We start from the raw sequence: 71633 nt of genomic DNA, 5'->3' as shown, positions 1-71633 counted from the left end.
TTATCCATGTAGTTGACAAAGGTAGGCTATTAGCTGTGTCCGGCATCAAAAGGAATGGATATAGCCTCTATATGCCATCACTCCTCTCTCTAAAATAATAGGAGCGTTTCTCCTATAATTGAGCAAATACGGGTGAGAGAGAGCAGCTGTTGAGGTGGGTCTCATAAATTGAAGTTGACGTAGCTAAAATGAACACATGCACAAAGAGAGTGGAACATAATCGCTCCGAGTCCGAGCACGTCTAACAGCGATTCCGGTGCTAGCTGCTGCTGACACAAGCAATCTTACATCACAGCCACACGACCACAAGCTTCATACAAACACAAGACCGGACCCTGATGCTGCGATGACCTCTGTGTACCAATCAATTGTCAGCTTCAATTGGCATTGACGAGTCGGTATGGCAGTGCATACTATCTTATGTCGGATGAGAAGTCACAACAGGGGGTCTTTGTTACAGTAAGATTTAGGCTTCCTAACAGCGCCGGGATAATAGTCGGGTTACAAATGCTCCACCCAATCAAACCTAAAGTCTGTGTGATTTTTTCCTCCGCCAGCCGCTGTTTACACAGAACATTATGTGAGATGTAGCTAGGCAACCAGTCAGCCTCTGCCATCCCCTCTTTCTTCCTCTCGAGAGGGAGCTTATGTGGGCTTAGCTCTAGAGGAACAGTGGCCCTTTGCAGCAAAGAAGGGAATTACCATGGAAAACACTGGATTGCGCCCGCACACAAAGGGCAAAAGAGGGAGGCTGACATGGCAGAGGTATTCTACAATGCGGGATAGACCGACATCATTAGTCATAGTCAATTTTGTTTCAAGTTGCTAAACCTATGAGGTACCCACGATGAGGTACAAGGCGGTTCGGGATACGTACTGTAAGAGACCTTTTGACCTTTCACTGAACATGCAGAACTTTACATTTCCAGACTGAGCATCTTGTAGCCTAGAAGCATTAACTCAACCCATGCCATCTTGCCTTGCCAACTGTCACGAGTTTAACTCTTAAGTCTGCGTATATCCAGGAGGGATGACTGAATGGTACTGGATGAGTTTGAGAGCCAAAGTCCAACACTGAAGTGTTTAATCTATCCTCACTTCTCATTTCGACAGGGAGGAAAATCGTAGTTCCACCAAAAAGCTGTCACAGAACAACAAATAACTGACTGAAGTCATATAGAAGTCAGAACACGTCCTTTTAAATGCAGGAATATGTGTAATTATTTTTCATTTTCAGCAACAAACTAGCATTTATTTCTAGCAGACCCAGATGAATGAACGCAGGTCTACAGTGCCATCTAGTGTACAACAAGAGAATAACCACGTGATGTCCGGTTAATTTCATCACAACTAGTTATTTGAATCATTCGTTTGAATCAATTGGCAACGGGTTTGTAATGAGAAGTAAAACGTTGAGGTAGGGTGACCACAATCATAACATCTAGTAATAAATGTTATATCTAAAAGAACACTTTAACAAAAAAGCACTAAAAACTGGGCAAGGGAACATTCGTGATTCAAAAGAATCGAGAGTCATGTATTTGAATCGGTCAGTTAAAGTGAAATGAATCTAGCAATTAAGGATTCTTTTAAGCATCCCATTATAAAACCACACCACCAAGGCTTTTATATAAACTTTGTCCACTTTTATTTCTTAAAACATCTTTATAAAAACACAAATATAAAATGAATGGGTAGTTCCACTGTGAATTCTTTTTTTACACAAGTAATTTGCACATTACAAAGCCACCTTCTATGAAAAACATGATATATAATTGCAATTTTCTTTTAACACAATTTCTGAAGAGTAAAATCCAAAAGGGGCAGAAAACTAACAACAAGGCAAAATAAAAGAAAAAGAAAACCATTAAAAAGTGAAAATGAGAAGAGCACGAGTCAGCTCGAGAAAGGAAAGAAAAATGTATCGCTGTATGTGTGAGTATGTGAGACAGTGACAGAAAGTGTGAAAGAGCAATAAAGAAAGACGCAAAGGGAATGACAAAGAATGATAATAACAGCAAAAAAAGAAATGAGGGCAGGACATGGGCTATCTGCTATTTGAGAAGGGCTCGGTAGAGCAGTTGTGAGTGGCTGGTGCTTCTCTCGTTCTCTAGACAGAAGAGCAGATCCCTGAGGTTTACACGCGTGATGCGCTGGCGAGTGTACTGCCTCGACGCTCCTGCATTTAAGCCCCCGGATGCACTCGCGCACAAACCTGAGCCCTGTCAACACACACATAAACTAACATTTTAATACTAATGTTGGAAAATTGATCAAATAGGAGTAATGTAATAGTGACCATTCTAACGGAGAGAAGAAAATGAGCGAGACTTAATTTAAACCTATATTACATCAAGTAAACATTGCAAAAAGCAATACCAATTTTTTTTCTCTGAAAAAGGTGAATGATAGTATAAGATAATATAATATTAATGCAATATGTATAAACTAATATAAAATAAAAATACATTTTAAATATTTTCAAATTGTGAAGTTCTTTAAAATTTGTAAATGATAATATGACAAAAATATAAATTGCATAAAACAAATGTATATTTAAAATTGTAAGAATTTGCTAAAAATGTATCACAAAATTATTTAAATAAAATATTAACTGCAATTATTTTTATGAAAAGTGGTGATAATGTAATATTAGTATAAAAAACTAAAATAAAAATAACATGATATAGAATTATTTTTTAAATACATTCCTAATTTAATAAAGTTTTTCTCTGCAAAATGTGAACGATAATATAAATTATAAAAAATAAATAGCATGATACACGGATATATACTTAAAATTGTATAAAAAATTGCTGAACAAAATGGCTGTGACTACGCCTTCAGACTGTCCTTTCTGCCATTTGTGACAATCCGAGACCCTTGAAGCACAACAAGACATCTCAAACCTGCCCAACAGCTGCTAAATGATTTAAACAGGGCACAAAGAGGGACAGAAGGAGATGAGGAGAAGGGCAGCAGACCGCCATGGTGAGGGAGAGATGTTTGGTACCTCTGTGTCAGTCCCAAGTGAAGGAGAATCCAGTTTTCTTTTCTTTCTGGGTCCAATAGCCGCCAACGCCGTCAAGTTGGCATCTCTCTGTCGAATCTGAGCCAATTCCTGCTGCTGCATCTGTAGCCACACGCACACATATATATATTTATATATATATATATATATATATATATCAGCTCTGACCCATAATCAAACACAATGGTCCTCTGACAAGATAAACATCTCAAGTGTGCCATCTTACCTCTTTGGCCTTCTGTTTCAGCCGTAGCTGCTCGGGGTCCTCTTGTCGCGAGCGTGACTGCAAAACATAAATAGCAATTAGAGAGGATCAACAGTCAAAACACACAGAGACACCTGCTGGAATCAAATACATTTGAAAAATTAAGGCTGTCAATCAATTAAAACATTTAATCATGACTTTTAAGAAAAGAAACAAAAGAATGAGTGTATAAATGTGATCTTTACAAAAAGACATGCAAGTTTGACATGAATAATGTAGCTCTCTCACACTTTTTAGATGTACACTTACACTTCCATTCAAAAGTTTGTTTTTGACATGTTTCCAATTTATCTGATAAAAAAATATATAGCAAAAACAGTAATATTGTGAAATATTATCAGAATTTAACTGTTTCCTATTTTAATATATTTTCAAATGTAATTTATTCCTGTGATGGTCAAGTTGAATTTTCAGCAGCCATTACTCCAGTCTTCAGTGTCACATAATCTTTCAGAAATCATTCATATGCTGCAAGAAACATTTACCATTTGTATTAATACTGAAGGTTTTGTGTAAACTGTGATACAATAGAAAGTACAAAAGAACAGCATTTCTTTGTTTGACTCTTTCTGTAAGAATGAAAAAGTCTTCGCTGTCACTTCTTTTTCTTTACTGATCATTTTAATGCACCCTAGCTGAATAAAATAATTAATTTCAAAGTTTTGAACTGTAGTATACATGTATAAAGAGACAGAGAAAGAGAGACAGAGAGAGAGAGATTTATTTTAAGTTTGACAAGGCAGGATTAAAAAAAGAATCTTGAAAATGTAACAAACAACAATTAAGATCATAAATGAAATCATAATAAAATCATTAAATTATAACAAATTACAAGCAATTATAAGTAATGCAAGCCTGCAATCCTCCACGCTGATGTTCACATTATTCATATAAATGGTTGATTTGGGACCTTTACTTATGCCTAATGATACTGCGTTGATATTGTATCACTTTTATTATTATTTGTGTGTTCATTTATATAATTTCCAACATTTCAGTTCATGAAAAAGCAGAGTGTCTAAAGAAGCACTCACTTTGGAACTCAGTGCACTTAGAGCCGTTTCTATGAGCTGCGGTACTGGACAAAATTGAAGTGAATCGAGAGATTGAAACAAATACACTGAGACACTGAGTCTTGTTTTATTCTCAATATCATATTTGGAATCCATACATTGTGACGCACTGAATCATAGCATTTGAAAATATTGTTTCAGCTTGTTTCAAAATAAAATAAAGCTATTAATCACAGTTAATTAACTGCAAGCATCAAATCCATTGTAGTGTGCGAGAGAGAAAAAAAATCTAATTTTACCACAGAGTTTGGAAGACTGAACCCGTTCTAAACTTAAATCAATGATCAGAACCTCTGGCCAATGATAGTATTAGTGTGTGAGCGAGAGAGAGAGAGAGAGAGAGAGAGTATGGCTGGAGGTGGCTTACTAACCTTAGCTGCCTTCATTAAAATTTCTCTCTCCTGCTCCTCTTTCTTCTGTTTCTCCAGCTGGTCAAGTTGTTCAAAGAACTTGAGCTGAGACCGAACATCCTCCACCTGCTCGTACCGACTATCCTCCTGCACACACATCATTAACATTACACACAGCCTTACAGGCTCACAACAAAAGCTCACACCCAAAGGATGGAGCGCTTTTGAGACCGAAACCTGCAACAGCCTCCGGATTCATAATTCCGATTCTGACAAAGGAAACGCATCCACGGTTCAACAAAGTGTGGTAAAGAAATATGAAAAAATGTTACTATCAACATACTTTAATGAGCTAGCCCAACTGGGTCAGTAGACTTGCCTTGTAAGTCATGTTCTTTTGCTGGGCAATCAATGAGACCTTCTCTAGAAGGTTTTGCAGTCTCTGCTGAGTGGCATGAGAGACGATGTTCACGACCTCGGGACCCAGCTCTGTCACTCCAAACCTTTGACCTGACCACATACAGGAGAACAACTGTTAGCTCTGGTAAAACAGTACATTGTAGTAAAATCGAATACAAGATTTTTCTGTAACTAGAAGTCTCACCTATCTGTAGTATCTTCTGCTGTAGCATGCTGGCGGAGAGGAAAGCTTCATCCTTACAGGACCGCGTGACTGCGCCAACCAGCTCTGAGTTGGTGGCCAGGATACGTGCACTCTCCTCCGAAAGATTAACGCCTGCCATTGAGGCCACGTCATTAATGTCATCGTCATCCCTGGACAGATTTAGACATAAAAGAATATATGTTAGAAAGAGTTTGAGAGTCTGTTTCTCTAGTTTTACAAATGCTGCAAAACTATGACTTTCTAAATAAACTAATTTAAACATGTCTTTTGTATAACTACTCAAATGACAATTCACCATACTTTCAAGTATATAAAAGCATATAATATATCTGTGTATATTTTAAATAAATCATGTTAATCTTAGAAGTCTTATAAGGTCATTTTTTATATAATTAATCATTTAAATGTTCAGTACAGTGTTGTTACTGTCAACCAAATCTACAACCTAAAAACAGTCCATTCATTTAAATTAAATAAAAATATTAGATAAAAAAGTATAAATGTTGGTTTGACAACTGAAATAAAATAAATTTATGTTGAATTACTAAAATGACTAAAACTCAAATAAACAGAAATACTTATAAAGAATAATTAATTTGACAAAGCATAACAAAATTACTAAAACTTAAAATGGAATAAAAACTATGAAATGAAATACAAAATTATAAAAATAATAGCTAAAAGTGTATGTATATATATATAATAACACTAGTTCACAGTATCAAAATTAATATTACACTGTTACGTGACCCATGGTCATGGCACTTAATGGTCATAATTCACAAACAAACTACTGTAGTGTTTGTAGCCTGAAATGAATTAACCTTGAGGAAAATGCAACATCTTTTCATCACAATCAGTTTAGCTAAATTTTGTGTACTACTCATGTATGTTGTGCACATTGTCTCCTGGGTAAACGTTGCTGTGTGTGGCAGCAGAAAAAAGAAATGAACACACCACAAACCTGAAAGTTCCTCCAGCAACATCCTTTGTTTTATTCTTCTGAGCTAACGCTACAGATACAGAGCCCGGAGCCAGTTTAGTGCTACTCACAATACCCTGCTTCACAGCGACTGAGAGAGAGAGAGGTTACGTTTTGTGTCATTTCATTATGAAAGAAAACAGACAGTGATAGATTTAACAGACACACTCACCTGTCTGGATCTGTTTGAGATGCACCTGAGGCTGACCCACCACTATGTGGCTGTGGGGTTGACCCCTGAGCGTCACCATGGGAGTGGTTGTCAGGGTAACCTGAGGGGGCTTCACTATTGCCCCCTGCTGTGGAGGCTGCAATACCTAAACAACAACATTGAATGCAATTCTATAATTACAACCAATGAGAGTTTTACAACAGTCATTAATCATGTATATTTTGTTTGTAAATATTTGTTTATATGTTAATTAATATCTATTACTATTATAACAGATCATGTGTGTGTGTGTGTGTGTGTGTATATATATATATATGTTTTTACATTTGTTTCAAATAATTAAGTAATATAATAATAACAACAAGAGGTGCCTTTGCACCAAATTATAATAACAATATTATTTGTTTATATCATATAATAGCAATGAAAATTATTATTATTATCATATACAAATAATAATAATATGTGGAATGGGACTCAAAATTAATTTAACCTTTTATTAACACAAAGTTTGATCAAATATTTCCATGTTATTATTATAATTGCAATATGACTTATTTCAACAAAACTGTTTTGAATCTGTATCTTTAAATACATGTTGTCATACAAAGTTAACACTGATTCACACTCGTGATCTTCAAGTACACATAAACCATGCAAAAAATTATTCAAAACTAATCTGCAAATCTTCTTTCTGAAGGGTTCATCCAAAAGAAATAGCAAGAGCCATTTATTTGTGAATCAGACTGACCAGTTGCGGTGCAGTGTCTATACCAGTCTGTTGATGCAGTACAAGAAAATGATCTGTCCACTTTAGTGAAGAATGCAGACATTCAATAAACATTAACAAAACTATTTCATAAAAATAATTTTGTTTTTTTGTTTCAGAATTCCTAACCTAACCCTTGTCCTTTATCAGTATTATCAGGCACAAAACTATACTTGTCACCGACAGTCAATATATATAAATCATATGCATATGATGTTTTCTATTGTATTAATTGACATAGCTCAGAGTGATTTTTTTTACTTTGCCACAAGGCAAATACAGGCATTACCTTTCAACAATTTAAACAAAGTACTAAAGCAATTAAACTCCAATCATTTAGACCAAACACCTCATTTTGTGCTGTTAGCATTAACCCCCTGGGGTCTGAGAGTGTTTTGGGGGCCTGGAGATGTTTCGACATGTCCTGACATTTGTACTTTTTTCAGTTGCTTATAAAAAATATAAATGGCTAAAGTTTAATAACACTGTAAACAGCACAAACTGGGCTACAATAAGATGTTAGCAACATTTATGTACATGATTGTGTTTTTGAGAAAGCAACGTTTATGCGTGGTAATGAAAAACTACAATTTTGAAGTCACTGAAATAAGGCCATAAAACACATACATAACAATTATTCACAAGACTTTTGAGAACTGGATCTTGTAACCTAGAATTTTTCAAAATTATGTGAAAATCATCTTGTTTATTTGCTCACAGAATTAAAAAAAAAAATTTAAATTAAAATTTTTAAAGACATGTTTTGTGATCGAAAGCCTATATGCGAGGGAGTGGCAATGGCCTTGGCAGGTAAGAGAGAATGTGAGGAGATTGAAAAAAAAATAATTTTTTAATTATTTGTATTTTATTTACAACACAGTATAATCAAAACATACATAATGAAGGTCAAAAGACACATTATTGTGCACACTGATCTAACCACAGAGATGTAAACAGACTTTGAGTCATTCCTGCAACAGATTCTGTTCAACAAGTGAAACAAGTAAATCATACCTGGTATATACGTGTGTTATTTAAGTGTTTCTACTACTTTCCATGGATTCAAGAAGAAAAAAACAATCAGTAGTCAAGGATCTTGTTTTACCATAGAATATCAGTGTAGTTGAACATCTGATGTTGGTACAGCGCTCTCAGAGGAAAACAGTTTGAAGAGACTGAAAGTCAGCAGGATTCATCATCTGTGGTGCAGGTATCTGAAAGAAAAGAAAAAACATTTGTGAGCATGTTTATACCAGGAGCATCTGTATATATATATATATATATATATATATATATATATATATATATATATATATATATATATATATATAGGTTTTGTACCCATAGACTCAAGCATGCTTTGTACTATCGTAAAAAAAAAGACATTTTATTTTTGAGAAACTAATTATTATTGTTTAGCACGTTATTAAAATGATTTTTGAACAGAGTAGGCTATTAATAATAAACATATTCTAAACATAATTAGACTCGTAGCATTCCTCATGTTACAGTGTACACTCATATTACTTCTATGTTTTATAAAGAGCGTGAAAACATCATCGCACCATAAGAAATTTAAATACAATGAATTGCCTATGATATTCAAAATGTTTTACTGGATTTCAAACATTTTAGTCAGGAATTATAGTTTGGGAAAAACCCAACTATGATTTTGTAGTCATATAGCCATCCTGAACATCATGTATGATTTTATAGTATAGAAGATATGATTCTGCAGACTCACGCATGCTTTGTACTATAAAAGGATGTACTTTGTACTATAAAAAAAAAATTGTTATCGTTTAGCACGCTATTAAAATATATTTGTGAACAGATTATTAATAATAAACATGGTCTAAACATTCTTAGATGCGTAGCATTCATCGTGTTGTAGTTTGGGAACAACCCAACTAGTAATGTGTTCAAGTTTATGTCCCAATAACGGTTAACTAATGCAAAAAATAAACATTACTTACTCATCAGATCGATCTTCTCTTCTGGATGAAATATTGTTCTTCTTTTGAGGGAAATCCAGCCTTTACTCAGCGCGTCTTCTTCCAGAAACTAACAGTAGCCGTGATGAACGACTCCTCACTCTTTGTTTATGTTGGGCGTCTCCACATGCACGCGGCTCACGTGGATATTTACATATGAATGGCGAGAGCCGCGAGGGGGCGGGACTGCATTAGAGATAATGAGCTAGACAGGAAAGACTGAACATCGTGTTGGGGTCATACGGATTACTTCACAATATTTGTTTTCGATATGACTTACTTCATTTAAAAGTAGACACTTCAAGCTTTCTATAGATATAACTATCCCATGTCTGTGTGTTCAGAATTCGCCGAGTTACAGTTCATTTTAGTGACGCTTTTCTAAAAGCAATTCGCGGAGACGGAGAAGACAGAGAATGCACCCTGTTTGTTTTCTTTATTCTTCAAAAGCACAAAGTTTAGTTGTTATTATGAGTGTATACAAATAAAAGTAGACCCCTTACAGATTCGAATGGTGTATTGCTCTTATCTGTGCGATCAAAAATGGCGGAGTAATTCAAGCTCATCTCTGCCTTATCAGGAAAATCTGCCACAAAACGCTTATCCGCGTTTGTCGACCCCAGAGGGTTAATAATCCCAGCCGTGTCCTTGCACCTCAGTAAACAACACATTAAGTAAATTATGCATGTAGGTCGGTGTTTACCAGAGAGGCAGTCTGGCTGGAGTTGCTAAGGGCAGGCTGGATGAGCGTGCGAGGAGCTGTGCCGGTGGCACCAGCCGTGTTAGAGCTGGTCAGCACCACAGCGGGCGCCTGGAGGGCCTGGCTCTGCTGGATGAAGGCTGTGGAGTCAGGAGTGAGCTGTCTCAGAGCTGGAAGACTCCTCTGAAGAAACACATGGAAAAGGAGGATTTAATTGTGGGAAATAGGACTGTCCCGATTTTAAAGTTTTGGCTGGCAATTAATCGTCATACAAGCAATTGCAAATAATGATTTAAAGCAACTCCATTTGGCTAGGCACTAAGCAGGCAGTGTGAATGCTGCAATGTGTTAACACAACCACCAAAAATGACCATGTTGCTTACGTGTGCTTTGTGAAACAGGCCTAAACAACCTTAACAACCAATAACCAATAACAATCTTGTTCAATAAACATTGTGCATAAACTTAACCCCAGTTTGCGCTTAACCGATTTGTCTCCAATTAGTAGATACTTACAGTAATTTATTAAATGTTAATTACTACATAATTATCTGGTCCCAAATTACATGAATTGAGTTACATTTTCATTCAATTTTAAGATCTTTACCTTAAGGAAAGGCACTAAATAAGGCTGAGGAGAGGAGTTGAGCTCTTTGTAGAGCCTGCTGGTGAACTCCTCTGCTTCAATCATCCCTTCCTGAGGGGACAAACACCAAAAACAACTCATACATAGACTACTGACTAATACAGTGGGTTCAAAAGTCTGAGACCATATTAAAATATTAATTTAAAATAAACATTTTAAAATGTAAAAATGTCAAACAAAGAAAAGTTACAGTGTAAACTGAAGAAGAAATATATAAGATTCTTTACTATTTTCTATTTAAATAAGCTCATTTGTGATCTTCTGAACATCTTTAAATAAAACCTCAGAATGTTCCCATTAAAGCACATCACGATCCTCAGGTTTCACACAGCTCAAGTACAGTTTTACTTTTTTGCTGCATATTTAATCATTTGCATCCGTGGTCAGCATTAAAGACTTCTTTTAAAAATGAAAAAATTGAACAGTAGTGAATAAAATAGAAGCATTTTAATGAATGGTCACAGACTTGGACCCCACTGCAGGGGTAGACTGTGAAACACCCATTCAACAAAGTGACAAAGGTAATCTGTTCAATTCAGGTTTTACACACATCATTTAAAAAAAATAGCAACTTACACAATTATGATAAATTGTCAACATTTTTTCACAGAGTTAGAAACATGCAAACACACTCAACTTCTGAAACTCACCAGCAGGTTCTTGACCAGCTCTTTAACGTTGGCGACAGTCTCTGATGACTGCTTACCACTAGTGGCCAGCTTTATCAGCGTGGATAAGAAGTTCCTACATTTCTTTACATTCTCCATTGTCTCCTATAAAAAAAGAAAAGTGATTGAATTAACACAATGTAGTTTTACTCTGCAGCAGCTTAAGGTTCTCTTGCATCCGTACCTTGGATGCATACAAATGTTCAGGTTAAGATTTAACAGCATGAGCCTTGTATCAGTTGGGGATATCAGGGGATTCCCACTCTGAGAACAGATATTTCATTTAGGTTTGCACTTGGAAATCTCTTTAACTCCTTTTTACCAAATTTAATCAGGTCAGTTTACAGACCTTTCGAGAAGCCTTTAAGCATGAAGCTAAACGTTCTGGACCGTTTCTTCGGCTGTGAACCAGCGTGTCTGTGTGTGACTGCTAAGTTAGTGCAGCCTCTCACCGTTGCCGAGGAGACGGTGGTCCCTGTGGCAGAAGTCACAGTCCTCTGGGCGGTTCCTGCCTGCACTGACAACGCTGCACCCACAGAGGAGGCCTGCTGACACACCAGAGAGAAGGAGTACAAAGAGAGAAGAAGATAACAGCCACCTCAGAAATACACCTTACAGCACAGACTGATTCCTGTCATTTCTAAAGGGGCTGTTTCTACATGATGTGCCTTTTATAGCTACCTGTACAGGTGGTCTCTGGAGTGTGGTAGTGGCTGTGCTGCAGGCTGTAGGAGAACCCTGCTTTATGATGGTGGTAGGAGTCACCTGTCGGGCCATCAGAGGAGTTCCAGGTGCCTGCAAATATCAGACAGACATCAATGATCAAATGCTGACATGGGGAATGTATTAAAAAGAATGGAACCAACTAGTTATTTGCCGTTGCTGGGAAACGCTTATTTTTGTTTACTGTGTTGAGAGTTGCTGAAATCGCGTTTGGTCTCGTACTGTATCGCGTATCTTGTCAGTGTGTGCACTTGCTTGGCCATTTTTAGTTGATAAACAGGAAAGTGGGTTCAAGCGCCAGCAGAAGGCAGTGTAATGAAATAGTCTTTAAGAGAAGCAGTCTATCAGCAGAAGTTTAAAATCAGCTCGTAAGTGTATTTACTTGTCTCAGTGTTTAGCGCATTTGCCGTTGCTAGGAAACGCTTATTTTTGTTTACTGTGTTGAGAGGTGCTGAAATCGCCTTTGGTCTCGTACTGTATCGCGTATCTTGTCAGTGTGTGCACTTGCTTGGCCATTTTTAGTTGATAAACAGGAAAGTGGGTCCAGCTGAATTGAAATGGTGATTTGTTGGATTGGTATAAAAAAGGTTATTATACCGCGGCAGTCGTCGTGTGAAGCCCTCTTAGTGTGAAGACCGAAGAGTGTAAAGACCATCAACTCTAACGTGCGACTCCACCAAGGGATAGAAGTATCGCTTTTTATTTTAGTTTTTTCATTTATATGTTTATTATTGAAATGTTGTTATATGCATGTGTCAATTTTATTTAATTTCTTTATTTTCTTAAATATGTGGGTATATAGTATTTATAGAGTTGTAACTTTTAGTTTTAGTTACTTTTTCTTATTTCGCTTTGGACAAAAGCGTCTGCTAAATGACAAAAGTAAGTAAAGTATAAAGTAAGTTAATAGCTAACTTGCCCAACAATACAGATGGCTTGATGTCCCAGCGCCAGTGTGAGAGATGTTTTTTGCTAGCTGACAAAACTTTCACATACCCCATTGGACCCAAGCAGTGTTTCGCTACATTTTATGCTGTAAAACATTACATTTTTGTAGTGCTGTCAAACGATTATTCGTATGCAAAATAAAAGTTTTGGTTTACATAATTTATTTGTGTGTATTGTGTATATGTATTATGTATATACAGTGGTGGAAATGGCCTAATTTACTGGGGGGACTCTAACTTGGAGGGGGGGGGGGGGGGGGGTTAACAATGATAATTTTAGATTACCTTTCGGATGTATTTTATCATAAAACATTTATAATCTATGAAAACATTTATTAAGAACTTATGTCATATTTTCTCTAAACCTTCTTGTACATTAAGACAGGCACCTGCAATTCTGCCCAAATTAAAGATGCGTTGTGTTTGAATTTGTGCATCTTATAATATAATTATTATTAATGACCTCTTGTGTTTAATAAAAAACAAACAAAAAAACATTGATTAGTGAAATGAACTAATGATTTCATAAAATATTAGAATGATTGTCTCTCATTGGCCTGATTAGCTAAGCCCTCAAAACACGTCTTATTTAGCGGTACAGTATTGCATGATTTGTAGATTATATTTAATAGTTTACACTTTGCAAAAACCTTTTCAATTAGTTTTAAAATGTAACATTACATTCTTAAGGACTCTACACTTACGTTTCTTTTCAGGATCACTAGTGCTTCTACTTAAAAAAATAAATAAAGAAATTAGGAACACCTTCTGATCAATGACAGAAATTAAACTTACTATTATAAGATGATGTTTGACTCCTTAAAGTATTTTTTTAACCTTTGTAATGCCATTTTTATCTTTATTAAATGTATGTCATATGTTGTGCCAAAATTAGATTTATTAACTTTTTGTAAAAAATAAATAAATAAATTATTAAACAATAAATTCATTTAAAATAATAAGATACAATCAGGAAGACCTGAAATCAGCATCAACAATTAATCTTTGCACGGAGCAGAAGAGCACAAATGTGGATTATTTACAGACTTTTTAACAAGACTCAGAGGTGGCATTAATACATTTAATAAAAACAATGTTATGAGATTGAATACAGAAACATTAAACAATTAAAATTTATACTTTAAAAATGAAACTCCCAGTAGGTGGCAGCAAGTCACTGTCTGTCACTGAATCATTCATCTAATCGATTCGTTCAAACGGCTGATTCATTAAGGAATGAAGCAAGTGACTCTCTTTATGAATGGATCATAGAATCATCGACTCACTAGATTTGTTCAAAAACAAAGATTCATTCATAATTGAAACAGCGCTGTTTGCTTGGAAATGCGCAGTGGCTCAGCTGTGACTTTATTTCATCAACAAAATAGTTCTCAACAGATCAGACAAGTGTTCCTAAAATGTAAGTCGCTTTATATTAACTTTTGAATAAAATCAATAATGTATAAATCTGTTGTATTAATTCAATTTCACATTTGCAAACTCTTTATAATCATTAAGTTCATCGCGATCTCACAAACTTCTATTTTAGTGAATGAAGCTCTCTACACTGCAAACTGAATCTATTATTTCTACACTTTGTTTGTTACAATGAATGACAAACTGCAGTCTGCTTTCACGATCTGTGCTGTGAGGAGCAGCATGTGCAGCAATAGAGAAGCATTTCCATTGGCTGCAGTCTGCTCTTGATGGCCAATCAAAGACGGCATTGCCCAGCAAACCATAGACACAAATATCCCGCTACATTTAGTTTAGTCTGCACTGCACTACGGTTTATGCAGAACTGGGATCGCTTTTGTAGTCTTTTGAATGGATATAATATAGAAATCATTTTAATTTTCAAATAAATCTAACCAGTTGGAAATGAAACGCCGTCCCCCCTCGAAATTCACTCCCCGGACTCCGTCCCCCCACATTTCCACCACTGTGTATATATAAAATCACACTCCTGCATGTATATATCTAAGAAAAATATGTTTTGTTTTTAGATTAAATATATTTATATATAATATAAATTGTATGAATATAATATATTTATACATGTAAATATTTTAAAAATATATACTATATGTGTGTGCATTTATAGTACACACACAAATATATTATGTAAACAAAAACTTATTTTGGATGTGATTAATCACTATTAATTGTTTGACAGCACTACATTTTTGTGATCTAATGAATAATCTCAAATCTCATTTAATGTCAGTTACATGATCTGGCCTAACACAGACGAGAATGTGTTGTCATTTTAAAATCTTCGTAATATAGTCTTGAAAGTATCAGCCAGAATGGATAAAAATTATGAAACAAATCAGTAACATTTTACACTATATTCCACTGCTTACTAACAATAGTGTACACATTTGGAATAAAATTGTAAAATGGCATTACGATGTAAAATAACTTTTCTATTTAAATATTTAAAAAAAAAAACTAATTTAGTTTAGAATTTTTTTTCTACCTTTCCAAAATTGTCACTGATCCTATGATAAATAGCTATTCAGCCAAATGGGGAAAAAATCTTATTGTTAACAGCATGCATCTGATACCCCATATTATAACAAGAAGTCTATATAATAATATAATACCATAAATCAATTTATTATTCCGCAGTCATTCTGAAATATGTACTGCTGATGTCAGTTGAGTTTGGGGCAGTCAGAGGGTATTACCTGTGCAGAGGTGATTTGCCCAGGGGTGGTGCTGGTGGGGGCAGCAGGGCGGGTGGCCTGAGACTGGGCCTGCATCTGTGCCAACATCTGCTGTGGGATCATCAGTAACTGACCACTGTCACTACGCACCAAGACCATACCTGCACACACAAACATGACACATATAGAAAGGCTGATATTACTTCCTGTGTAAGTTGTTATTCATTAGTGATATTTTCTAATTGATCTGACTGGAATATCTGGAAGTTACATTTTAAACTTTTTAGCACTGAAATTGAATGGAAAAATCTAAACTTTCAACCTCAAGTTAAGATAATAACTATGTATTTACAAAAGTTTGAAAGGAATCATATTTACAAGAAATATGGCCAAACTTTAACCCAACATTCTCCTTCAAATTCAGCTACTACTAGTAAAATACCTTAACATTTGTTGATTGTAAGATTTAAAAACTCACTTGGAAAATGATATATTGATATCAACATGCTTCCTAACAATTTCTACTTTGAACGCACAGTTAAAGGCACAAAAAAGCCACCATTTACTCGTTGTCTGTCGTGTTGTTCCAAACCTGCACGATTTTTTCTTCCGAGTACAAAAGGAGATGTTAAGCAAAATGCATCACTTTTTTCCCGTAACGTTACATTGAAAGTGAATGAAAATCTTTTGTGTCGTGCACAATAAAGAAAGATATGCAGGTTTGAAGGATGTGCAGTTCTAAGGAGAACTATATTTTATAAACATTTCAGGAACTTTAACTGCTCTACTGTTGTTCTATGCACTTACATTAAGCACCACAAACTTCGCACGAGATCACAGATGGCTGTACACACATGCAAAAGGAGTGCTAGTGTGAGTGAGGTACCTGGAGGTAGCTGGATGTTCTGGATGTTCTGACCCGGAGTGCTCTGGGGGAGTCGTGGCACTAACACCTGTGGCGCAATGGCCCTGATGGCAGGACTCGATCCCGCTGCTGCTGCAACGGTTACCGGAGCCGCAGTTCTCGCAACTCCCTGCAAAACAGCCCCCTTGGCCACTCCAGGGCCGAGAGTCATTGTGCCGGCGGGCTGGATGATAGTTTTAGTAGCCTCGGACTTGCTCGCTGAGACAGAAGCAGGAGTCTGGTTCATCAAAAGAGGGGTCGTTGTAGTAGTAGAAGTAGTAATAGTAACGTTCGTAGTAATGGTAATTCCTGGGGTCGCTACAGTCGCCGAAACGGTGTTATTGTTATTACTCCCGTTAATAGTTAAACCTGTTCCAGCAGTTTGCATAGATGGCCTGACAACTGTCACTGAGGGACCAGCACCGGATGCTGCCGCTGGAGGATTCCCGTAAGAAGACTGTATCACTGTGTTTGGGCTTGGGGCGACAGTGACAGAGTTTCCGTGTCCTTTCGCCACCCCGGGCCCGTTATTAACAACTGGGACAGAAGTTGAAGCGTCTTCTGATGATGATGATGGGCCACTGGACACTGGAGTGCCGCTTTCAGTGTGCGGATCCATTGCATTGCCTCCTTTCAAAGTTTGCACTGTGGACGTCCCGATCAAAGTAGTTACCATAGCATTAAGAAAAACTGGATCGCCTTAGCTCTCTTCCATCTGTGCCTCTGGCACATCAGTTCAGGAAGTTTGGGTTTTCATCCGCTTTTCCCTCCAGTTGCTTTTCGAAGGAACAAGCGTGAGTGAAGGGAGTCTCGTGTCACAATATCAATACAGATTTGACAAGCGCCCGTGTCACCTCAAGTTCACTAGCAACAATGCTCTTGGGAGAAATAATCATCTAACACATTTGAAGAGCAGCAGCTTTCATTATGTTCATATGTACAAGAGCTCGCAGAATGTCAACATTAGCTAACGTTAGTTGAATTGCCTCTTTTCCCGGAGTCAGCGGGGTGATTTTCCGGCTGCCTGGGCGCTTACCTCAGACTTATTGTGACAAGATGTGGAAACTTCTAATCTAATACAACCTGAAGTGTCGGTAAAAAGTTTCTTTCCCACTCTTTTAATACAGAAATCCTTATATAGCAGGTCAAAGCCTGCCGCCATCTTCGATGTGAACAGTGAGGAGCTTTGGACAAAATGACATTGCGCATGCGCGCAGAAGCGGAAACGTCATTACGCTGGATTTTTGCGGAGCCCTCATTGGTTGTCCTCATGCGTGGAGGCGGGACATGAGAAACGTCAGTTGATTCTGGCGGAGCGCGGTCAGAGTCAGTCTGTCAGTGTCATCGAGAAAAGGGCCTTGTTAAGTTGAAGAACAACCGTTGGTTTATTCGCAGATAGCTCTTGGGCATATCTAGAGACACTCTTAGCTGTTATGTGTTGGTTATATAGCGTGTAGCAGCTATTCGGTGAACTTCACAGCGGGCTGTCTTCCCCCAAGATGGCCCCGTGTTTTGAAGCGTCTGTGTTGAAAAGCGTGAAAAGGCGCCACACCTCTGCCAGCGTGACTGGCCATAGAGGGCACGCGAGCAACTGCATCCTTATGCCTGGAGCACACTACAGGATTTTTTAAATCCTAACCGATTATGAAATCTGGTTGCAGCACACACATACAGAGAATCTTTGCAGATTATCTTCCCTCAAATCTTAAACATGCACACACTACAAGATTTGAAAATCGCGGCGCATCACACACTACAAGATGTTGCTAAGATTATCGTGCCAGAAGGAGCGCCTCACGTGATCTAGAGGAGATCCATTGAAATATGTTTGATATTAATCGGGGCGGCCCCGATTTTGTGCGAGCAGATCGGGAGGTGCAAAATTCGATCTGTGAACCCCTCACATTACGAGATAATCTGCGCCGAACATCGGGACCGAGCGAGGTGCTCTACAAGATTTCTGCTCCGATTCTCATTGGAACTCATCCATTCACCGTTGTGCTTTGATAAGTTATTTCTAAAAGATTTAAATGATTATATCTTTGCATCACACGCGTGGTTCTCCTGCGGTGTGCTGGGGTCCAGATTCAAATTTCATTTCTTCATTGTTACACTTTCAGTGCTTTGTAGCATATTGGGTTGGCTACGACAACGTCAAGAGCTTTCTAAATAAATATGACCCAAAACATAATCAGATTTTCGCACCTGAAAATAGATAAAGAGAACCCAATCAAACAAATGAGACAAAACTATTTTCTTTGTCATTTATTTATTCAGGAAAATTACTCAATATTGCATATCTGTGAGTGGCAAACGTTTATGAATCTCTTGGATTAGTAGTTAATTTAAAGGTTAAAATAGAGTCCATCTGTGCAAAGGTGTTTTCAGTCAGTGCAATGACTATCAAATGTGAGTATGTGACCTGTTTTATTCAAAGAACAGGGATCTATCAAAGTCTGATCATGTTTGTGGAAGTGAATCATGTCACGAACAAAGAAGACTACTGAGGACCTCGGAAAAATTGTTGATGTTGCTCATCAGGCTAGAAAAGATTACAAAACCATCTCTAAAGAGTGAACTCCACAAATCCACAGTCAGACAGATTGTGTACAAATGGAGGAAATTCAAGAACACTGTTCAAAATCAGAATCTTTATTGTCATTATACAAAGTACAACTAAATTGTGTGCAATCCTGTATCAGTGCAGAAAATAAGATTTACAATTAAAAACAAATACTAAAAAATAAAATAAAACAGCAATATATATACATTCAGTGTTCACTGTTACCTTCCTGAGAAGTGGTTGACCAACAAAGATCACTCAAAAGCAGAATGTGTAATAGTCTGCGAGGTTACAAAAGTTTCCAGGGTAACTTCTAAGCAACTAAAGGCCTTTCTCACATTGGCTAATGCTAATGTTCATGAGCCCACCATCAGGAGAACACTGAGCAACCATGGAGTGCATGGCAGTTGCAAGAAGCCACTGCTCTCCAAACAGAAAATTGCTTGCTAAATATCATGTGGACAAGCCAGAGGACTATTGGAGAAAGGTTTAATGGATGGATGAAACCAAAATAGAACTTATTCGTTTAAATGAGAAGCTATTATGTTAGGAGAAAAGAACACACTGCATTCCAGTTTAAAGGGATAGTTCACCCAAAAATGAAAATTCTGTCATTAATTACTCACCCTTATATTGTAACAAACCTGTAAGACCTCCGTTCATCTTCGGAACACAAATAAAATATTTGTGATGGAGTCTGAGAGCTCTCAGACCCTATAGACAGAAAGGGTCCTTACATGATCAATGTCCAGAAATGTAGCAAGGAGATCGGTAAAATAAGATTACTGATCTCCTTGCTACATTCTATATTAATTTGTGTCCCGAAGATGAATGTAGGTCTCACGGGTTTGAAACGACATGAGGGTGAGTAATTAATGACAGAATTGTCTTTCATTCATTTCTAACCCTTTAGTGGGAGTATCTCCCATCCTTTGGTGGGAGTATCATGGCTTGGGCCTGTTTTGCTGCATCTTGGCCAGGACAGCCTGCCATCATTGATGGAACAATGAATTCTGAATTATACCAGCAAATTCTAAAGGAAAACATCAGGACATCTGTTTAAGAACAGAGTCGCAAGAGAATGTGGGTCATGCAGCAAGACAATAACCGCAAGTCATTCTACCAAAGAATGGTTAAAGAAGAACAAAGTTGATGTTTTGGAATGGCTGAGTCAAAGTCCAGACCTTTAGCCAATTAAAACGTTGTGGAAAGACCTAAGCAAGCAGTTGATAGGAGGAAACTCACCAACATCACAGAGTTTAAGTGGTTCTGCACTAAGGAATGGGCTAAAACTCCTACATGTTATTGTGCAGGACTGATCAGCATTTAAAAAGAAACTTTACCTTCAGTTACTGCAGCAAAAGGGGGTCACACCAGATAATGAAAGCAAAGATTCACATACTTTTGCAACGCACAGATAAGTAACACTGGATCATTTTTTTTCAATAAATAGATGACAAAGAAAATTTTTTTACCTCACTTGTTTGATTTGGTTCTCTTTGTCTACTTTCAGAACTTATATGAAAATCTGATGATGTTTTGGGTCATATTTATGCAGAAATATAAAAAATTCTAAAGGGTTCACAAACTTTCAAGCAGCACGGTATGTGATGTTATGGTCCTCAAATCTTATCTTAGGTAAATCTGTTTTTCTGAAAAAGTTACAGATTCAGTGGCTGATTTTAGAGGTGCAATGGTGTGGACAGTGGACCTGGATGATGGTCAGGGATAACAGACCTGAGGCTTAAGGCCAAACCCTAAAGAGAAACACACAACATGCAGAATCTACTTTATTGTACAACTGAGTAAGGTGTAATTAAAAAATTATTCTTCTAAATTTCACTTATGGTAACATTTTCCATATAAAAGAATGAGTGAGAACATTTGATGCATGTGTTTCTTGGGAATCAGAATGTCTGTATTTAGAATATTACTGTTACTTTAAAAACTAAAAAATATATATATACATTTGAATTATGAAAGTAGTTTATGTTTCATTTGTACACCATAAATGTTTCCCCCTCTTTTTGAAACAGACATTTGTAATATAAGATGCAAGACTTTTCAGTTGTTTATCTGCTAACTCATACTGATTTGAAATTCGATTTGATTTGATATTTTATATGTTTTAAATATGAATATTTATATTACATACATACAAACCTTTCATAAAAGGTAAAAAATTAAATCCACAAAAAAAATTAAATGGGCTACAATTCAACACTCACAAAAAAAGGAAAATGCACAAGCAATCAAACAAAAGGATTACAATTATGTACAACAACAATCTTCTTCAGATCTTGTACAGAGACTAGTGCTACATATGCATATATGTGCAAATACATTAAAACACTATCCTTAAACAAAACTTTTTTACAACCTAGTTGTGAGTTTATTTGAGATCACAAATATATTTGAATCATTCGCTCCTCTTGTACCATAGCGCTCCCCTCTGTGACACTCCAAGTAAGGACCCCAGTCCTCTGTGGGTGAACAGGCTGCTTTGATACGCTGAATGACAAAAGCCAAAGTTTAGAATCAAATAGTACGTGACTAAAGAATGCAACACACCACTGACATGCTGTACATGTTAATATACATTAAAAATCCTTTAAAAATAATTAAAAACAATTATCAGATAAAACATGAACATCCTGCTTTACCTGCCACGGGCCTCCACTAGCTTTGTACACTTTCCAGACCGCAAGAATAGGGATCCAAATGAGGCAAAATGCAGTCATACACCAGCCCAAAGAAATGCCCCAATCTGGATATGCAACTGAGCCATATGTGGGGGATGTAAAAGTATACAAGGACCATACAAGGATAATCTGGTTTAAAAAAAGAAAAATAAATAATAATTAGGTATAACTTTATTATTATTTATACAATAATTATAGTTTAAAAAAAAGTGTGTACATACAGAAAGAACCACTGGGGTGATAAAAAACCAGCAAGCTCTCCACCATAACCAGAAGAGGGTGCTCTTACCCCCAATCATCATCTCAATGTCTTTGATGAACCGATTACCACCTTAAAATGTACATGCATTTTAGAAAAGAACAGAACAGTAATTGGAGACAGGCAGCACATATAACACTATCACATATTGCTAATATACTCACCATACAAGATGGAAAGACCTAAAACCTCCAGTAATCCAGCGACTAGGAGAATCCATCCAGCACAAAAAGTGTCGATTAAATTCACCCAGTATATTCCTGCCTATCAAAACAAAGCACTTTTAAACATACTGTACAGTTGGGTTCACTCTGTGCAGAATTCCCTTATTGATTCAGTACATTTGAATCTACAGTATATTCGTTAATGGTTTGCCTACCCCTGTGACACATGGCAAGCCGAGAAAAAAGAGAACAATGCAGACTGCTGTCGTAACAATTCCTCGCTTGGATTTCAAAAGCTTGGGATAGGCATCTTCGAGGCAGGTGGAGATAACCTCTGTAGACATATCATGACTAAAATTAAGACAAATATTTGAGTACTTTTTTCTTATTATTTTACAGTATCTAAATCTGCTTTTCTTTACCTATTCCTGCAAACTGGGAGTCCAAGCCAAGGGTAATAAGCATAACAAAGAACAGGACTGACCACAGGGGTGAAATGGGCAGCTTAGAAAGAGCATCAGGGTACGCAATAAAGGCCAATCCAAAACCTAAAACCCAAATTGGGGCTTAGCGATGAGTACATCATACTACAATCTGTATTATTGTATTATTTAAACTGTTGCTTTAATGGCAAACTACACTTTGTTTTAATAGAACTCTTAAATGCTCTGCAAATGCACTTATTTGATTTCAAAAAATTGAAAGACAATACTACATTTACATTTCAGATCTTACCAGCATCTGCAACTTCTGACACTGGTCTCTGATAGACATGCGCCATGTGTCCAAGGATAGAAAAGATGGCAAAGCCAGCAAAGACACTGGTGCCACAGTTTGTAACGCACACTATAATGGAGTCTTGATAGCAGTTGTTGTAAAACTTATTGTAAGAGGACAGAGCCATCAAACCACCCCATGCGATGGAGAGAGAAAAGAAGATCTGAGTAGCTGCATCCTTCCAAACCTACAGTAAAAACAGGCCGCATTAGCTGTCTGATGTCAGTGTATTCCTGTGATTATGAACGGTAAGCGCTACAGACCTCAGAATCAGCCAGTTTGGTGAGATTAGACTTTGAACCGATGTAGAACTCAATGCCATCTTTTGCTCCCTCCAGAGTAACACCACGAATCAGCAGGATAAAAAGAACGACGTATGGGAAAGTAGCTGTGAAATACACCACCTGAAACATACCATTTATTATGTTAAACTGAATGCAAAATGCTTTGTTCCCTTGCTGCCTCAACACGATTTACTGTACAGATACAATTTAATGTTACTGAGGTGAAACGCTGACCTTCCCAGAGGACTTTATGCCTTTGAAGAGAGCTGCTCCGACTAGTATCCAGGAAAGCAGCAGGCAAAGGGCTAGATGCCAAACCACCGGCCCCGTCTCATTCATACTGCTAGTGCGCTGAAGAGCCACCTCACTAAGGATAAAGAATTCAGTCACAAAATGTCAAATACAAAAAAAAGGAAAAAGAAAGAACATAAAACACACCTAAACAGCAAAAAAAAAAAGAATGCAGATAAGAAAAAGAGTTCTGGATGTTTGCCCTTTTAACTCACTCCTATATTGATTCTAGGCTAAAGGTTAAAATACGCTGAGGTGAAGACCGTTTCATTCAAAACAAAATGTCTTTAGAGAGAATTTTTTTTTTTTTTAATGTTGCTTACTAGATATTGGAGACAGTTGCATTACTGTTTTACAGTCTAGGGTGTTTAAGGTTTTTATATATATATATATATATATATATATATATGCTCATTTGGTGCACAAGAATACTTTTTTTGTGGAAATGTGATTTTTTTTTTTTTTTAAGATTCTTTGTTGAATAAAAAGTTCAGAAGAACAATGTTTATTTGAAACATGTTTTTTTAAACTGTAAAACTGTCTTTACGGTCACCTTTGATACTGTCACACTAAACTTTTGAATAGAAGTGTACAGTTTTAACAAAAAATTCTAATTCTAAAATTGAAATTCTAAAATTGTTAAAATAATCCAATTATAAAAATGTGTTGAGTGGTGTTAGTCTAGTTTACTTTTGTGTTTGCTGCTTCCGTCTTAAAACTAATGCCTTGTAAACATCAAAAGGCAAACATCCCACCCAAGCTTCCTGTTTCAACAGAAAACACTTCAGAACAGGACAGAAACTACAATCTACTCATTTTTAATGCAGTGCCAATCACCCCAAAAACTGACACAGCCCAAAACATTAGTCATGAATAATCTAAAATTTAGGATATGTTTTGAAAGAAAGAAAGAAATGTCAACTTACTCCCAGTATTTCTCGCTGGGGCTCTGGCCTGCTAAAATTTCATTCTGGCAGGTTTGATTCTCAGCAGTCACATTCAGTGCTGCGGCAGTAATGTTGTAAGCTACTGAAATAAATATAAGAACTAATCAATGATTCACTGCAGTATTATTCTGTATCTTGATAAAAAAAAATACTTTGAACATATAAAATAGTAGTCAGATCTGTAAAGAACTAGTTATAGCTTAAACTCTTTTAACCATTTTAAGCACAGATCTGTAAGGAAGTTCCCATTAAGAGTTTTTTTCCAATGTTTTATTTTTTTTCTATAAAGTGTGAAAGGCAAATTTCCCTTACAAGCCAGTTCATCTAGAAAAATCCAAATACTTTCATTATCTGAGCATAATGTTATTGTATGTCTGACACAGAAACACAGGCCTCTTTAGAAAAGAAACAGTCTAACACACCTGTCGAGTTGCAGTCTTTCGCACTCCAAGGGAGAGGATTTTGAAAAGATGCAAAAAGGTAGTAGATACTATAAGCGATGATCACATTATAGTAGATTGCCACAAAAGTGCTAACCAGCATCATTGTGATGCCAACACCTACAAAAAAACAAACAAACAAAACATTTAAAAGAAGTATAAACAAAGTCAAACAATTGAATCAATTTGTTTAAATAAGTGTGCACATGATTTGCACACAACTCCCCTTAAACAGTAATGTAAAGGTCCTGAGGGCAAATGTAATTATGCAATCTGCTTGTTAACTGTGTTGGAGGAGTATTTGTCCTTGTGTCTCAAGGTTGGTTTAATAAATTTAGGAATTAGCCTTGAGGCATTTACCACATTGGTGGACCTCAAAATGTGGCAAAAGTCCATTTGAATCCACAGTGTATTTTTAAAAACTCCTCAGCAGCTTTTAGATCTACCCGTTTTAAGATTCAATTCAGAGTTACCTTGCAGTATAGGCACAGCTTTCCACACATTGATGGGGCCTTGGCTGCAAAACTGTCCAAAAGAGCTCTCCATGAAGAACAGAGGAAGGCCAGCAACAGCCAGCATGATACTGTAGGGGATGAGGAAGGCCCCTTGAATTGTTGAAAAGATGCAGTATTTCAAACAGAGAGAAAAAAAGAAAGAAAAAAATCTTTAAATATGATTTAGTGCTCATATAAATGTTCATTTAAATGAGTTATGAAGGAAAAGTAAAATATGTTGCCATTTTTCTTGCCTAGTTTTACCTTCTTGCTCCTCTATTATACAGTGTAAGACATTAATTCAACATGCACTGTATGAAAAACCATAATAAAAGTCAGCTTATACCTCCCCCATGTTTGTAAGCCAAGTAGGGAAATCTCCACACATTTCCAAGACCAACAGCATAGCCTATCATAGACAACATGTACTCTCTTTTGCTGCTCCAGTTCCCCCTGTCAGTGTTTTCATCTTGCCCAACATGTGGATCTTGCTTGTTAGATTCATTGTTATCCTGCAAAAAGTTCATTATTATGTCACATCACATCACGCATTCTTTTTTCTTTATCAATGTCAAAACTTGCCAATAAATGAAATAAAAATTGATGTAAACATAGTTGTTTGTTACCTGTTCAGCTGCAACTGAGTTTTTGAATAGTACTCCTGTAATGTTGCTCAAGTTGTATTTCCTCATTCTTCTGCACAGTCTCAAGAGCGACAGGTGAAGTGATGGACACACCTGACAGAGCGAACCTGAGGAAAAACTGTACACGGTACTCTTATATAGTTCACATACACCCCTCCCCACTCCCTTTCAACATGACAAAACATCACATTTGTAGTGTTCATACACATTACAGTCACTGATCATAATCTCGGTTTACATTTACATTGACTCTGTTGGAAATTTCATAAATTATAAATCAATATTTTTATTTTAGCTTGATTTATTAATATGGTGTTTTTGTCTAATATATAGTGTATCTATAGTATTATACAGTGTGTACAGATTTTAACAATAGAAAGAACTGGGCTAATTTAGTAATCGCTAGGTGTCATCTGAGAAATTCCCAAGTATCAGAATAAACTACTAATCATTGCAAACAAAGGCCCCTGATAAACTACACTTTCTCACTCAAGAGAGGCCTTCACAGTCATTCTCTGTCATAACATGAAAATCACTTGTTTATGATTCAACAAGAAAAAAAATAAAAATAAAATGAGGTTCAGATAAGTGTATGACTTACATATATTTAACCAGCGAGATCACGTCCATGACATGCTATAAATAAACATTTAGGTGAGGCAGGGCTGTTTAAGGAATGTCAGAAAGGCAATATCCAGTGAAACAAAACTTTTATGTAAAGTTCAAATTATGTGGCTTGACAAAATGATAATAGGTATTAGACAGTCTCCAAAAAAACAACAGTAAAACTATGAGAATGTTTTATTGTCTTTTTATTGTGTGGCAATCATCAAATATATTATAAGAAAATGCAGCAATAATATTTATCAAGACACAAAAAAGATTCCAGGAATTAAATGACTCCACTTCCCTGTTTTTTATCTCCCAAAGCATGTTCAAGTGCAGATTCCAAACCATTGTTGACATTCCACAAACCATCAATGACTGGACACTGAGGGATGGAGAGCAAACATAAGATCTTTGTATCAAGCCTGACAAGAGAGCACAACCTTAAAATAATCAGGCAACTTAACTAAAAAACCCTCAGCTTTTCTACTGGTTTAAACATTTCACCCACCTGCATTTAAGCTTTATAAATCACTGTCATTGTGTTAAGCACCAAATTACAGTATGGTTTGCCGATACACAGGAACCTTTTGTTAGAAACAGGTCATGAGGTGTTTACCGCAGTCTGATGTTATTGCCCAGAAGTGTTTTGACTGTTATTAAAGTGCTTACCAGTTAATTACAGGTAAAGGAAACAAACAGTAGCCCCTCAAAGTCTGTCTGTTTCAGAGGAAAGGGTTAAAATAAATGAAAAGACATGGAATGAGAGTGAGCACCCATAAAAAAAGTTTGACAGATGTGGTATAATTTTAATTGCTCAGGGAGCCATGCGAGTTAAATCTCAAATAAAGTGGTTATTTCTTTTAAACTTTTTATTGAGTTTATTATCTCTAACAAGACATTGGTTGTCAAAGAGAAGCAGCGCCTTGCTGACGAGTTCCAATGCGTAATGTCCTTGTGCAACCCCTTGTGACTTTGGTTTAAAAATAAAAAAAAAAGGAAGCTGTACTCTAAAAATAATCTGCATTCAGGGCGTTTGCATCCAGGGTTTGGAGAAAGAATGATTACAAATTAAGACACTTATAGGGAGTCATCTACATTCAGCACTTTCAAACTGTTGCAGGATAAAATACTCCGTTACACACTTAAAGTCACAATATGATGTCATAGCCCTATTGTCACAAATACATGGTGACTCAAGAAAGATTCTCAGAAAACATAAAAGAAACAAGAAAACCCGGACCATTAAGGTTAAAACATGTTCTCAAATCTGTGTAATGTGAAAATAATTGCCAGAGACTTGCAGGCTAATAATGTGATTTGAGAGAGCCGCGAACGGCGGCGGCGATCTCCTGCGAACGGCAGGCTTGAGGGAGTGGCAACCCGTGAACTTGACTAACGAACAGGAACTAAAGAAAAGAACTTTCAAAAACTAAAAACAAAACGGTGAAAAGGAGCACCGCTTACTGTTGTGGTCTGGACTTCCTGGGAAGTTGTGGGAAGTCGTGGCTAATGGTTAGAGAGTCGGACTCGTAATCCAAAGGTTGCGGGTTCGAGTCTCGGGCCGGCAGGGATTGTAGGTGGGGGGAGTGAATGTACAGCGCTCTCTCCACCCTCAATACCACGACTGAGGTGCCCTTGAGCAAGGCACCGAGCCCGCAACTGCTCCCCAGGCGCCGCAGCATAAATGGCTGCCCTCTGTGCGTGCGTGCATGCGCACTTTGGATGGGTTAAATGCAGAGCACGAATTCTGAGTACGGGTCACCATACTTGGCTGTATGTCACGCCACTTTCTGTCACGGTGCACACATGAGGAGGATACAGGAACACGCAAACGAGGAGGTAAACTCAAATTAACTGTCTTTAATGACTCCAAATAAGGCAGGGCAAGACAAGGCAAGGCTGACACAGACAGGAACACCGGGGAGTAACGAGTAGACCAGACCAAATCAAACTGAACAGACAGGACTTAAATACAATGGATAATTACACAAACACAGCTGGAACAGAATTAACTAATAATCACACGAGGACAGGACACAAACTAAATAAGGAAACATGAGGCGGGACACACGACAGAGGTCTGACAAATAACACATGACTTGCAAATTGAATTACTTTAATATGTAACTGATTGATGGCATAAAGCACAAAAGCCACATTCTCCCAACCGTCAGTTTTCTTTGAAGGTTACTTCCTTGATTCAGGCCTCAATCTATCTAAATTTTCTGGTTGTAGAAATACTCGTATCGACATTTCAAAGTGTCAACATATAATTAAGATTTAATAGCAATAACTTGATATTAAGTAATGATTAAGAAACATGTCAAAATTAGATTGTTGACTTAAGGAGATATTGTGTTATAATCTATGATATCAGAATCAAAGTAAATTAGCTGCTTGTGTTCTGTGATTTCTTGAATAGAAATAACTAATCTCTCTTAATTTTCTACGTAGGCATTAACAAGAGTCAATTTAGATATAAAGATATGAATGTTGTCACAGAGAACTAGAGAAATATGATTTGTTTGGATATGTTTTAAACTCACGTGAAAACATTTAATACATCAAAATATTAGCTTTATTGAGTTACACAAAAGGTCTACAGGCCTGTTTAAACACCCGGACCTCAGTCATTTTTATAACACATGCAATACATTATAGTGTATTTTCTTTCATTTTCTCAGGACGATTTCATATCAGACAATACATGGATAGATGGATATAGTCAAGTAAGATCTTTCTGTTCTCCATTCAGTTCTTCTGTCTCACATGTAGAATAAATACTCACAGCATTGTTCAAACGTCTTTCCTGAAGAGACATGAATCCACAAACCTAAAGTAAATCAAATGTGTATCAAACAAATAGCAAAACTGCAATGTTGACTTTAGCACTGCCAATAGTGTCATCCAACTGACAGACAAGCACGCAAGCATAGAGTAAAAGCACAGAAAGGCATATTAAAATGGATATGTGGCTTTTGAGAAAAAAACTAGCTTCACATACCTTAACAGACGATCTCCATTTCCTATCTAAATCTCTCAATATCCTTTTCCCCCCATTTCTGTATTTGTACTTCTCTCTAAAGTCTGCAGGAAATTATATTCCTCTCATACAACATCCCAATGCACTATAAATTTCCCTACAATAAAAATGTACATCATTGCAAATTCATGCCATTCTGATATAATAATGTTGGAGGGAAACAAAAGAGGCCCCTGCTGCTGGGTCACTGCCATTACACGGCAATATCAGTAGCCAGACGAAGGCAAAGGGCAGCCTCAGAGGGCATGTCTCCAGCACTGATCTCATTTCCTTCCAGCCTCAACACTTGCAGCTTGGAGAAGTTCATAACATCCACCACACTGCAGAAACTGCCCAATGTAAACTCTGAAACAAATGGAAAACAAGTTTTATATGCAATTTCAACATTTCTCACTGGATGAAAATAGTTAAGACTGTTTCACTAAATTACAATGGAAGAAATAATTTTCTTAATAATTTTTTTTAATCAAAATTTTGCCTTAAAAAAATCTAACATCCTTAATCAAGATTCAGTAATAAGAGTGATAAGAGAATGTCAAAATATATAATTTTAAATATTCTTCATTTTATTTTTATTGTTTGTAATCATAAAATTTTACCAAAAGTTATCTAAAAAAAAAAAAAACATCTCAAACTGCTGTGCAAAACAGCAATAAGAATGTCTTAATAAGAAATGATGTTCTAATGTTTTGCACTTTTACATTTTATATTCCTAACTTATATAATATTTTTAACTTCAACTTTCTTTTTTCAAAATATCATTGTTACATTTTACATTTTATTATTAAAATATCTTTAATGTTTAGATTTTCTTTACTGAATTATTGTTTTGCGCTGTAAAGCTTTTGTCTATTCCAGTCCCAGACTATGATTATATTTCAATGAAAGATTTTCATTGAATAAACCTAATTATAACAAATAAGGCTGAAATAATTACTCCTTAAGTAAATTTAAAAAATAAACTTGTGAAAGTGTATACACAAGTGTTAAAATAGATGTAAAAGTGCTGTACCTTTGATCTGATTGGCCTGTAGATAAAGATGTTGTAGATTAGTACTAACAACAGGAATGCTCTCCAACTTGTTGAAGGACAAATCCAGCTCCACCAGACCGCTGTTGTTAAAGGTGTTTTGAGGGATGCCTTTGTTTGTGAGCTCATTGTGAGAAATACGAACATACTGCAGGTTGGTGAACTGGCTGAGGAAGTTCTCTGGAACAGCTTCGATGGAGTTGGACTCTAGGTAGAGCTGGTGGAGCATCTCAGGAAGACCATTAGGAACCTTCTTGAGCTGATTACCGCTCACATCCAGCAGAGTTAAAGACTTCAGACCTTTCAGGCCACCGATATCCTGGAGACCGTTGTTATGGAGCAAAAGAATGGTCAAATTCTCCATGCCCTCAAAAGCGTTGGGGGGCAACTTGGTGATTTTATTGTGATTGAGACGAAGGTCACGTAGTGAGCGAGGCAGGTTGGACGGCACCTCGGTTAGGTTGTTGTTGTTCAGGTACAGGCGATCCAAATTCACCAGTTTGGCAAATGCTTGCTTGCCCACTGAGTTAATGTGATTCTCATGCAGAAAAACCCACACAAGGTTGGTGGCATTTCCAAAAGCATTATCTGGGACAGAGGTGATCTGATTGTGTTGCAGGTACACATACTTAATCCGGGATGGGATGTAAGGCATTTGTTTCATGTTGCGGTTGTCGCAGTACATGGCGATTGGGAAGGTTGGAGGACAGTCACACTCCTCGGGACATTCTCCTCCAGTGTTGTCGGCCTGCAGAGAGGCGTAACCACGGCTGTGCAGGGAAGAGAGCCACTGGAAAGGATCTCTCTCCTCAGCCAGTGAGGAATTCAGGAGTCCCAACAGCAGAAGAGCGATTAGCCGCATTGTCAATGGCAAGAGACTTGACAGCTACAGACAGAAAGAACACTTTTAAGATTTTGTAGGATTAATTAAAAATGCATAATTAGTGACTACCCTGCTGTAAAACCAGCCTTGGATAGTCTGCTGGTCTTAGCTGTTTTGAGCTGGTCTAGCTGCCCACCCAGCCCATATATGCTTATGCCAACTGGTTTAACCAGATGCCCTAAGCTATTTTTGGTCATTGTATGACTAGCTAAACTAGCAAACAGCCTCACCAGGCTGGGAAAACAGGTAAAATAGTGAAGACGAACCATTTTTAACTGGTTTAAGCATGTTTTTTTCTAGCCAGGTGGCTAGCTGGTCTTCCAGATTGTATAGATGACAAGTGCCCAAAATCAATCTGCGTCAAAACGGTTTTGCAACAGGGAAAGGTGCAGGAACACCAAAAATGGAATTATATATAAAAACTAAATACTGAAATTATTGCAGATCAGGCAAAAATAGTTGAGTCATTCCACTTACCTTTTTAAGTGTATTTTATCTATTGGGTCACCAAAATCTATTTTTAAAATCTTTTTGTGTTAATTGAAATATCTGCTTTAATAAGGTTTTAAAACATGACATACATTTTATCTATATATTAGAAATGATTTTGTCATGTCCCTCATGGCCTTCTATGAAAGTGTACTTGGGATATGAATAATAAAATTAGAAAAAAATCCATACATTTTGCTATTCTCATAAATATCTATCTGTGCTATTTTACTGGTAATGTTTTTTTTTTTTTGTAATTAAATTCTTGATTATTAATTAAAATCATATTATTTCGTTCCGTACCTCAGTAACCCCTCAACCCCGTTACACAAATCATTCTCCCCCCATAAAAATAATGAACTGATCCTTATGTGACATCAGAAAGTGATATTGTATAACTCATTGTATAACAGAAAGTGACATTGTATAACTCTTCTAAACAAGGTTGTGAGCAGACATAGGCAAGTTACCACCTTCTTTTATGACTATAACTCATTAATACTGTGATATTGTCATTGTCAAGCTTAACGACTCAACCCTGTTACATCAAATACAGATAGAAAACTATTACTTATGAAAATGATCTTTGTTATCTTAACAATATACATGATTTCTTAATATCATGCATATCATGTGCTCTCCTGTTATTCTCTACATTTAGGGCAGGGGCTATTTTGAGCAAAAAAAATCACAATCCCGTTACTTATTTGATCATAACAGGGTTGTGAGTTTGTGATGGGGTTGTGTTTTTAACACTTTGGTTCTGTAGTTATCCAGTAATTTAAATTAATTATTATATTTGATCAAGAGTCTTATACCACATGCATATGTTGAATGTAGTAATGTCCATATTAAAGCTGTGTGTATGTGTGTGTCTAGATTTTCACATCTCGGTGTTAAGTAAATTCTACAAACACAATAATACCATAATGACAACGTGAATGAAGTTTGTTTGAAATCTTTGCAAATTTATTAAAAATAAAAAACTGGGGGTGGGGGGGAAATCACAAATACATAAGTATTCACAGCCTTTGCTCAATACTTTAAAGCACCTTTGGCAGCAATTACAGCCTCAAGTCTTTGAGTATGGTGCTACAAGCTTGGCACATCTATTTTTGGACGGATTCTCCCATTCTCCTTTCCAAGACTTCTCAAGCTCCATCAGGTTGGATGGGGAGCATCTGTGCGTCGGTTTCCTTCAAACATAATGCTTGAAATTGAGGTTTATCAGACCAGAAAATCTTGCCTGAGGGTTCTTTAGGTGCTTTTGTTTTTTGCAAATGCCAGGTGTGTGCCAGGAGAGGATTGAGTCCTGCCACATTGTCATAAAGCCCAGATCGGTGGAGTGTTGCAGTGTTGATTGTCCTTCTGTAGGTTTCTCCTATCTCCACGTATGATCATGGAGGTGGAGGATGATCAGGTTCTTGGTCACCAGTCTAACCAAGGCCCTTCTCGATCAGTTGCTCAGTTTGGCCAGGAGGCCAGCTGAAGAGTCCTGGTTGTTTCAAACTTCTTCCATTAAGGTTAACATAGACTACATGCTTCTGTGAACCTTGAATGCTGCAGAAATTTTTCTGTACCCTTCCCCAGATCTGTGCCTCGATACAGTCCTGTCTCGGAGGTCTACAGACAATTCTTTGGACTTCGAGGATTGACATGTACTGTTACCTGTGGGACCTTATATAGACAGGTGTTTGCCTTTCCAAATCATGTCCAATCAACTCAATTTACCACAGGTGGACTCCAATCAAGTTGTAGAAACATCTCAAGGATGATCAGTGGAAACAGGATGCACCTGAGCTCAATTTTGAGTGTCATGGCAAAGGCTGTGAATACTTATGTACATGTGATTTATTTTATTTTTTTTATAAATTAGCAAAGATTTCAAAGAAATGTATTTCACATTATCGTTATGGGGTATTGTTTTTAGAATTTAGTGGAAAATAATTTAATCCATTTTGGAACAAGGTTGTAACATAAAATGTGGAAAAAGTGAAGCGCTGTGAATACTTTCCGGATGCACTGTAGAGGGGTGTTGTATGTTGGTGGAAAACTAGAGCCTGTGTGCTTCATGTGCTTCTCCATGTGGAGATCTTGAAAGAGGTGTGGGCCAGATATTGAATGCCACACAAGTTATATGTTTTATTTTGATGACCTATTCAGTCAGTTTATAATCTTCTAATATACAATGTTATTGTTATTTTTCCTGCAGTCGGGTTAATAATACTCAGTTCAATTGCAATTTATATCTGTTGTCTTTCTTGGTCACATAATGAAATACAGTGTTTATAGAAAATCTTAGAAAATCTTACAGTGAATTTGAGTAAAAAACAACTATTTATATGTTAAGCTGTATTTGTCTCTTCATCCCCGTTACCATCTTCAACCCAGTTACCCTAGTCTAAACCCTGTCACATCTACATTTTTAGTAATTATTTTTTTAAGTTTATGAAAAAGTAATTTAATGTTTGTTGAACTCAGTCTGAAATGTTCAGAGCAATCATAAGAATACTGATTTTAGTTCAAATTCTGAAGTCAGCTTCTTTGATCAAAAATGATGAGGTTGCTGTCACAAAAAAATAAATTTCAGGCTTTAGTAAAGCAAAAGTGTGAGATTTTATGTAAATTTTATATTTGCAAATACTGAATTAGTGTGAGGGACATCTGATTAATAGGAAAATGTTGATTACATTACAAATATATGTCATGATCATATTCAGAGAGCTCCCAATAGTGTCCATAACGGGGTTGAAGATTAATAGTGCCCATATCTTAAATTAATGACCAATAATAATAGGGATTTGATGCCTGAAGTGGGAAAATATGTTTTTCAGGAAGTTAAATATGTCATTAATGTTGTGGGGTGTTCATAAAAGTAATATTTTTTGGTAAAAAATGTAAAAATGTGTAAGTCCAAATCGTACCGGTTTCGTGGAATGGCTCAGTGTGTGATAAAACTGAAAAATAATGGCTATTGTATAAAAAATGTACAGGTCAGGAAGGAAACCCAGGCATTTAATTTATCTATACAGTACTTCAAGTAAAAACAGTAACACAACCAAATAGCAACACAACCTGTATTCAACTACTGTGAGCTTGTTCCATCAAATCCGAAGTTTCCATTGATGCAGAAATGCAAAATAAGACTAGAATAAATAAATAATCAATCTTTCAAGTAGGCAGTAGAAAACAGCATCACACCTACCTGATCAGCAAAGGCTCTGCCTTCTCTTTGTCTCCTTGTAGCAAAATGAAGTGGCTTTGGCAAAGACTGCAAATACCCCTTCTCCCCTACAAGCTTTTTTTGTCTCCACCCTCCGAGGCCCCCTCTCAACCCCTGTCCAATTACAGGAGACTTGCCTTTCTCCATCCCAAGTCCATTTTTCACCAGCGTTGAGTGGCTGGTCTCGATCACTCCCAGCTGTGGAACATGTTAGGGACATCTGCATCTGCATACATCAAGCTTTTCTCATTAAGCAGAATGCGGCCCTTACGGCAAGACTGACTAAACTTTCAACAGTACATGAGGGAGCTGTATACAACTCTACAGACTTACCTTACCAAGAGACACAGCAAACATGTTCCCTTCAGATTACAAAACAGACACATATTCAGCACAATTTCTACAGATGCAGACTGAATGGCTAATATTAAACAGTCAGTCATTCGGTCTCTTGTGCGTTTCATATCTACTTGGAATTTCATATCTCCAAGCACTCATTCTGAGGAATGTCAGGTCTTCCATCTCCTGAGAGGCCTCTCTTTGTGGTCTTTGATGGCTGGTTGCAGCCAGCTGGTTTTTGGTAAGCAGATCTGTGGCACACTAGAGATGCTGGGCTTTGGACACAAAGCCAGACAGCTTCATTTTCTGACAGCTCTAGGACTGAATCACAAACACAGGTCTTGAGGGAGCCCCCATTTTTATTTACTGTGGGAAGAGAAAAACCACAGGTGTGGATGCATTAGCACCTTTGTATAGCAGGTTTGCTTTAATGATAAAATCGTTGTCAGCCTTCCAAATACACCTTAAAAGTAACTAATCAGAGATTACACTAATAATTAATACTAAATTGCAATTTCACCATTACAAATGGGAAATTACATATGCAAGTTTCAATTAAAGTATGTTTTAATTTACAGTAAATGCTTGTCAGTGCATTTGAAAGAAGACTTTAACTATATTTCAAAGACTATAATTATATTTAAAAAATTACGAATTAACATAGATGTTCTTAAGTCAAAAAAGCAATCCAACATTCAACTAATTGCATTTTATCTAAATATAAGCCATAATATATGTTCATTTAATTGCAAGTAACTAAGTGTCCGAATAAATTACATAAGTATACTCTTTTAAAGTATATTAAGTGCTATTTTTTCACAAGAGTATATGTCAGTCTAATTCTACAAATGGCTTAACTTAGCTAGCTGATCTACTTACTAAACAAAACTAATAACCTTTAAAACAACTTTAGCTAGACATTTTAACATTCATTTTGATAGAAAATTCAAGTTATAAACTGAAACAGCATAAGAATTCCTCACTCCCTGGTACCTCTTCATACTGTTTACTATTTGGATGCATAGATTACTCGATCTCTATAACATATTGTTTTCCATACTGTTGCTGCAAGTACCCTGACTGTCTCTAGAAAAAGCTTCAGGTCCAGAATGCACAGGGTCTGATCCCAAAGGGAGGTGAACTCAGCATCAGGAAACATTTTACATTCCTGCCATCCCTGTCCCTGCTCCTGCTGATCTCTCTCCAGCCGTGACTTAGCTTCTTTGAACTTTAGAATATGTGATTTGTGTTACAGCACAGAGGTCAGACAACAGAGGTGACCTGAATCACTGCTACACATGCTTTCTTACGTTACATTCAGTGATGACCTCTGTGTGTACTGTATATGAAGACTGAAGCTATTAGCGATCAAGCAGAGCAAGTTATTCTGCTGGAATTTTGTCCATTCTATAGATGTCTGACTCTAATGTATGATTAGCTATATACAGCTCTAAGCCAAGAACTCTGCCGTTAATTACTCACCCACATGTTCCAAAACTGCATGACTTCTTTTTCCTGTGGAAAATAAAGAAAAAAGAACATAAGAATATTTAGATATAGAGAGAGATTTTTATATGTGTGTGTGTGTGTGTGTGTGTGTGTGTGCATGTTTATGTGGTTTATGAGGACACAAATTTGTATAATGACATGGGTATGACAGAGGTATTACAATATGAAGGTATTTTATGAGGACACTGCCTATGTCCCCGTAATTCAAAAGGCTTAAAGAACATAAGAATATTTAGATATAGAGAGAGATTTTTTGATGTGCGTGTGTGTGTGTGTATGCTGTGTGTGTGTGCGTGTGTGTGTGTGTGTGTGTGTGTGTGTGTGTGTGTGTGTGTGTGTGTGTGTGTGTGTTTTCTCGTCATAAAAAGTAATGCATACAGGTTTTAAATGACAATTTTTGACATGACAGAATTTTCTAGCATTACTAGAATTTATATTCCAAATACTAAATATTCTTAATACAAGCAATTAAGAATGTCCACACATTTCAGCATATGACATGCACAAAAAATACAGCTGGATAGTAACAGCACACTATAAAATATTCAGCATATAACTCATATTTACCATCATTCGTGCTTTTCTTTTTAATTTCATACAAAATGTAAAAGTCAACCCCTTCTACATATAAGTGCATCCATTTGTTTTGTTTCATAGTTTTGATGAATTTACTATTATTCTGGTAGCTAGAATTCAGCAGATAGTAAATTAACATGCCAAAGTACACTTTAGTAACCCTATGGCATTAGTCAAACCATTATGGTATTAGCCTATTTTATCTGAACTCGCATAGTAGTGAAGATAGTTTGAGATATAGCGCCCTCTAGGCATCAGTTTAGGGAAAAGCATGTGATTCTGCAGCCAAGATACAAGTCATTCACAGATTATCTCAATAGGAAATAACTGATCATATCCAATCATATAGACTGGAATTAATCAACAGGCTTCATCAAAGCTTTCAAAGTAACATATGCAGTATAGATCCATGAAACAAAGTTTTGAGAGAAAAGAAAAACGTTTGTTTTTCACAGACAACACTGCCTTAGCTCTGAAATGTAAAGAAACTGAAATACCCTGTAAACTGACCGTCACACCTTCTCTGTAACATCTCGTCCAGCTTGCCTGTCCTGGGCCATTGGCTTGACATGACTTTGCCACGGCAGTCTGCTAACTGCAAAATATCCACAAAGACCTCAGTCATAACGTGCCAAGGGAGAAACAGCTCACACGATGCTATGAAAATGCAAATACAAACCACACTGTACACATGTAAGCAGTGTTTTGACTGGTTCTAATTGTACACAGAATTTATACTGACTGGAAATTGTGCGCAAGCTTGTGAAGAAAACATTGAGAACAGTGAGGAAGTACAAGAGACGAAGGAGAACATGAGTGAAAGAAATTATGGATGCATAACCCTAAATATACTGAAGGAGATCCAGACTCTGATTAATTTAACCTTACATAATTTAGCAACAAGTTTTGATTCCGGTGTTTCATTCTAAGCACTAGTTATTTTTATTTATTTGTTGTCTTTTTTTCTTTTTTTTTTGCAGTCAGGCTGCAAAGTCTGCCAGGTTACAAAGTAAGATCCCAAAAGCACTGGAAGATTTTTCATTTCCTTCTGTTTAAATGGAAAAGAAATCTGGCAGCCAGTGGCAGTTTACAGTGTTTCAGGGAACAGAATAACATAAACGCCCCTTCAAAAACTTTTTCTTTTTCTATTTCCATACAAAAAGCTTTTTAAAAATGTAATGTAATTATTATAAAAAAATCTTTTAAAGAAGTATTGAGTATAAAAGAATATTATATCAAATAATAACAACCTTGCTTTTATGATTGTTATGGTTGATTGAAGTGCTAGGGGGCACTCTGACTTTTCAGACCTTCATAGACCAAAACATTGTCTCATCCGCTTTGATGTGTTGGGCTAAAGCTATCTTAACTAAACTACTCTCTCTCTCCTTCTTTTCTTCTCTTCTGTTCTCTCGCAGACGAACAGGGTCTGTTTGGCTCCCCAGGCCCCCTCCAGCTCTCTGACTGTAACCATTGCTCTCTGTGCTAAATGTTCCAGAGCTGACTGCTGTGCAGGGCATGTCTGCAAAGAGAAAATATTCTGCCTTCAAACATGCTCCCCTTTCTCACAGACTCAATGACGTGATATTACAGTTCATCGGTCAGTGGCCTGAAGCTGTTTATGTTACAGTATATGGTTTGCATAAGCATTAAAATATGATTCCACATCAGTTGTATATTACTCAAAATCAAGCTTTGAAGGAGAAAGTCACATTAAATCAACAACAGGATTTCTATCCACACATTATGTCATGTGTATTAAATTCAAAAGATTGCCCTTTCTATGTTGCCAGCACACATGTTTCTAACAACTGTTGTGCAGTGGTTAGACTCCAACCATAAGCTTCCGAGACAGGTTTGAAAAAAAGGAGTGAGAATAAGCTGTATGGAAGAAAAGGCCATCGCTGAGCGAGGAATGTTTCAGTAGCCACGTAAAACTCTTCAGGTTGCTCCGTTTAACCGTCTACAGCGATAGTCTCGACAAATCTACCGTTCAGAAGCTCTTCACATAAAATTGGCCGGGAAAGAGAGGTGAAAGGTATGCTCATTCCTCTCGCATATGTAGATGATGCATGTGTTTGCAATGTGACGAAAGAGAATGGAAGAAAATCACTGGAAAGTAGCATTTTTAAACCAGTTTAGCCTCTTGCCTATTTAGCGACACTGGCTGACAATGAAATAGAGATTATATGGACATGAAGTTGTTTTTGGCATATTATTACAATTAAATAAGCAAGAATGCAAAAGCTCTGCTACTGTAACTTACAAATAAGCCATTGTTTTTATACATCTTTATCTAAGCAGTATGTGTGGAAACTTTTATTTATTGCCATAAGAAGAAAATAAGCTTTGTGAGTAGTTTGAATTATGAGCGTTTTAATTCTAAGCCATTGTTTTAATATATCTTAATCTAAGCAGTATGTGTGGAAACTTGTATTTATTGCCATAAGAGGAAAATAAGCTTTGTGAGTAGTTTGAATTATGAACGTTTTAATATATCTTAATCTAAACAGTACGTGTGGAAACTTTTATTTAGTGCCATAAGAGGAAAATAAGCTTTGTGAGTAGTTTGAATTATGAACGTTTTAATCAAAGTTTAAATTTCTCAAAGTTAAAGGCTGTTTCTGTTTCATTAAGGCAGGCGGACGAATGGATAAAAGCACGATTTTATTGTTACTCTCTGTGTGTGGGCCGACTTGGGCCTTCACACTGGACTTGGACTATGGAGGTGTACCACTCTGGATCAACCGTTTTTTGGGAGAGCCGAGTGTGTTGACTTTGAAAGATCGGATGGATCCCGGATGGTTTCGTGCTGTTAACACACAAAGTTGTCCTTTGGAGTGTGACTGCCCTATCCAGTGGCCAACAGCTCTTTATTGTGACCACAGGGGCCTTACCCAGCTTCCCTCTGGTCTTCCGTCCCACACACAGTACATGTTTCTCCAAGGCAATAATATAACTATGCTTGGATCTGGAGTGTTCGCCAATGCCACCAACTTGCGTTGGTTGATCTTGGATCGCAATCGGCTACTGAGTGAGCAACTCGATAATGTGTTGTTCTCCAATCTGACCCACTTGGTAAATCTTTTCATAAATAATAATAACCTGACAAGCGTGCCAGCCGGACTGCCTCGTGGACTTAAGCAGCTGCGACTCGCATATAATCGCATCGAAAGGATTTCTGAAGGTGCTTTCCAAAATCTGGACAATTTAACATTACTTTTGTTACAAGGTAATCGTCTGACGACTATTGAAGAGGGCGACTTAAAAGGTATTCTTTGGTTTTTATATTTCTTAATAAATCTTTCAGAAGATAAATTTAGAGATGCACTGATATTAAAAATTACTGAATAAAATGATTTGCTAGAAATGAAACAATACTGATAAACACCAATAAATAAATAAATAAAATGAAATATATCTCTAATATCTGATCTGATAACTGATATGGGTCCGATACAGTTTGCATCCTGACATAAATCATGAGGAAGCATTAACAAAGATAATCATTTCATAAACTCTTAAGCATTACCGCTATCCGTCATGTTCTTCACCAGGTCTTGGAGTCCTCAACCTACTGGATCTTAGTCACAACCTCCTGAAGACTTTCCCCAAATATCTGCCTCCATCTGTCCAGCAGCTTTACCTCTCCAACAACTCTCTGACTGGCCTGACCGAAAACAGCCTTCATGGTTTTAATAGACTCCGTTATCTAAGGTTTGGACACAACAAATTGAGGAATGAAGAGCTTGATCCTGGTGCATTTAACCTCACATCTCTGGTAGAGCTGGATCTTTCTTATAATCAGCTGACAGAAATCCCAACAGTTCCCACCACACTTCAGTACCTCTACCTTGAGGTTAACCATATCCAAGGTGAGTTGGTATAAGATTCTTGTTTTACAAACAAAAGCATTGACGTTTATCCTTTAGCTCTGGACTGACGAGAAAACAGCACTGCTGAAGTTTAATGTGGCAGAGGAAAATTTTCATTTTTTCATGCCAAGTTTAATGACAGAATAACTGCGACATGAAACAAGACAGAGAACCTTGTTTTCTTTTTTATTATAATGCTGATGTTACATTAACAAAACTTTCAATAAATTGCTCCAACAGAACTTGGAGAGAATTTAACACTTAAATCTTACTGCAGGTTTTCAAGACAAGATGTTTATAGTGGATATAAAGCACTGCTGACAGATTTCAGGAAACCATGGATTGGTTTTGATCCACAAAAACACTTCAATGTGGCAAACTACACAATTTCTTTATAATTTGGGAACTAGCATTATGTGAATTTGAATTGGCCACAGTGGAATTTTGGAATTTTAAGTGGTTTTAAAGGAACTGTGGCAATACTGCATTCTATAGTATTGGCAAATTCAAATTAAATTCAAATTCTAGAATTGAACTGGAATTTAAGGAATATTTTAAATTAAATTCTAAATCCTGCACAAATCTGTCCCAGACCCTGTGATATGAAGGAAGCCTGCACATAAACATGTCATCTTGGGCAGTGACAATTTTCGCGATCCTACTCACATGTCTGCTGCAGTCTTAAATATCAGCCAAGAGCAGAAATTATTCTAAACACAAAACTGTAAGCTCGCCAAATGCTTGACTGAGAACTGCTTGAATGTTTGTGTCCTGATCAACAGTCTTACAGAATGAGGCCGTGTTCTCAGGCTTGATGATTTAATCCCTGGCATGAGAGAATCAACATTCAGACCCGGATGGGCCATGGGAAAAGTGATGGAAAATGTGACAGGACTTTCGAAGAGAAATAACAAACTTTCCCTCCTCTCTTGGTTTTCTTTTCCCCCTTTTCCGTTCTCTAATGTGTTTGTCACAACATGTTTGCAGACAGACACATCCTGGAGAGACAAGGTGACCAGAAAAAGTAGGTTAGCTGAAAGAGAAGGAGGGAGAAAAGAAAGAAGGAAGGTTTGAGAACATCTGTGAATACTCCAAAAAGGAATCCACATGTGCTAAAAGCATGCTCTGTTCTTCCCCCTCCTCCTCAGCATCACGCTGAGCTCAGTTACAAGAGCTGTGCCTCTGGTGGACAGCAAAGACTTAAGCAGACATTCTTTTTTTTCAGGCAGTGGTCATGATTCACTCTCTTTGAACCACACAACAAAAGCTCATGCCATCAACAGCGGTTTACCAGTTCAAAATGAAGTATAATATTCTAATTATTCACGAGCGTTGAAAACGATAAAACAGATTACTGGTATATTATAGCCTAGAAGTAGAGGTTAGGGAAAGGTTAAACAACCTGTCAGATCTACCTTCAGAAAACAAATGGAAAGAATGTATTAAACTATACAGGGAAAGGAGTGTGTGACCAAGTATGGTGACCCATACTCGGAATTTGTGCTCTGCATTTAACCCATCCAAATGTACACACAGTAGTGAACATACACCCGGAGCAGTGGGCAGCCATTGCTTGTGGCGCCCGTGGAGCAGTTGGGGGTTTGGTGCCTTGCTCAAGGGTCTCACCTCAGTCATGGTATTGAGGGAGGAGAGAGTGTTGGTTATCCACTCCTCCCACCTAGAATCTGAGACTCAAGACTCGAACCCACGACCTTCGGGTTACAAGTCTGACTCGCTATCCCATTAGGCCACGACTGCCCCCAATAGAGAATAGAGAATGTATTGAAAATCTAATAGAGAATGTATTGACCAGCGCCGTTAAAAGGCTCAAGTCTGACGATAGAGACACTATGATGTTTTTTGCATAGATCTCCAGAAAATATGATAAAATATTTTTATCATATTTAGAAATGTGCAAACAAGCTACAAAAATAGTTACACACCTTAAGTGCTTTGTAAACACATATATTGATTCTCTGTACTGAGAATAGTCTTAATGTCACCAGAGAAACATCATAGTCTTTCAGTTTATGACTACTAAACTACAAGCTACAGATACCTACTGTATATTTATGCTACCATCACAATTAGTATCTAAAACAAGATGAAACAGATCTGCCCACTACAGGTTTCCTCATTTTCTCACTGAAGGTGCCAATGGCAGCGCACCTGTAACTTATTTGCACAGTGCTGGGAAGCAGCTCCTCCTGTTTACAAAGGCTGTCATAGGACTGTGGTGTGTGATCTAGTGAAGGATTAATGTCTGCAAATTCTCTGAAGCACCATGTCACATTAATCACTGAATATGGAGACCTCATTGTCTCGCTTTCTCCATCTACAAACCGAATTCCGTAAATGTTCAGAAGTTATTTAAATTGGAATAAAATGAAAACTAAAACACTTTCAAATCACATGAGCCAATATTTTAATATCTAGAAACTAATTAAGTTATTTGACATCAGGTCTGTAACATGATTAGCTATAAAAGGGATATCTTAGAGAGGCAGAGTCTCTCAGAAGTAAAGATGGGCAGAGGCTCTCCAATCTGTGAAAGAGTGCGTAAAAAGATTGTGCAATACTTTAAAAAATAACGTTCCTCAAAGTCAAATTGCAAAGGTTTTGCAAATCTCATCATCTACAATGCATAACATCGTCAAAAGATTCAGAGAAACGTGGTCTTCGGGCCCTTAGACGACACTGCATCACTCCTCGGCATGATTCTGTCATTGACATTACTAAATGGGCCCAGGAATGCTTCCAGAAACCACTGTCGGTAAACACAATCCACCATCCCATATGCAGATGCTAACTAAAGCTCTATCATGCAAAAAGGAAGCCATATGTGAACATGAAGTGGAAAAGTGTTCTATGGTCAGACGAGTCCAAATTTGACATTCTTGTTGGAAATCATGGACGCCATGTCCTCCGTGCTAAAGAGGAGGGAGACCTTCCAGTATGTTATCAGCGTTCAGTTCAAAAGCCAGCATCTCTGGGCAGTCACCTTCAGGGCAGTCGTGGCCTAATGGTTAGAGAGTCGGACTTATAACCCAGAGGTTGTGAGTTTGAGTCTCAGGTCTGGCAGGAATTGTAGGTGGGGGGTGCTCATGTACTGTGCTGTGAATGTACAGCGCTCTCTTCCACCTTCAATACCATGACTGAGGTGCCCTTGAGCAAACTGCCAACTGCTCCCTGGGTGTGTGTTCACTGCTGTGTGTGTGCACTTAGGATGGGTTAAATGCAGAGCACAAATTCCAAGTATGGGTAACCATACATGGTGCCGTGTGTGCACACACTTCGGCTGTTCCAACAGAACAGTGTTTTCGTGTTTGTTATATTGTGAGCCGCAGTGTTTTTGTACGTCTTCGTCACGTCTATCTGTTTTAAAGCGTACATACAGTCGTGAGTTTCTGCTCAACGTTGGTAGAACCACATTTTTAGACTTAAACTTTGCGCATGCCGAAGAGCTGCAGGAACTTGGTCTGCTCCAGAGGTCTACAACATCACCGACCCCCACTACTGCATCTCGCCCACAGCGGAGGCGCCACAAGCGGCGAGAGAGGAAGCAGAAGAGGGGTAAGCAAGGAGGTATCCGGGCAAGGCTAGCGGCTAACCCACACAAGCCAGCTATCCCCACCATCGTACTGGCCAACGTACGCTCTTTGGACAATAAACTGGACTACATCCGACTACCACGCTCAACTCAGAGGACTGTAAGAGACTGTTGTGTTTTTGTTTTCACGGAAACGTGGCTCAGCAACAGCGTGCCGTTCTGCGCCAATCAGCTCGGCCAGCTATCATGCTGTCGAGTGGACAGAGTTCTCGTCAAGGGAGGTAAGACCCGCGGCTGTGGGCTTTGTGTTTACATAAATGACGCGTGGTGCCACAGCGCTGTTGTGGTCTGCAAACACTGCTCACCCCTGGTGGAGTTTATGATTATTAAGTGCCGGCCGTTCTATCTACGGAGAGAATATACAGCCATAATGCTCGCTGCTGTATACATCCCTCCCTACTCCAACAACAACAGGAGTGAGGCACTGAATGAACTGTACCGTACACTGTAAACTGTACATCAGTGTGCAGCAGACAGCCCATCCAGATGCTTTTCTCATCTTGGCTGGAGACTTCAATCACGCAGACCTAAAGAGTGTGTTCACAACAATACATTAACATGTTGACTTTCCAACACGGGGAAACAACACTCTGGACTCTGGACCACCCAGAGAGGAGCTTACAAGGCCCTACCCCTCCCCCATCTTGGCACCTCAAACCACATCATTGTCATTATAATGCCTGCATACAGACCGATCGTTAAAGTCACCAAACCAGTTCACAAACAGATTCAAGTGTGGCCGGAGGGGTCATCAGAGGCACTTCAAGACTGTTTTAACACCCCTGACTGGAATATGTTTAAGCAGGCTGCCACATAGAACAACACCACAGACCTCCAAGAGTACTCAGAGACTGTCACTGCCTACATCACCACGTCACAAAGACCATCAATGTCCAGGCCAACCAGAAGCCGTGGCTGACAGGGGAGGTTTACAGACTCCTGAAGGCTCGGAACGCTGCTGGAGATGAGGTGGGCCTGAGGACAGCTAGGGCCAGTCTATCACACGGCATCAGAGAAGCTAAGAGACAGTACTCCAGGAGGATAGCCCATCGTTTCAGCGACAGCAGAGACACTCGGAGCCTGTGGAAGGGGATTCAGACCATTACGGACTATAAGTCCCCACCACAGACCTGTGACAGCAGCATCCCCCTGCTGAATGAGCTGAATGCCTTCTTCGCTCGCTTTGAGGCACAAAACAGCACCACTGCACAGAAGAGTCCACCTCCTCCCGGCGACCAGGTGATGATGCTGTCCCGGCGACCAGGTGATGATGCTGATAACAGCTTGAGGAGATCCCTCAGCAGGATCAATGCACGCAAAGCCCCGGGTCCTGACAACATTCCTGGGCGTGTACTGAAAGACTGTGCAGTGAAACTCACCGATGTCTTCACAGACATTTTGAACATCTCGCTAAGTCAGGCTGTTGTCCTCACATGCTTCAAGACTACCATCATCATTCCAGTCCCAAAGAAGTCATCTCCACCCTGCTTCAATGACTACCGTCCAGTCGCACTTACTCCTATCCTCATGAAGTGCTTTGAACGACTAGTCATGCACCACATCAAGTCTGTCTGTCCCCCCCCTCCCTGGACCCCTTCCAGTTTGCATATCGGTCCAACCGCTCGACCGATGATGCCATCGCCACTGCCCTCCACCCAGTCTTCAGACATCTGGACAAAAAAGACCAGTATGTCAGAATGCTGTTCATAGACTTCAGTTCAGCATTCAACACAATCATCCCTCAACACCTCTCTGTGCAACTGGATGTTGGACTTCCTGACTGGGAGACCTCAGGCAGCATGGGTCGGCAGTAACACATCTAGCACCATCACACTGAACACAGGGCCTCCCCAAGGATGTGTGCTGAGCCCCCTCCTCTTCACTCTGCTGACCCACGACTGCACACCGTCACACAACTCTAACATTTTCATTAAGTTTGTGGATGACACAACAGTGGTAGGTCTCATTAGCAACAGAGATGAGACAAATTACAGGAGAGAGGTGAGCCACCTGGCCAGGTGGTGCAGTGACAACAATCTCTCTCTGAATGTGGAGAAGACGAAGGAGATTGCTGTTGACTTCAGGAGAGTGTACACTCAGCATGCTCCTCTGACCATCAACAGTGCGACTGTAGAGAGAGTGAGAAGCACCAAGTTCCTGGGTGTGCACATCACAGAGGAACTCTCCTGGACTAACAACACTGCGGCACTGGTCAAGAAAACTGAGAAGAACCAGAGCCCCGGTCCCCATCATGTGCACCTTCTGCAGAGGCACCATCGAGAGCATTCTAACTAGCTGCATCACTGTGTGGTATGGCGCTTGCAACGCGTCCTGCCGCAAGTCACTTCAACGCATAGTGAGAGCAGCTGAGAAGATTGTTGGTGTGTCTCTCTCCCCTTCCTCCAGGACATCTCAGCACCTGTCTCACCCGCAAAGCCCTCTGTGATCCCACCCACCCGACACACAGCTTCTTCAGTCTGCTGCCATCAGGGAGGAGACTGCGGAGTCTCCAGGCCAGGACCAGAAGACTGAAGGACAGCTTCATCCATCAGGCTGTCAGGAAGCTGAACTCCCTCCCGACCTTGCTCCCCACATCCCCAGGAACTTCCATTACTTTAACAGACTGATAAGCTCTTTTTGTCAAGGATCTGAAAGGAGGACCCAGTTGCAGAGTGAGTCAGAAAGGTTTATTGACAAAACAGACTGATATAAGAGGGTAGTAAGGTGCACATGTGATACAACATCGAGAACACCGTAAACAAAGAGACAGCTGGGGAAGACCACCGGAACAGTCTCAGACAGCAACTGCCAGATTACAATAGCAGCAAAAGGAGTGGCAAGACCATGCAGATAGAGAGGACCAAACAAGGCACCATAGAGCTGAGTTCAGATACTTGTTGACTGCCAGCTCTGAAGCAGACCCAGTACCAGGCAGGGAGAACCAGTGACAGAACTCACAGGAACACAGTTACTCCAAAGCAGGCAGGGGGATAAATAAAACAAAAGAACTGATAAAGACTGAAGTAACAAAATAAATAAGAAATAGTTACCAATATAACCAACACAACTTAAAGAATATCAAACAAAAATGCAAAACAAAAGATAAAGTCTAGAATAACTGAATAATTATTAAATTAAAAGCAAAGGCAAAAGCAGACAAAAATGCAAAACAAGGAGCAAGACAAGAACATGGAACTACAAAGGACTAGACAAGACAAGGAAACAAGACCAACCAGACAGGGAGACAGAAACACATACTCAGCCACATCCACAGGCAGAGACAAAGACAGTGACAGAAGGGGTGAGAAAGACAACAAACCAGCAAAAACAATAGGGTAAGGGGCCCTATAAATAGGGAGGAAAGCACACGAGGAACAGGTGAAAGCAATTGCACTAACAAGGACTCAACAAGGGCTGACAAGAGGGTGTGGTAAAGATGAAACAAGGAGGAGGGGCTAGAGAAGCACATGGCTGACGAAAACAAAGCCATGTGCTAACACAAGACAAATACAAGAACAACCACAAGACAACGAGTGTCAGGGCCGAACCCTGACACTTTTTGCACTACACTCATTATACATATATATATCTGCACAGTTTTGTTTATTTAACTGGTTTGCACTCTATCTGCCATGTGCCTTATGCCACTTTATCTATCTCTTTTTTTTCTACAATGTCCTCATTTGTATATCTGTATAGTTTGTATGTACATATATTTAAACTGTATTTATCTGTATTTTTACGTCTACTGTCAGTGTTTAATGTTAACTGTATGCACCAAGGGTCTGAGAGTTACGCAATTCAAATTCTCTGTATGTATGTGCTGTACATGTGGCAGAATTGACAAAGCAGACTTTGACTTTTTGACTTTGACTCTGATGGTATGGGGGTGCATAAGTGCATATATGGGCAGCTTGCATGTTTTGGAAGGCACTATGAATGCTGAAAGGTATATAAAGGTTTTAGAGCAACATATGCTCCCCTCCAGACGACGCCTATTTCAGGGAAGGCCTTGTTTATTTCAGCAGGACAATGCAAAACCACATACTGCAGCTATTACAACAGCATGGCTTCGTAGTAGAAGAGTCCGGGTGCTGAATTTACCTGCCTGCAGTCCAGATCTTTCACCTATAGAGAACATTTGGTGCATCATTAAACAAAAAATACATCAAAGACGACCACAAACTCTTCATCAGCTGGAAACCTATATCAGGCAAGAATGGGTCCAAATTCCAACAACAAAACTTCAGAAACTCATAACCTTGATGCCCAGACGTCTTCAAACTGTTTTGAAAAGAAGAAGATGCTACACCATGGTAAACATGCCCCCATCCCAACTATTTTGAGACCTGTAGCAGGCATCAAATTTGAGAAGAGCTAATTTTGTGCATAAAATTGTCAAATGTCTCTGTTTAAACATTTGTTATGTTATCTATGTTCTATTGTGAATAAAATATTGGCTCATGTGATTTGAAATTCTTTCAGTTTTCATTCTATTCAAATTCAATAAAAAAAAAAAGTCCCAACAACATTTCCAGAATTCAGGTTGTAGTAAACAGTAGAAGGGGTAACCCAGTACCAGTATTTCAAAACAGACAGACAGCTACTCTCAATCTCAACCTGCTTGATGAAGTAGCTTACTATGAAAGTCAAGTGAGACAAATGTAAAAATTATTTTGCTGTTGTTTCTTCCAGAGTTCAACATCAGCAGTTTCTGCAGGACAGTAGGACCCATGTCATATTCACGTATGAAGATTCTGAGGCTGGACGGTAATAAATTGGAATATCACAAGCTGCCTTCTGATTGGGTGTTCTGTCTACGTGTCCTCCATAACATTTACATTTGATCTAATAGAAGCAGTCAATGTCTTAAACATATCTACATTTTTAAGTTTTATGAAAACTTTGAAATACAAGCATGCAATGATATATTATAACATACTGTATATGTATATTTAGAAAGCATGACAGCAGAATAAGCTGCTCAGTATTCAAGGTGCTGATGTTTTGAATAGGCATGCTGTCAATAGTTTTATACTGTTTTAACAAAACAGTATTTAATAATAATGTTTTCATTCTGGATGTACAGTGCTAGTTTTGCGCCTTGTCCTAGTCTTGACTTCACATGTTCTAAGTATAATCAGAATTAATCCAACTGTTGATCATGTGGATATACACTACCTGGTGCTTTCTTTGAAAGAAATTAATATTATTAACAGAATTAACAAAAAACATTAAACAGCACAACTGTTTTCAATTCTGTTAATAATAAGAACTTATTATTAAGCACCAAGTTATTAAGTTTCTTGAGCACCAAATCATATGCAAATGATTTCTGAAGGATCATGTGACACTGAAGACTGGAGTAATGGCTGCTGAAAATTCAGCTTTGCTGACACATCAATAAATTACATTTTAAAATATTTTAACATAGAAACTGTTATTTTAAATTGCAATGATTCACAATTTTACTGTCTCTACTGCATTTTAACAAATGCAGCCTTGGTGAGCATAAGAGACTTCTTTTAAAAACATTACAAAATCTTACAAAAACATTACCAACCCCAAACTTTTGAATGGTACTTTTGAAAACTTTGTTACACATACTTTGTAAAGCTCTGTTACATATAGTCTTGAAAATGTTATTATTCCATCACTGTGGCATCTCTTGTAAGATTACAATGTATTTTCCCCCAAACGCTTAAAAAACAAAGTTATAAGAGTCCAATTAAAATAAAACCCTTTGTGTCAAATTATATTGACAGTGTAATTATTTTCATCTGTGTTCTACAGTAGTTTAGTTAATTTACCATTTCCTCTGTCTGTTTTAACTGGAATTTTAACAGAAATTAATTGTCATAGCATATAATAATTCATACCTCTGCTGTATGTTCTGGCCTAGCAGTTTTGTAATGAAAGAAAATCAGTATTCAAAACATCCCTCTTAGTACACTGCAATAATATCAATGCTGTCAAGAACACTGCTTCTGCCAAGGCTGAAAACAATACAAAAATGATTATATCCTCTTTGTGAATTAATCAAAGAGCATAAGACATCGTCTATGACAAAGACAAAGCATTTTGTCAAAGGCACTTCTGAACTACCGATTTTTGGACAGAAACATTCTATTGTGAGACATAAAGAACAGTCACAGGTCCCTCAGTGAGTATCCATGAGCAAAATTAGTTTAGCCAAAACAAAAAATGTCCTCTAAAAGAAATGCTGTCATGATAGAGAATGACATGCTTGGCCTGTTTTATTTCTTGTACAATGCTTCTCATTCAGTATAATGGATATGGATAACAGTATCATATTTGTCTGCCTCAGAATTCTGTTAAATCTGGCTAACACGGTGTCCTAACCAAACACAGGGCAACAAGGAATAATTCTCTTCCACATTAATCAATAACCCTAGTTTCTGTCCTAACAGTGACAATCGGTACTATTTTGTTGGTATTAGAAAATTCATTGGACCAAAATCCTGACCATAAGATACTGAAATATGACAAATCACTAAAATTCTACATGGATAACCACAAAAAGGATGCTGTCTGGAGAAGCATAACAGTAATATGAGTTAAGTGTTTTTTGCGAGCGCAAGAGTGTGCAAACAACACACTTTTATGTTTTGCATTCGAGGCAGCATTTTTGCTTTCAGTGAGTACAGACGAAGTACTTACGACCCAGTAGACATAGAAGAGAGTGAAGTCAACCACAACATCTTCAGCACAAGAGCTCATTCTCACCATTCCAGTGGAATAAAACGCAGCACAAATCATGCTTAAACTAAACTCTCATTTTGTCACAAGTCCTGCTTGTGCTCCCCCTAAAACCCAATGTATGATCTAGAGATCCAAAGAATGACTCTTCCATATCTAAAAGATAGTGAGTTAATAGACCATGTGTTCAAGATGCCGTAACTCACTCTGTCTCCACTAAGATTTTTTTCTAGTGCAAAACAGCAGTCACAGATCTGCCTGATGTGGACTTCACATTCCCCATTAGCAGAGCCATGACAGCACAAAGAACTTTGAAAATTGGATTCACTTCTTGAACCTGAACCTGGAGGACTATAATTACATAATGTCTGTTCATCTCAAAGCAAAGCTATCATTCATAGGTTAAAAAAAATATTTACATGCACCATCCTAAACATAGCCAGACAGAATCATGGGAAATTAAATAATATATAGCTGTGTTGTGGTAAAGTCATTAGTAAGCCAAAAGACAGATTCATATTACCTATGAAAGAAGAATGGTCCCACAACAGACCTCAGAAATAAGGGTCCAACTGGAATTGTAGCAGTGGTTGTTAAAACTGCATTCAGGCCCATAAAAAACATGCTTTCTTTAGTTATCCAAATAACTATAAATCCACATACCAAAAGATGCAGTTCAAATATATAAATCAATCAATCGTAATCAATTAAAAGAAATTTCAACAAAGTCTTGAAGCACAAAAAGCTCTAATATTTATGCCACAAACATCCATCAAGCCAATTAAATCAAGTTCATCTGGACCAAAGAATATCACGGAAAAATGTACATTAACAAAATCAGCCCAAAGTAAACATTCAATTAACACAAGAAACCATCAAACACGTGTTTCCAATAAAGCTATTCAAAATGTCTGGATGTGTTTGTTTGTTAGGTAGTTGTGACAAAGCCATTCATAGGTAATGCAACAGCATTATACAAAAAGGAATGTCACAGCACCAAACAGGCAGATAACAAAGCAAAACACCATTCTTCAAGAGGTGTTATCTCCGGTTATCCATTTCACAGTGTAAAATTATTTAGTTTTGTTTAGTCTATGTTCTCTATCTAAACATTCATTTTGTTTGACTGACTGGTATGCTATTCAGACCAACAGCACAATTTGCAAGTGTGATGTAGTTTTTGCGCATGTAAATATAAAGGTACTTACATTTTAGTCACAATATTAAAGTCGGTTTTTGCTCTGCCAATGAAAATAGTTTCAAACAAAGCCACAGAAGACTGAAACACCACATGTTTCAGAGCATGGTGATGTTCTTAAATGAAAGTGTTTTTGAATGAAACAGTTGAGCGACTGATTCAATGACTCAATCATGTTTCATTCATGCTTGAATCAGTGTATTTAAAGTCAGTTGAGTGAATGATTCAGTGATTAACTCATAAATACAGTGTTTTGTTGCCACCCACTGGAGAACTGATGTAACCCACATTAATAGTCACTGAACAGAGATACAGAAAAAAAAAATATATATATATTATTATAATTATTATAAAAGTGCCAGACTTTTTCCCTTAAAGCGGTAGAGCATATTTACGCCAGTCGGCTACAATACTAATTACACAATAATTGTAAGTAGGGCTCACTGCAGCCCACAAGATCCTGGGGGTGTGGTTAGTTCCACATCTAGGGGGTGGAGATGGGTAGGTTTAGGGATCAGGGGGTGGTGATGGGTAGGTTTAGGTATATGTAAGATGGAGGTATATGTAAGAGTTGCATCTGGATCCAACCATGCCCGCTGGATCTTGTGTTCTGTAGTTGAGACGCTCCTCAATAATTGCTGAATAATTCTATAAATTCAATTTTCCCTTTCTAACATATGCCAAATCTACATGCACTGACCGTACTGCATTTTCACACATTCTGCTATGAATGGATCAGGTAATGAGCTCTAGCTTTATTTACTTGGCCGACTTCCCAGAAAAACTCTGATGAGCTCTTCAGGTGCAATTACTTACAGTAGGAGACCGCTCTGATATTTTGATAGTTCTGATAGTTCAAATACTCTACCAAGGGGGTTTGGCAAATTGTGGTGGTTATTAGTGTCAGGCCCTCCGGGTGGATAAAGAGCTTGGTAAGCAAAGATCCCAATGAATCTCAGTCTGATTACATCTACCAGACCTCCACCATAGACATCATCAAAATGCTTGTGGTGGCCACAACTGCATTACCAGTGGCACTTCGTTAATTCAAAACCAGAGGAAAAAGCTGGGTGGTGAAGCTGTTTGTGACTAAGCATCTGCTTCTGATCCAAAATTTTGTTCTGGGTGGCAAAATTAAATGGTGTAATGTTTGGTTTGTTAAGCATGATGTAATACAATGAAATAAAAATTATATGCAATTTTTTCATCAAAACAGAAAGCAAAGTCTTCGCCCTAATGATTGCATTATTCACACATACTATGCATCTGCGCCTGCACATGTGTCAATCATTTGTGTCTGCCTGTGAATGTGTGTAAGCACACACAATAAAATCAACCCAGATGGCAAGACTGCAGACATCAGACACACACAATCATCTGTCAAGCACATGCCAAATGAAATCCTTCTCACCTTAGCAATATTAGAAGAACGATATGAGTGAATTTGTTTCAGATACACACAGTTAAGTTCAACACCATAAGTATGACTAACCTAGCTTGTTTTCACTCTGCGCTATTGGCAATAAATCTTAAAGCATGTAATTAAGCTTGATGTGCAAATAAATTGAAGTTGTATGAGGAAAGAAAGACATTTCCTTGCCAAAAGGGTACTCCAGTTACACCCTTTCCTGCCTTTTACTTTTTAATTAACAACAAACTTTAGGTTTCCCAGATGACAATGATAACGGCTTAATAATATAGTCTTGGCAGAGATATACACAAAATCTGACCTAATTTATCTCACAAGGTAAATATCACAATGACTCATGTACAGTACTCAGTAAGAGTCATTACGGCATGCAAAAACTCACCCATTGTAACGCTGATATTTGAGTGAATGAGTTTTAAGACTGAAATGAAAGGGGCAACTCCCTAACATCCCTAAGATCTCACAGCATACGAAAGTGATCTTCCTAAAAACAGAACTGGACCAGCACCAGAGACACTTCTTCACATAGCACAGTTCTTCAACAAAAAGGACAAAGAAAAACACAAAATAAATGCAACCCAAAGCACCCCAGTTTGTTTATTTAGACACTATTATTTCTGTAGAAGTGTCCTGTTTCTTGACAATCACATCACATTAAATCTTTTTTTTTTTTATAAATTACGTCATTTAAAAACGCTACAATTGACTTTTTCCTCATAACTGCAATTTTATATATGTGTGATTTTTTATTGTAATTGTGACGCATCATCCTAGAATTTGACTTTATACCTATCATGATTTTTTTTCTCTTATACTATCTTATACTGGGCCTTTATACATTATATCACATTTTGCTTTTTTCATCATAACTTCATAACTGAAAAGTCACTTATAATGTGACTTTATACCTCACAACTGACATTTTCTTATCATTACAACTTTATATTTCACATTGTAATCTTTTTCGTCATAATTGTGACAATGTCTTATAATGACTTTATTTCTCACAACTGTGACATTTTACCATAATGGCCATTTCATTTCTCACAGGTCTTTGTATCACAAAGCTGCAAAGTTTTTAATAACAGTGACAAATTATTTCTCATAATCATATGTTATGTTAACTTTTTATTGATTATAACATTATTATGTGCGTGATAGCTAACATAGGGTGGGTTTTTGTGGTGGGTTGAAATGGGCCGGTATAGGTCTCTAGGCTGTTTAAGTGCTCCAATCAATCCCTGAATGAAGCTGACCACAATTACAGCCCACGAATCTATGATTCTCATTTAGCACAGATGTGCAAATCTGGGACATTTCCAGCGATCTCAGAGGAAGACAACACTAAACAGTCATTTTAAAACCTGCAACTGACAGAGTGCTGCAGCTCTTAAAACTTACAATCCTAAAACAACATAGGCTATATCACAGATGTCGCTCCTCCAGATGTTGAAGTCCTTTTGGGTTTAAAATGTAAGCATGAGTCTGACCACACCGTGTGAATGCGCAATTGTGAGTGAGGGAGATAAATAGGTTTCAATGGGAATAAAAAGCATGTTTTTCACATCTCGTCACCACTGCTCTGCAGCTGCAGCTCTCTGCACAAGGCCCGAAAGCAAAAGAAAGAGAGAAAAAGTAACTGTAAAAAAGAGGTTACCTAAAACCTATAGCACTGAGAATCACAGTCAGACAATCCCAAATAAGGGAGATCATGTGATGAGATTTTTTTTTTACTTTAGAGAAAATCAGGCATACACCACCCAAGTATGCAAAAAGCAAAAAATAGGAAACTATCCAGTACTCTGTGGTTCTAAACTAAATAAAACGCACATGATTTTAACGAATTATCCCAGCACGTGATCAGGCAGAGGATGGCGCTGGAAAGAATTCTGACCCCACGCTTTCTGCACTGATCTCCACCCTGTCCCACCGGCCCTGTAGTCCTCCATACACACCCATTTACATGCATCAGTGTGTACAGCAGGGGAGAGCAGATCCCGGTGTTAAGGGATGGACGTTTCGATTTAATTTGAGGCACTTTCCCTGAAGGCGGGGCAGGGAGACAGAATTGTTGACCTTCAGAAGGAAAAGAGGGAACAACCCAATAGGCAGCCTGTTTAGCAGAGGAGAACAGGGGAAGTACGGAGGAAAGAGGGGGAAAGAAACAGAGTGAGAGAAGAGGAGAAAGCAAGGTGGGAGAGCAGAACTCTGTGAGAGTGAAGTGACAGCAAGAGGATTCATCAAACGAGGGCAGGAACCAGCAACAGGTAAGAAACCCTTTGTTTCTTCAAAACAGCCATAAATGAGTCTCTAAGGAGACAAGCAAGATAAATACATACAAAATAATCAGGAAATCTGTGGATGCTGGCAAGAAATGGCACATGAATTTAGCCATTACTTTAGTCCTTAAGTCTGCTTTCTCTAGCCAAGTGTCACTTATAAAAATTATGTTAAAGCTTATAAATTAATGACATGATTACTTTGGCTGTTCACTCAGTACTTTCCGGTACTCTTGCACTTTCTTAAAGCTCAATAAATGTCCAGATTTTTCACATTAACACCTTGAATTGCAGTGCTAAAGCAGGTAGAAAAACTAAATAATTAAACTACTTATTAAAAAATAGTTTAAAATAATTTGTAATAATATAAAATATAAAAATATACATATAATAAATAAATATAATAATAAAAGCATAAAAAGATAATAAAAACAAATGTAATGTAACAAAACAATCATGAATTATGCAATGTTCACCTGTCCTTTGACCTGTCCAGGTCTATCCTCCTGTCTGATCTATCAAAGTGTGAACATTTTAAGACATGAGAAACCAGCTGAAAACACAATGATGAAAATACCCAACAGTATATAGCAGAGTCTGGCTATAGGGATTCTATTAGGCATCTGTTACATTCCTCAAACTATATGATATGTCAGGAGAAGCTTTTTATTGATTTTCCGTGACATTTTCATTAATCATATCAACTTCCTAGCTAGCAGACCTGTAATGTTTCTGATCCATTGAATCTCATTTCTAGGCAAAACCATTATTCTCTTGGTTCAGAATTGATATATCCCAGAGACCTCTTTTGTCTTTTTAACATCTTTCGACCAAATTTAAAGCTCAACAGTTCCCTCCTATTTTGAGTCTTGCCAGCACTGACTCATAACATGTTTTTGTTATTATGCATTTGTCTCATGCCTAGTAATGACCTAAATCTCCTTATATGGTCACAAATTTAATTTAGCTTTGTCAGTCAGCATTTCTGAATAAATCAGCTTTTCTGAAAGCCCAGATAGGATCTCACTCTCATTTGCACCTCACCTAAAGCAGGCATGCAGAATAGAACTAAACAAATCAACGCTTTCTCAGGTTTCCTTTCTCTCAAGGCCTGAGCGCTGCTACCTGCTCTCCATGACCATTCAGCTGACACCCAGCCAGGCACTTTCAGCCAAACATCTGATTGTGATCATGCATCAGACCCGATGCACTGCTCCTTGTTTTGTGCCTGGGTGTGAGTCTCTGCATAGGACGCATAACATATCTGGTTTCTCCAGTGAAATGATTCGTCTAGGCTAAACAATGGAGTTGAACAGGGATATTTTTAGGATCTGACCCACCTAATCAAATCAAATCTAATATTAGACAATCGTAACCCAGTATAAACAAGCCTCACAGTGTTTACATCTGTAGACATGTTTTAACCCACTAGGTTTATTAACCCAAATAATCAACCCTGCTTAATATCATTTCACTGATTTTTACCATCAAGTTTCCAGCACTATGTTTTTCACAAGTGCTGTATAAAAGAGGGATCAAAGGAAATTCCTGATGGGAGCTCAGGGCAGAAAAAAAGATGTTGAAATTTATCAGTCTGTTTATTTTACAAAACCATTTCTTTCCACTGAACCAGAGTAAGAACAATAATCTTCAACTTGAGATCACTTCCCAGTAGTCAACCTGCCAAAATATTGTGTGGTTTAAAATCACTTTTATGAAGACCCTGAAAAAAGCCATTGAATTCTGCTTTGTATCAGAACATTCCTAAAAGAGAACATCTGGGCACTTCTCTAAAAAATGGAAGCTGAAGCACAGTTAGGTAATCAAGACAATGATCTAAAAGACATGTGACTACAAAGTAGAAAAGCCAGAAAAAAAAAAAACTAAATTAAAATGTTTTTCCACTCTAAGTACAGACATAAACCCAAATGAGATGTGGCATAAAACTGTAAATTATAAAAGTCCTTGATTTGTAATGGGATTGGATTAAAGTTCAAGTTCAACAAGACTGTTAATGAATTGCTGAAGCTTTTAATCATATTGATGGTTGAGAATCAGAAAGGCGTAAGTGACATTTCACCAACTTTATAGGAGAGCCAAAACAAAAATTTTAGCATAATTTTACCAGTTTGATCTGACTTTGTGTACTGAATTTAATTGTTTATAATAAAAATTTGTACACTCATGGAAGACAATACTTTTTCCAGTAGAAAGAGCTCATTAAGAGCTTTCATATATATATATATGCAGTGTCCTCCAAAAGAAAAGTATTGGAATGGTAAAGACAAAATTGCTCTGTTGGCTGTGGAGTCAAGACATTTACAAATATGATTAAAAGATGAATATGAGACAAAACTACAGAATGTCACATTTTATTATTGGGTGATTCAACACAGATGTTTTACCAGCTAAGAAGTTCAGCACTTTTATAGTTTCATCCCTCTATCTGATGTGAGCATAAGTATTGGAACAGTTGCCTCTCAGGTATTTCTAAGTGATCATCTGTGTCCTGTTGCATTAATTCTTCAGATATTAAAAGCAGGGAATGTGCATTCGATGATGACACAAACCAGGATGAAGATGAGGGAGCTGACTTTGAGAGAAAAGCAAGCAATTTGGATACAAAAGAAAAGAGGAAGTCAATTAGAGCTATAGCAAAAACAAAGGGCATGGAGAAATCAAGAGTTTGGAAACCACCAGCGACACCAGCAATCAACAACGACCTGATCGGCTGAGAAAACAACAGTAGCTGATGACAGACAAATCATAAAAGCTGTGAAAATGAACCCTAAAAGATGTGTCTGTAAAATCACCAACAACTTCCAGAAAGCTGGGGTGATGCTCTGACAATCTACTGTCCTCAGGAGACTTTGACACAGAATTACAGATGCTACACAGCAAGATGCCAACCTCTGACCAGCACCAAAAATAGAAAGGCAAGATTAGAGTTTGCAAAAAAGCACAAAAGTGAGCCAGAAGAGTTTTGTAACTGTGTTTATGGACCGATGAGACAAAGATGAACCTTTATCTAAGTGATGGGAAAGCAAAAATGTGGAGAAACAAAAGGTAACTGCAAATGATCCCAAGCATACAGCCTCATCTGTAAAGCATGGTGTAGCAAATTAGCTCAAAGTGAGATTAACATAATTAATCATAACGGGTTGTTATCAATTATATATTCATCTTCAGGAATTAACTGTAGCATTAATAGTACAATATTTGTCCGCAGTATGGACAGTTTTAATCGTCTATTGACTCTAAGGAAAATTATTTCTCTGGCCATGAAAAATGTATTTCCTCATTAATACATGATGTTTATTAAACTACACTACAGGGGAACATTGAACTAAACACAAACATATACAAATTAAACATAGATGCCAACGGAAGGAAGGCATGGAGAGAGAGAGAGAGAGAGAGAGAGAGAGAGAGAGCACTCGCGCACAAGAGAGAGCATAACGGAAGGATTTGCACATCAGCTAAACGCAAACTGTTAGAACCATCAAAAAATACATCACCTTAATCAAAAGGGGTCAAAGCCTAGAAGCGCATCTAAATAGTTAACAAGTGGTTACTTGCACTGGTTTGTTGGTGCTGAGTAAAGTGTCCTGCTGCATGTATAATGCGTAGATTCTTGATGAATTCCTTTAGGAGTGAAAGCTTCATCATCGCAGCCATGGGTTGATTGGTCCGAAGTTAAATCGCCAAAGTTACTGAGCTCAAAACTGCCAGAAGGTGGTGTTGTCATGGCATGGGCATGCATGGCTGCCTCTGGAACAGGCCCTCTCAACTTTACTGATGACTTGATGTATGATGACAGTAGCAGAATGAATTTGGAAGGATACAAAACCATCTTGCCTACTAATATTCAAGAAAATGCCACCAGATTCATTGGGAAGTGCTTCATATTGCATCAGGACAATCACCCAAAACACCCTGCCAGTTCACTCAAGGAATTTATAAGGGCAAAGAAATGGAAATACTTAGATTACCCAAGTCAATCTCCAGATTTAAATCTGATTGAACATGAATTTCAGCAGCTGAAGAGGAGAGTAAAGGCAGAAACTCCCCAAAACAAGCAACAATTGGAATTGGCTGCATTAAAGGCTGGGAAAAGTATTTCAAAGGATGAGACCAAGAGTCTGGTGATGTCTATGGGTCACAGACTCCCTCCTGTGATTGTGTGCAAGGGATCTGCAACTAAATAATAGCTTTTAATCTTTTATATCTGCCTTATGTTCAACTGTCCCAATTCTTATGCTCACATTAATGAGTGGGATGAACTCTAAAAGTGCTGTTCTTTTTATTTGGTAAAACATGTATGTGTTGAAACGGTTAATGGTAAAATGTGACATTCGGTAGTTTTGTCTCATTTTCCCCTTGATATAGGAGTTAAGAAACAGATAAAGAATCCTCAGTGAGACTGTCTGGCCTGGTTAAAGGCATTATTAACAAAACAAGTTTTTGAAATATGAGTTATATGAAAAAACTATTTTAAAAAATGAGTTCATATTGTCTGAAAAAAAAATCAAGCAACATGACCCATCTTTATACTTTTTACTGCCAGCAAACTAACTTAATTATTAACTAATGACAAACATCCTAAAAACATTTCTGGCTAAGTGGGTTGGCTACTCTGTTTGATCTAGATTTATAAGCATCCTCTGAGTAATTATGTAATGTTGTTGTTGTTCCAGCAATCAGCAATAATCTGTGGTATTTGTTAAGCAAAACTGACACACAGAGGTGCAGATAGCATAGTAACGCTGCAACTTTTCCAGCCATTGGCTTCCTCTAAGCTCCCCTGGGTGTTTAGCCTGTTTCCCTCATTAGGACTCACTCTTTCCTAGGTCTTACATTGCACAATAGAGTCTTTATCAGAGGCCTGTGCAGAGAAACCTCTAAATCTAGAGCTGGTTTTTTTCCCAGTGTCTGTAGAAGTCATAATAATCCTGCCAAACTGGAAGACTACACGACTGCATGCTTTGACAAAGTTGACAGCAAAAATTGAAAGTCTGTAGCTCTGAAACAGAATCACAGAAACATGACACGTCTCCTGTAGAACTTCAAAAGAGATCTCAAAGATGTTTTAAAAAAGTGCTCTTGATTTTCCAGGAGACCAAAATCTACAATCAAATTGACTTATTTACCATCTTCCAAAATCAAACTAAAGCCTAAATCAAATAAATAGTCTTATTTAACTATTTGTTTAAAAAAGCAACTTATTTGTGAAAGACCTGATCAGCAGAGGATAAAGCAAAATTACAATGTTTTCTTGCTGCTTCTCTGTTCAGGACCATGAAAGCTGGGCTTGCATACTGCTCTCTTCTTGTCCTTCTTCTGATCACAGATGTCTGTGGCCAGCGAAGACCAAGACCAAAGCCTGTCCGTCCATCTACCACCAGGAAACCTCCTGCTCCCAAGAAACCATCTCCTCCTGCCCCAAAATCTGAGCCCGAACCCCAGGAACCCACAGACTTTCCCCCTCCGATCCTAGGGCCCCCCTCTGAATTCCCAGATTGCCCCAGAGAGTGTTTCTGCCCACCATCTTACCCAAATGCCTTGTACTGTGAAAACCGCAACCTCCGGAAGGTCCCGGTCATCCCATTCCGCACCCACTACCTGTACCTACAGAACAACTACATTGACCAAGTAACCGCAGACCCCTTCAAAAACTGCACTGAGCTTAAGTGGATAAATCTCGGAAATAACCGCATCCGTTCGGTGGAGAAACAAGTGTTTGAGAAGCTTCCAAACCTCCTTTACCTTTATATGCAGAGGAACGAGCTAAAGGAGGTGCCTGATGACTTGCCGGCCAGTCTGGAGCAGCTTAAACTCAACTGCAACCAAATATCAAAGATCCCTCCAGGAGCATTCAGCAAGATGAAACATCTCGCGCTTCTGGATTTGCATGACAACAGGATAAGCGACAGCAGCTTGGGTAAGAACATCTTCAAAGATCTGAAGAACTTGATTCAGCTCAACCTGGCCCACAACATCCTAAGGAAGATGCCTGCTAATATACCAAAGAGCGTCTTCCAACTGTTCATGGACAGAAATAACATTGAGGAGATTCCACAGGATTACTTTAAGGATTTCACACACCTGGCCTTTTTGAGACTTAACTACAACCAGCTTAGTGACAAAGGTCTTCCAAAGTTGGTATTCAACGTCAGCACGCTGTTGGATTTGCATTTGTCCCATAACAAGCTGAGCACTATTCCCCTGTTCAACTCCGAGCTGGAGCAACTTCACCTCAACCACAATAACATTGAGAGTATGTACTTCAATTTGTTATTGTGCCACAGAACATTTTCTCCAAAATAACACATTTGCTTGTCTTGCAGGTTTAAACGGCACTGAGATCTGTCCTTCAAACCCTTTCAACATGCATGATGAGAATGGAGCACCCAAACTGAGATACCTGCGTCTGGATGGCAATCACTTGAGTCCTCCCATCCCCTCAGATGTCATCATGTGCTTCAGACACCTTTATGCTATAGTAATGTAAGATGGTTTGAGTGATGAACAGATTCATAAATGCCTGTGCACAACCAGGCCTTCCTGTCTACTTGACAGTACTGTTTGAATTAAACAGTACCAGAGATACAAGTAAAGAATGCATTTTTAAACAATGCAATTTTTTCCCTTTATGTTCAGGAATGTTTCATTGTATAACCTAAAAACCTTCAAAGCATCATATTTATTGAATTTCCTGCCTTGAATACAACTGAGCATGAGTATTCTGCATTAAACGTTTCTGTGTGATTATACAAAACAGAAGCAACAGCTATGGCTGAGTGGAATTAATTAAACCCTAAAAATAAAGGTACATTAATGGACTTACTGTGCGACAGACAACAAGCGTAGTTACAGTTGAGGAATATATTGATCCATATGGGGTAGATTAAAATACAATGAAACAAAATGATAAACGGGGGAATAACGTAACTACTGTGTAGTTGAAAATGTCCTTAATGTGCCTTTGTTTTTAAGGTACTGTATGTAGTCCTGCCTGTATCTTGTGTCAGTATTCTTTATATATAAATAGGTATATAATAAAATGTTCCATTTCAACATACTTTGAAAAAGTCACTCGTAGAATATGTAGAATTTGCATGCTATATTTCACACTTCACATAACATAACACAACATAGAATACAACAATAAAACTAGGCAACAAGCCTTTTTTTTGTAGAATTTACAATACAGCCTTAAAAACAAAGGCTCCAAAAGAGGGTTTTCACAAAGATGCCATAGAAAAAATGGGTTATTTAAAATAATCTTTCAGTGAACAGTTCTTAAAAGAACCACTTTTTTCTTACTTTTCAAAAGTCAAATTTACATGGCACATTTTTCTTTTATGTTTATACTGACACCTTGTGGGAATTTTGTACTTCATATTGAGTAATACAAATTATACTGAGTTCTCTAAATGATTTACGCTACATACCAAATAACCAATATACACACACAAAAGAATTGTAAAACCAAACAAACAATAAATGTAGATAAATTATGAAAATTGTACATAGAAAACGTGGAACTTTCGGAATACACTCTTCAAATGATAAATTATTAGTTTTTATTAGTGTATTCCCTTCCTGCTCACTGACTGCAAATGCAAATTTAGTGTTTCAACATCTTTAACATTTTAAACTATTAATCTAACAAGTATTTCATGTAATTTGTTTCCTTGCTGGGCAAAGCGTTTCCACACACAGCTACCTATATTGCTGCATTACTGGTTTGATTGGCAAACATTCAGAGCAACCTTTGTTAGGAAGGAAAAAAATGAAAACAAACTGCCTGCAGCATCAGGAAACAGAGCAAGAAAAGTCTGAACTTATTTCCTGTCAATGGAGCACAACAGTAGCAGAAATAGCATTCTATTGGATCATGTACTTCCAAAAGCAAGCAATGCTGGTCATTTGATTATGACATAACCAGTAAACAAACATTGTCACATAACACAATAATGTAGGAAGGAAATAAGTTAAAAAAAAAAAAAAAAAAGAATTTAAATCCACTAAATGTCAAATATGAAAATGATTTTTGGTCACTAAAGGAAATTTTATTTACGCACTGTTCATGTGAACTGCACTGAAAGGTAAAAAAAAACACTTGATAGAAAAGAAACTCTGACTTTTCAGTCAGTCTTTATCATATGCATTGATTTTGAGATGCTGGTAAAGCTAAAGCTTGTACTAAAGTCCTACGTTTAAATTTCGGAAGTGATATGACAAATGCTTATCACTTGATCGAGTCCCTTATCCACAAGAAGGCCCCTGGGGGACTGTCCCTGTGGTAAGTGTATATAGTAATCTGCCTTTTAAATGAAGGTTGCTAAATAAAGAATACCCAAATGATGAAATGATGAGTAAAAGCAGAGTGCAATATTTCTTCCTCATTATTATTCAGAAAAGTCATTATTTATCATTTTTAAAATGTAAATACAAAAATTCCAAATAGTTATTAATTCCCGACAAAATAATATCACAAGTAGGTTCAGTAAAATTTATTTTCAAAGAAATTAATGTTTATTCAGCAAGGATGCTTTAAATTGGCCAAAACTAATGGCAAAGACTTTTACATTATTACAAAAAACAAACAAATAAGTTTAACTGTTTGATGATAAGTAGAAATATCTAGCATCAAATCAGCATTTTAGAATGATTTCTGACAGATCACGTGACACTGAAGACTGCAGTAATGGCTTAAAATTGAGCTTTGCCATTACAAAAATACTTTACAATATTACTGTATTTTTGATTGAATAAATGCAGCCTTGGTAAGCGTAAGAAACATCTTTCAAAAAATGTTAAATAATCTTACCCCCAAATTTTAAATGGCAGTGTATAATATATATAATTGCACTACTACACAGTATAACATGCCACTACAGGTATAGTAAGATTATGTACGTCACTAATTGTTTGAACGGAAGTCCTTCATCCCTTCACGCCAATAGTGATGAATTAATGATCTTGCAAAGACATGCACTTCCTTTTACTGTAATGGGAGGTAGAAGAGAATCAAGGAATACCTGTCGAAATTCCCCTCCTATCCCACTATAAGAGCACCTGCCATCACCATGCAAAGGTGCACATCATTGTATAAGGAAGAACACCTGGACCTCGGACCTCACCAGGTAATAGCATATTTGTTTTATCCTATACAAGACGCATACATTTTTACATTTATGTAGCACATACATGCTTAAGTTTGACTGTCTTTTCTTTTTATCTCAGCTGAACTGTCAGTAGCATAATGAAGGACTCGTTCGTCATATATAGCGTGTTTGTATGCACTATGCTGTGTGGTCTATGGGATGCAGCTCAGGCTCGGAGACTTCACTTAGGCAGTTGCAAAGTGAACATACACACGCATGAACTCAGGCACCACTTCCAGCACATCCGGCAAAGCATGGTGAGCACGTTTACAGTCTAGCCTTAGTTATGCATTAGTTTTAGCATTTCCTTCTGTTAAAATATCTGCTGGTGGTTTGATGCATGCTAAATATGTATAAATGTGCCAAGTCAGTTTCCCACCATAACAACGACGTCATTGGTGATGACGTCAATGGGATTTCTTGACAGGTTTGACATGTCAACCAACAGGTTATAGATTTATTTTAGCATGTGGCAATAGCTTTTTCATGTTTCGGTTTTGGGTTCAACATGCCAATGACTTTTAAGCATGACAAAGCAAAAAAGAGCAAAAGGAACACTTCAGGCAACCCATGGAAACTCCTGCCAATGTCTTCAGCTCTTTGTCAAGTTGATGAATCATATCTCTGGCAAAAACAGAGAAAAGAAAATCACATGTAAACAAAGCCATTTTTGAGGTGGCCTCATTATTGCGTCTGTGGTTTGATGTTATGTAATAAGTACAACGGTAAAGCAATCTGATAATATCTTGTGTTTTGACAGATTTCAGGAGATGATCACAAGGCAGTCAGATTACTTAGAAAAGATATGATGCACAGTTTACAGGTAACATTTTATTTTTTTAAACAGATTTGGTAACACTTTCTATGAAGCCTATTTTTATAATACATTATAAGGGTAAAGGCATTATAATGAATGCATAATGCATTATAAAAAAAACTTATAATATGTTATATCATCTTATAAATATTCATAAGAACAGTTTTTATGTATTGTAATATTTAGTTATTTGTGGTTATAGCGTTTAAGAATATGAAGACCCTAACCTTAACCTAAGTCTACTAATACTCTAATGATATATTACATAAGACTATCAAAAAAACTGTGATTTATGTGTCTTCCCCATTATTAGGCTACAGAAAGTTGCTGTTTTCTCAGGCAGCTCCTTCACTTCTATATGGATAAGGTTTTTATCAACTACACCAGCAGTCATTCCCTACATCGCAGAACCACCAGCGTTCTGGCCAACTCCTTCCTCAGTATCACCAAGGACCTGCGAGTGTGTGTAAGTAACACTTCTAATTAAAGAAGGTTTTATCTGTAAGACTGGAAAAAAATGGAAAAGTCCAACACACTGTTGTAACTCACAAATCTTTTAAAAAAGGTCAATGTCAAGGACCTTCCTTGGCATTTGAATGGCATCAGAAATCCCTGCAGAGGGTCTTTGACTAAAACACTGCTGAGTCATAAAAATTTGTAAACTACAATATTTGGGACTTTTCTTATTGTTTCCATTTTACTGACTCTGACCTACATACCTGTCTGCGAATAAATGGACGTTCAAATTTGATTATCTATGTATCAATAATCAACTGTAAATTAAAATCAGGCTATGTGTATTTTAGAATATTGGTGAAGGATTAAGGGCAGATGTAAGCACAGGAATAGAGACAGAGAGATGTAGTTGGAAAGCTTTTGGCAGACTGATCTAATCATGTCACTGTTTCTGTCCAAAAGCATGCTAATGCGCATTGTGAATGCGGGGAAGATACCAAACTAAAACTCAGTGGCATTCAAACCACGTATGACAAGGTAAGAGACATAATTCACTGACAGGACATACAATAACTAGGTCTGCCAACACAGACCGTAAAAAAGCTTCACATATTTCTTCCGATTTTTTAACGCCCATCAGTCATGACATTTTTATCTTATATTTTAGGTTATTAAATATTTTATTTAATCTGACAATACTTACATTCTCAGCTCAGTTTAACATATATTTCACCAAATTCTGCAGATTCGTTCCCCCACATTCAGAACAAATTGGAAAATTAAAGATTTTTTTTTTTCTTTCAGCTTGATCAGGCATCAGGAGCAGTGAAGGCTATCGGAGAGCTGGATTCACTACTTGAATGGATAGAAAGTTTCCAGCACCACTGATAATACACTGAGACCAAGTCAGATATTTATTACCGTTCTAAAACCGGGACAGCTGGATAGATTCAAGAATAAAGAATCTTTACTACTTGACTCTAAAAACAGTTTAAAAAGTTTTAGCTTCCTTAGAGTTTATGTGAGAATAATTTATTTACAAAGAACTATTTCAGACCATATTTCTTAGCATATTTGCATGATGTATAAATGTCATGTGCAAAGTAGACCTTTGCGGTCAGTTTGTGATCTGTGATTTCCATTGTATTGTTGTCTTTATAAAAAATATATAATTTATCAAATAATAAAAAATATATATTTAAACTGCTGTGAGTCACCTGTTTTACAACAAAATCGATTCGGAATAATTGTAAGCCATTATAGGAAATCACTCAAGAACTGATGCTTCATATGAAGAGTTTTGCATCATAACAGTAAACATAAGTAACCGTATATGTTTGTCATGTTTATGCTAACGGAAGGGCCTGATGTTAAGAGCTGACGCATACTGTTTCTGCAGGTAATCACTCTGTGTTTTCTAACAGACCTTTTTATCAGGTGGCTACAGAAACATAAACCGCATATATCACTGACTTTCAATTTAGGTAACAGGCTCACGACCATTCATATCAAACAAGAAGATATTTAGGCACTAATGCGTCATACTGCGTCAAATTCTGACTTAATTCTTAATAGAAAGTCACAGCAAAAACAGTGGTAAGAAAGAGAAAGAAAATGAATGACACAACACTTCTGTTAAATGTTGCTGTACAGCTGAATACTATGAAACAGCACAAGAATATAGTAGGAACATTATTCATCCATGAATCCATTTTCCAAATCACTTATTCTCTGTAGGGTCATGGTAATGCTGGAACCTAAGTAAGAGTAGTATGGTATTCCTTATTCAGCCTAGTACCTTGCATACTTTCAACAAGCATCCTTACTGACATCTAGTGGCCAGTAGTGGTGTTAAACTTAAACGCCAAAAAACAAAGACAAAAACAAAAAATAAATAAACAGAGATTCCTTGTGGAATTAATAACATTTCAAAAAGTTATAAATTGATTTGTATTTTAATGAGTCAAATAAATATTTGACCCCTTCGCAAAACATGACTTAGTACTTGGTGGCAAAACCTTTGATGGCAATCACAGAGGTCAGTCGTTTCTTGTAGTTGGCCACTAGGTTAGCACACATCTCAGGAGGGATTTTGTCCCACTCCTCTTTGCAGATCCTCTCCAAGACATTAAGGTTTCGAGGCTGACATTTGGCAACTCGAACTTTCAGCTCCATCCACAGATTTTCTATGGGATTAAGGTCTGGAGACCGGCTAGGCTACTCCAGGACCTTAATGTGCTTCTTCTTAAGCCACTCCTTTGTTACCTTGGCCGTGTGTTTTCCGTCACTGTCATGCTGGAATACCCATCCACGACCCATTTTCAATGACCTGTCTGGCTTCAATGCCCTGCCCCTTACGGTACATGGCCCCGTCCATCATCCCTTTGATGCGGTGCAGTTGTCCTGTCCCCTTAGCAGAAAAATACCCCCAAAGCATAATGTTTCCACCTCCATGTTTGACGGTGGGGACGGTAGGCAGCATTCCTCTTCCTCCAAACACGGCGAGCTAAGTTGATGCCAAAGAGCTTGATTTTGGTCTCATCTGACCACAACACTTTCACCCAGTTCTCCTCTCAAAGGCAAACTTCAGATGGGCCTGTACATGTGTTTTCTTGAGCAGGGGAACCTTGTGGGCACAGCAGGATTTCAGTCCTTCATGGTGTAGTGCAGGGGTGTCAAACTCAGTTCCTGGAGGGCCACAGCCCTGCAGTTTTGTTCCAACCCAGCTCCAACACACAAACCATCTAGTTTTCAAATAAGCCTGAATGACTTAATTAGCTGGATCAGGTGTGTTTAATTAGGGTTGCATCTAAACTCTGCAGGACTCCGGCCCTCGAGGAACTGAGTTTGACACCACTGGCGTAGTGTGTTATAAATTGTTTTCTTGGTGACTATGGTCCCAGCTGCTTTGAGATCATTGACAAAATCCTCCTCCTGTGTAGTTCTGGTCTGATTCCTCACCGTTCTCATCATCATTGAAACTCCGCGAGATGAGATCTTGCATGGAGCCCCAGTCCGAGGGAGATTGACAGTTATTTTGTGTTTCTTCCATTTGCGAATATTCGCACCAACTGTTGTCACCTTCTCACCAAGCTGTTTGGCGATGGGATTTATGTAGCATTTTGACCAATCAGACACAATTTTGCATTTGATATAATAAATCAATTAGTTATTAGATTAACAAATGGTCACAGACCCCCCCACTGTTCTTGTATATATCAATATATCTATCAATTCGTCTTTGGATGATCTAATTGAGAGTGAATATTACATGTTGATACCTATGCATTATATTAGTGTCTTAAGAATCTTTAGAAGTTTGTGCATTAACCCAGCTGAATTACCTATGCAAATTACCATGTCCAGAGACAAAGAATCGTAAAACTTTCCCTCCAAAAATCCAGGACTCCATTGGGTATTTGACACACCAGAGGTGTGACCTCTATAGCAGATAAAGCTCTAACTTCAGAGACGCCCCGGCAGTCTGCGGTTTTGTTAGATCCTAAGAGGATGTGAGCTAGAACTTTTTCTGGACCCTCTAAGTTTTTGTGCCAGGCCTTGCGGCCTTGTCTTTCCATTCAGCCAAGCTCCTTAGACCTCAGCAGATCTCTTTCTTAGCTCTTTTTCCATTCAATACTTGGAAGAACATTTCTACCTCAGAACATCTTTGGAATTCATCACTCTTCAACCCGGAAGAACGTGATCGGGAGTCCAAAACTTTGAAACCATTAAGACTTTCATCTGAGACTGCATTCCGGACACTCGACCCGACCAAAGGCAGTGCAAGTATAACATTTAACTAAACGAAACAGAGGTTTAGTATAAGTTATAGACCCCATTATAAATGGTGCTGATGGTTTTACTCAGGTGGTTAAATGACTTTCTCCATAACTGCATTCTCTGGTTTTCCTGATGTTTCATCCATCAACTCTCATTAGCCTTTCCCATGTATGAGTGATTGTATGTTTGTTTTTTAGTTTGTTTGTTAGACTAGTCTGCATTAGTGTTTAGTTACTAAAAGTTGTGTGCACAAATCACATGAGTTGCATATTAAATGTCCCTTTACGATTTTGACCCTCGCTACATGCTCTAATGCATTAATAGGAAAGTATTTTCTGTGGCCAAGGAAATACCCTTTCTTAGCGTTGATATGAACTTACACTGAATGTTCGCTGGACGGACAGATCAGCTGATGGCAATTTAATTCTGCGACAGTTATTACTGTCAGCCGATATAAATAATTGTAATTAATCATAATTAATTATATACAATTCCCTTTCGAGTTTATA

At 37.7% G+C, this 71633-nt stretch overlaps 6 protein-coding genes across 8 annotated transcripts; 3 read left to right on the top strand and 3 right to left on the bottom strand.

Annotated features, from left to right (window-relative positions):
• Positions 1–1627: 1627 nt before the first annotated feature.
• Positions 1628–17719, bottom strand: LOC306856454 (transcription initiation factor TFIID subunit 4-like). 2 transcript variants are annotated; one of them, XM_079395748.1, is made up of 15 exons: positions 16504–17706; positions 15639–15778; positions 11957–12070; positions 11728–11823; positions 11258–11380; positions 10569–10658; positions 9965–10144; positions 6499–6643; positions 6309–6417; positions 5324–5493; positions 5099–5229; positions 4741–4866; positions 3258–3314; positions 3014–3133; positions 1628–2222 (listed from the first exon to the last, which is right to left on the bottom strand). In XM_079395748.1, exons 1-15 carry the CDS (start codon positions 17195–17197, stop codon positions 2055–2057), a joined length of 2463 nt encoding a protein of 820 aa, XP_079251874.1. In that variant the 5' UTR covers positions 17198–17706; the 3' UTR covers positions 1628–2054. The 2 variants fall into 2 exon arrangements, with proteins under 2 accessions (XP_079251874.1, XP_079251875.1); XM_079395749.1 differs by having other exon boundaries at positions 1629–2222; positions 11728–11820; positions 16504–17719.
• A 3143-nt stretch (positions 17720–20862) lies between these two features.
• On the bottom strand, positions 20863–26198 carry LOC306856517 (sodium- and chloride-dependent neutral and basic amino acid transporter B(0+)-like). Its single transcript, XM_079395858.1, has 14 exons — positions 26069–26198; positions 25789–25954; positions 25422–25553; positions 24931–25068; positions 24488–24587; positions 23505–23637; positions 23250–23390; positions 22945–23173; positions 22632–22757; positions 22425–22543; positions 22210–22309; positions 22008–22117; positions 21748–21915; positions 20863–21595 (listed from the first exon to the last, which is right to left on the bottom strand). The coding sequence occupies exons 1-14, from the start codon at positions 26132–26134 to the stop codon at positions 21458–21460; spliced, it is 1866 nt and encodes a 621-aa protein (XP_079251984.1). The 5' UTR covers positions 26135–26198; the 3' UTR covers positions 20863–21457.
• Positions 26199–28536: 2338 nt separating this feature from the next.
• LOC306856516 (fibromodulin-like) lies at positions 28537–35977 on the bottom strand. 2 transcript variants are annotated; one of them, XR_013783026.1, is made up of 4 exons: positions 35346–35842; positions 30751–31654; positions 29700–30083; positions 28537–29528 (listed from the first exon to the last, which is right to left on the bottom strand). XR_013783026.1 is itself a non-coding variant. In XM_079395857.1 (3 exons), exons 1-3 carry the CDS (start codon positions 35508–35510, stop codon positions 29932–29934), a joined length of 1221 nt encoding a protein of 406 aa, XP_079251983.1. In that variant the 5' UTR covers positions 35511–35977; the 3' UTR covers positions 28537–29931. The 2 variants fall into 2 exon arrangements, 1 of the variants encoding a protein (XP_079251983.1); XM_079395857.1 differs by having other exon boundaries at positions 28537–30083; positions 35346–35977.
• A 3677-nt stretch (positions 35978–39654) lies between these two features.
• Positions 39655–51027, top strand: LOC306856755 (lumican-like). Its single transcript, XM_079396191.1, has 4 exons — positions 39655–39825; positions 40425–41058; positions 41345–41662; positions 49968–51027. The coding sequence occupies exons 2-4, from the start codon at positions 40437–40439 to the stop codon at positions 50117–50119; spliced, it is 1092 nt and encodes a 363-aa protein (XP_079252317.1). The 5' UTR covers positions 39655–39825; positions 40425–40436; the 3' UTR covers positions 50120–51027.
• Positions 51028–56566: 5539 nt separating this feature from the next.
• Positions 56567–63980, top strand: LOC306856580 (prolargin-like). Its single transcript, XM_079395942.1, has 3 exons — positions 56567–56886; positions 62193–63175; positions 63246–63980. Exons 2-3 carry the CDS (start codon positions 62197–62199, stop codon positions 63407–63409), a joined length of 1143 nt encoding a protein of 380 aa, XP_079252068.1. The 5' UTR covers positions 56567–56886; positions 62193–62196; the 3' UTR covers positions 63410–63980.
• Positions 63981–66169: 2189 nt separating this feature from the next.
• Positions 66170–68232, top strand: LOC306856622 (interleukin-20-like; the record flags this gene model as incomplete). Its single annotated transcript, XM_079395977.1, has 5 exons — positions 66170–66328; positions 66832–66894; positions 67202–67354; positions 67807–67881; positions 68149–68232. The coding sequence occupies 5 exons, from the start codon at positions 66170–66172 to the stop codon at positions 68230–68232; spliced, it is 534 nt and encodes a 177-aa protein (XP_079252103.1).
• Between the last annotated feature and the right edge of the window lie 3401 nt (positions 68233–71633).

The sequence above is a fragment of the Barbus barbus genome, assembly GCF_936440315.1.
Source record: "Barbus barbus genome assembly, chromosome: 37".
Taxonomy (NCBI): domain Eukaryota; kingdom Metazoa; phylum Chordata; class Actinopteri; order Cypriniformes; family Cyprinidae; genus Barbus; species Barbus barbus.
The sequence above is the reverse complement of the archived record's forward strand: the minus strand, read 5'-3'. Positions and strand labels throughout refer to the sequence as shown.

Coding starts and splice junctions, on each gene's coding strand:
- LOC306856454 (XM_079395748.1), bottom strand. CDS start 17,197: ATGGTAACTACTTTGATCGGGACGTCCACAGTGCAAACTTTGAAAGGA. Junction 5,230..5,323: donor GCAGAAGATACTACAGATAG/GTGAGACTTCTA, acceptor GTATGTGGTCAG/GTCAAAGGTTTGGAGTGACA. Junction 3,315..4,740: donor TTTTAATGAAGGCAGCTAAG/GTTAGTAAGCCA, acceptor TATGTTTTGCAG/TCACGCTCGCGACAAGAGGA.
- LOC306856517 (XM_079395858.1), bottom strand. CDS start 26,134: ATGAGGAAATACAACTTGAGCAACATTACAGGAGTACTATTCAAAAAC. Junction 23,638..24,487: donor CCCAGCGAGAAATACTGGGA/GTAAGTTGACAT, acceptor CTTTATCCTTAG/TGAGGTGGCTCTTCAGCGCA. Junction 22,544..22,631: donor CTCCCAGTTTGCAGGAATAG/GTAAAGAAAAGC, acceptor ATATGTCTACAG/AGGTTATCTCCACCTGCCTC.
- LOC306856516 (XM_079395857.1), bottom strand. CDS start 35,510: ATGGAGAAAGGCAAGTCTCCTGTAATTGGACAGGGGTTGAGAGGGGGC. Junction 31,655..35,345: donor GCAGAGCCTTTGCTGATCAG/GTAGGTGTGATG, acceptor TTCTGTCTGTAG/CTGTCAAGTCTCTTGCCATT. Junction 30,084..30,750: donor ACAGGCCAATCAGATCAAAG/GTACAGCACTTT, acceptor CATTTGTTTCAG/AGTTTACATTGGGCAGTTTC.
- LOC306856755 (XM_079396191.1), top strand. CDS start 40,437: ATGGATAAAAGCACGATTTTATTGTTACTCTCTGTGTGTGGGCCGACT. Junction 41,059..41,344: donor TGAAGAGGGCGACTTAAAAG/GTATTCTTTGGT, acceptor GTTCTTCACCAG/GTCTTGGAGTCCTCAACCTA. Junction 41,663..49,967: donor TGAGGTTAACCATATCCAAG/GTGAGTTGGTAT, acceptor TGTTTCTTCCAG/AGTTCAACATCAGCAGTTTC.
- LOC306856580 (XM_079395942.1), top strand. CDS start 62,197: ATGAAAGCTGGGCTTGCATACTGCTCTCTTCTTGTCCTTCTTCTGATC. Junction 63,176..63,245: donor CAACCACAATAACATTGAGA/GTATGTACTTCA, acceptor CTTGTCTTGCAG/GTTTAAACGGCACTGAGATC.